Source organism: Lynx rufus, unplaced genomic scaffold, assembly GCF_022079265.1.
Source record: "Lynx rufus isolate CCGP_SWC_20201006 ecotype Redwood Valley unplaced genomic scaffold, mLynRuf1.p SCAF_8, whole genome shotgun sequence".
Taxonomy (NCBI): domain Eukaryota; kingdom Metazoa; phylum Chordata; class Mammalia; order Carnivora; family Felidae; genus Lynx; species Lynx rufus.
Window position 1 is genome coordinate 46,728,197 of NW_025814896.1, and position 72,089 is coordinate 46,800,285.

Below are 72,089 nucleotides of genomic sequence, written 5' to 3' on the forward strand. Positions count from 1 at the left end.
TCAGTATGCACAATCTGGGTTCTGCAGTCAATGCTTTTCCCCAGGACTTGGGTCTCAGCTCATCAGCCTCCCCTCCTTGGTGCCCCCTAATTCCATAGCTGCTCCTTAACTTGTCTTCCAAGGCGCCCACTGCATGGCCTCAATTCTCTGTCCTACTGTCCTTACCACCACTTTCCATGTGGGGCCCTGCTCCCCTCCCAAACCAAATTATTTACTCTGCACCCTTGCTTTCCCATGCCCTTCCCTTTGCTCACTGTCTTTCCTGGAAAGCCCCTTCCTGCTCCTCCTTCACCCTCTGGGCCTCTACCTGTCAAAGTCTACTCACTCTTCAAGGTTGATCTCAGAAGCCAACTCCTTCCTCAAACGCCCATGGCCCCTAGCCACTCATGACCTCTTTCACCTCAGAACTGTGGTTTTACCTCTGATTCACTCTGCTTGCAGTGAGGCTCAAAGTTTCCACTACAGTACTCCTGATGCTCAAGGGGAACTCCCTGCCTATCTATAGGTTCCAGGGTGACAGCTTCTATTTTGTTCTTCAAATGGGCAAACATGTTGCATCCTATGCCATGAAAAATCCATACTTGTGTTTTTTTAAGGAAGGAAATTTTTTTGTATATATATTTAGTTTTAATTCCAGTATAGTTAACATACAATGTATTTTTAGTTTCAGGTGTACAATATAGTGGCTCATTGCTTCCATACATCACCTGGTTCTCATCACGACAGGGGCACTCCTTAATCCCCATCACCTATTTCACCCATACCTCCCAACGCCCCCACCCCCACCACTTCCTCTCTGGTAACCATCAGTTGTTCTCTCTAGTTAAGAATCTGTTTATTGGTTTGTCTCTTTCTTTTTCCTTTGCTCATTTGTTTCTTAAATTCCACATGAGTAAAATCATATGGTATTTGTCTTTCAATGACCAACTTATTTCACTTAGCAAAATACTCTCTAGCTCCATCCATGTCATTGCAAATGGCAAGATTTCATTCTTTTTTATGGCTGAGTAATATTCCCTTGTGTGTGTATGTATATATGTATGTGTGAGTATATATAGATATATATGTATGTATATATATGTATGTGTGTGTGTATATATATATATTTATATATATGCATGTATATATATATACATATATATCCCACATCTTCTTTATCTATTCATCTATTGATGGACACTTGGACTGATTCCATAATTTTGTTATTGTAAGTAATGCTTCTAGAAACATAGGGTCCATGCTTGTTCTGATATGAAAATAATGTTATTTTCCAAAATCATTAGGTGAGATTGGCATTTCAGGAGGATGTGCTTTCTCATGGCTGGGAGCTCCCTCTATCCCATGGCCAAGCACCAGCTAGAGACGCATGCTTAAGTTTAAGAAACAAGTGACCAGAACATAAAGTCCATAAAGGGCAAAACCACATCTGGATCCCAAGCCCTGAATCACCATCCGTGTGTTGATTGTAGAAAGAATTTTCTTTATAATTTCACAAATGAAGTGCCCATTAACACAACCCTTCTGAAGAGTCTGAAAGTCATTTAATTTTCAGTAGATAGGTTTCCCTTGTAATAGAAGCTACTTGATTAATTTGCTCAATGAGGCTCTTTTTCAGAGCTGGTACAAGCCCATGAACACAGCTCATATTCCCAAATTCTAATTTGTGGAGTCCCTAGGAGTTCTGCTGTATTTTCATTTCAGAAATTTACATAGCATTGGAAACAGAGCCAGACCACATTTTAAAATCACTGCATCTGTCCCAGAGCCCCCTCTTCCATGCCTTCATACTTAACTGCCTTTCTCTTGCTTCTCAGATTCTAAAACCCCCGATGCTAATCTGACATGGCCCTACTATAGTTCGCCCAGCTCTCTCCTTAGCCTGGGGCTCTACAAGCTAAATAATTTCCTTTCTCTGAGAACTGCCACCTGCTTAGAGCAGCTCCCTCAGTTGGGCAGGAGGATGGTGGGGCAGCTGGGAGCCAGCCATCCTGGCTTCCATTCCTGTGTGGTTGGGTGGCAATGATTTTCACTCCATGCCTTCAACCTTTCATCTTTGGAACAAACCCACATGACTGGCAAAGGAGGTCATATACGTCATGCAGCTGGGTTCCCCAAGAAGCAGACTTGAGTCAGGATTTGTGGCAGAAGGTTTATTGGGGATCAGCACCTCTGGGAGATGAGGGCCCACAACTGAGAGAGGAAAGTTTGGCTATGAGCCTTTGCAAGAAAAGCCTTCACGGTCCCACTTGAGCTCTGGCACTGAGATAGCACTTCACAGTTGCTCTTCTCTGAGACTTTCAAACCTCCACATGAGCAGCCATTAGATGTGGGCTGCCCCAGAAAGGGAGTGTCTGCTTGGGTGTGATGGCTGTCATCAGCCCAGGGCAATGGGAGGGGGGCTCAGCTGGGAACTGTGAGCATCAGCACCCCTAGCAGTGGGGGTGCGTGTCTGAGACCTGGATGGCGGGGTGGGTGAGGGATCTGGGCAGCACCCAATGGTGTCCACTACAGTGCATAAAGTGAATGTCCTACAATAAACAGAGGTCATCAGAACACTAAAGCATGCTGCCTATGTGAATGAGGTGTAAATAACCAATAGCCCAGTAATCCCCAGGGTATGGCTTTTTTAAGAAGATGCCACATTACCAAAATCTTGGATTTGAAGCACTTCAGGGAATGGGGAAAATGTGGGGCAACTCAAGAGAGATGTGTTTTTTTAGGAAAAAAATGGCAATTTGCGGAAGGTAGCAGACTCAAGCCTTATTCTCATTCATCCAGGGGCATGCCATCACAGCAGGGACCTGCGTGGGAGACAGCCACTTAAAGCCAAGCCCAAGGGGTGCTGGGGTGGCTCAGTCAGTTAAGTGTCCGACTTCGGCTCAGGTCATGATCTCGCGGTCCGTGAGTTCGAGTCCCGCGTCGGGCTCTGTGCTGACCGCTCAGAGCCTGGAGCCTGTTTCAGATTCTGTGTCTCCCTCTCTCTCTGACCCTCCCCCGTTCATGCTCTGTCTCTCTCTGTCTCAAAAATAAATAAACGTTAAAAAAAAAAACTTGAAAAAAACAAGCCCAAGCCCCAGTTCACAAGACACTGGGCCTATTCCGTGAGAGAGTTCCCCTCGCCCTATGCTTCCTCTGGGAGAAAGAACATGTCCAGGAGGCAGACGAGCAAGGGAAAACCCTCCACTCGGGACAAAAGAACAAGAAAGTAAACACAGAAGTAAAAGATCTTCTTATCTCTGACAAAGGAAGAGAATGACGTTACAGCTGGTAAAGCCAGAACAGGCCCATGATCCTGTTAGTACAGGGCCCAACATTTCCAGAAGAACTGGCTCCAATAAAAACCACCGTTCTTCCATGTTATCAGAAAAGTCTGGGCCAACTATGCATTTCCCTTCTTCCTTACTTTTCTCAAACTGGAGAGTTTACAGCTGCCACTCGACACCTCTGTTACTTGCCTTCCTTTGGCAGCACACCCTGTCTCCCCGGTGGGTGTCACTTTAGCGCCTCAAGCCAGTCCTGTGCAGTGCCTCAGAACCACAAAAGAATGTGGCAAACAAATAGAAACTCAGGAAAATGCTTTAAGCTGTTTTCTTCTGAAGACACAATTTAATACAGTTTGATTTATAAATATTTCTATTAGCAAATCATCTACTGCATGTCTAACAGATGTCCTATGAAAGAGACAAAAATTAAAATGTATTAGTTTCTTAAAAATATGGAAAAATAATGTAATGAGAACAATGGCCACTGATTAACCTAACCACCTCCTGCTGTTGAGCATTTTCTGTGGTGGGAGTAGTTAAACCTTACTGTGACCCTCTCTTGTAGGTGAGCCCACAGAGACTCACTGAGGTTAGGTCTCAGTAAATGGGAGAGCCTGGATTCCAACATGAGACTTGAGAACTAATAAAAGGCCGGACTCATCAATATTGTGCTTTCCGTAACCAGGTTACTTTCTGAGTTTGAGGTGCACGGTGCATTTTTGATCCAATAGATAGTGAGGCTTACAGAGGAGCTTATAGACCCTGTGTGCCAACTCCACAATTCAAAACACACGATCTTGCCATGACTAGTAGCTCTAATCACATTTGATCATAAATTTCCCCAACCTTCCTATCAGCTTCAATATAAGAGACACAAATAAAAGCTCTAAAGGCACAGTGAGAACAGAGAGCCATCAACTCAAATCCCTATCCCCTCTGTGATGAAGGGCAGCGTGACTAGAGCCTCACATGCCAGAAGCACCTCAAGCTTATAGTGCGATTAAACTGCCATCAAACTGCACCTAAGGCTATTCATCCAAATTAAAGCTGTGCTGTTCCCCAAGCCCAGCCGATTCCACCGCCCCTCTTCCAGAGTTACCTACGCCCAGTTGAAACAGAAAGGAATATGAAAGTGCCAGATTCGTTCTGCCCAAAATCAGTTGGCTGACATCGCAAACACGAACACATGTCCCCCACATGCAAAGACCAGCTCCTCGCAAAATGACCTGGGTTGTATTTTGTGAAATGTAATTACAGAAGAGACATGAAACCAAGCAGAGTCTTGGCTCAACCAGAGGTGTTACTACCCAAAAAGAAATGGACAGCACCTCGGCCGCTGCCCCATTACAGGGCAGCAAATCTCTAGCCTGCTGGCCTGTCAAAAGGCAATATTCCAAACAGAGTATTTCCCAGCCGGACGGCTATTAATTCAGGTATCCACCTTGCCAACATCTCGATGCTTAGAAACCCTGTCAAAACTCATTTTCTCAGCATATCCGTTTGTAAGGTCAACAGTCCCGTGGCTGTCCATGTTCAGCATCTGTTACTGCCTTTTTTAAACCCTGTAACCTTTCAGCTTCTGGTTGTCACTGAGAAATGCTGGATCATTTTAAGGGCATTTTAGTTTTGATTGTTACTGTTATTAACTTTCACATGCCTTTAAATTATTTTAACATTATCTTAGAACATAGTACAAACGGTATAATCTTATTACAGTAGATGAATATAAAGAATTTTTTACAAGATCGGTACTTTCTAAAATACACATTTTTAGGTCTCAAGAGCTGCCCATGTAATATTTTTAAAAATAAACAAGACCTAAAAGCCCCACAAAAATTAGTGTGTTTGTTCTCTTGGTTGTAGTGGTGACTTAGAAACAAATGTTTATAGCTAAAAAGGCTTTTTGGTTTTTTTTTTATTTATTTAAAAATGTTTATTTTTGAGAGAGAGAGAGGGGGAGAGAGGGAGAGAGACAGGGCGCGGGCACAAGTGGGGGAGGGGCAGAGAGTGAGGGAGACCCAGACTCTGAAGCAGGCTCCAGGTCCGAGTTGGAGCTGCACACTCAGTGCAGAGCTGAGTGTGGGGCTCGAACCCATGAAACGTGAGATCATGACCTGAGCTGAAGCCTGATGATGAACGAACTGAGCCACACAGGTGCTTCTAAAAAACATTTTTTAAACATGCACTTTTAAAGTCAATATCCATCCTGCAGCAATGGACTTACTCTCAGACCTTCTTGGAACTTGTTTAAAAATGAAATGCAGGTTATATTTTGAAATACACATAAACTTACAAAGCAATAAAAATAAAATCAAAGTGGACTAAATCTTACCATTTATTACCAAGGTGAGGCTAATAAAAATGAAAAGGTGTTTTCTTTTAATTGATTTCTGAGACCTTTTTAAAGAGGACAGGTGAAGTATTTTTCCTTCTTTTTCTTACCTCCTTCCTCCCTTGCTCCTCCTCTTTCTACCCTCCCCCTCATGATATTGACACTGCTGTTGTTATCACAAGCCAGCAATCCTGTGGGAAAGCAACACCAGGTCTATAATGCAACACTGCTGCAGCCTTTGTAAAAAAGTCCTTACCCAAATGCATGGCAATCAAATAATGCTAACCATACAGCAATGATCATGAAAACAAACGAATATTCAGTGTTTCTTAGATGCGACCAGAAGTTTGAGGGTTTTGCCTACCCTGCTATCTTAGGAGTCTAGGGTTCAGCGGTTACTTAATGTTAAAAGTCTAGCTTGACTCCCGCTTCCTTGGACAATGCAATTATTCTGACTCCTTTTGGGCCAGCGTTTTTTATTCATTTCCACCTTTCCCAAAGTCAATCTTATTCAATGCAAATGGCTATCAATTGCCACCTCCACAGTGACCGCCACCTCAGCTCACTGTGCAGATGGTTAAATTTAGGAAGCTGTGTTCTCCTGTGTGGGACAGGGAGACAGAGGGTTCGTGTTTTAAAAACAGCAAGCAGATTGAGAGGGCAGTGGCTGTCCTTGACAGACGGTTCCAGAGCCAGAATGATGACATCGTGTAAAAACGAACAGGAGGGATGTTTTAGTTGTGGATTTAAACATGTTTTCATGTGTCGTGTTAAGATGTTCACAGAGGTAAATGGGGCTAGTCAGTCCTGCGTCCCTGAAGACAGTGGCAAAGCAAAAAGCATCACATTTTATTGTCCCTTCCCTAAGGCAGAGATTCCAAAACTTTAATGTACATTAGAATCACCTGGGCAGCTTTTCAAAATTCTGGCATCCAGGCTGCACCCTGACAATCAACCAGAATCTCTGGGGTGAGGGACTCAGACATCAGTGTCCTAAAGATCCCCCTGCCTCTCAGTGGTTCTAATGTGCAGCCATGGAGAGAAGCAGTGTCTTTAACAACCCTTTGCATAAGCAGTACTGGCTGAAGTGGTCTTTATCCAAAGGCATAAAAACTGAATAATGATTCTAGATGGCTGTGCAGTCAGCTTATTGTAGCACTGGGGACGAGCACTCAGCTCATGGTGGTGATGTGGGTCTTTTCCTGCATACAATCTGCAGACCCTGTCTAATATTTTCCATACCGGGCAATGAGATCACAAACTCCAAAACACTAAATCAAAACCGGAGGCATTACGGGTCTTCAATAAAACTCCATAGCCCATACACAAGGGGGAGGGGGGGGGAGAAAATCAAAACCATCACCAAGCTGCAGACATGTCACATATACATACGTATATATATGTGAATATATATGTAGCCAGCATTAGGATATTGCAGCAATTAGACAGAAGGTATCAAGCAATTATTAATTAGCTAAAAGTGACCAACTAGACCAACTAGACTAGTTGCAAGTAAAAATCCTGTTTGTGCCTGAAAGAAAGCTCATCATAGAGGACACTTGATTTCTGACAAGGAAAATTATTTAAGTGGCATCACAGGGAGAAATGACATCAGGATATGCACAAGAAAAATTAAGTGATTATGAAGGAGATCCTGCTTTGAGAATATGCAATACCAGAGGCCTTCAAGACTTCTGAGCTTATGCTACAGACAAACCCACAGTCATGGAACAAAGCCTTTATAGCAACGTTTCTAAACAGTGTGGGGGATTTGAGAAACAACGTCAGTAACATCTAACTATGAATGATAATTTCAAGCTTGCGAGAAATAGGTAACCAAAAATGGGGACAGGACTCCTGCTTCCCCGTCCACCTGCCTGAGGGGAAGTTGAAAATCAACTAGTGGCAGGTTTCAGTGTTCTTTTCTCTTTTGTGTCCAACTTATTATCACAACATTCTGCAAACCTCTTTCCTACCCACTTTCCAGCGCCTGAATTATGGTTACGTGTGTGTGTGCACATTCACATGCACTGAAGACTGAAGAGGACTGTTCTTTAATAAGAAATCAGACAAATCCAGGTAAACCAGGACTGGCTGGGCATTGTCTTTAATTCAAGAAAAGGGGCTCTCCTCTTGTCCTTCAGTTTCCATATGCCTGTTCACATCCAGGTTCTATGTCCATGGAGGATGAAAAACCTCCAAAGCATTCAAGGGCAGCTCACTTCAAGCTGCTTCCAATTAGGCTGGGCAGTGTGAATGTCTCAGACGTGTCAATATTTGCAACAGAGCAAGTCTGATTCACAGGGGCATCCTCCAGGCAGCAGGAAACCCTCGCCCACTGCCAGTCATCTTGTAGGCAGGCATGCCATCATCTTCTCACTGCCCCTTGAAACTGCCACTTCTATCTTTTGTACTAGATAGTACATGTGGCTACTCCCAGATCTCTCCTCTTCCAAGTACCCAGACCCTGTACAGGAGATATGCCCCATGGACATTTTAAGTTTCCCAAATATTTCTACTTTAATATTGCTGTTTAGACTTTAGCACTGTCACATAAACATTTTGGAGACCTCACTGCAAAGGTGGAATTTTGACCAGTGCCTGAAGCCCTGTGCAAAATTTTATGTTGCTGGAGTGAAATGAAATAGATCTAATTCAATAGTGTAGATCATTACATATAAGGGGAAACTGAAGCTTATTTGACATACCCACTGCCAAGGAAAGGAGGGAGATTTAAGAACAATAAAGGAAACCCTGGATTTGGTGCCTATTTGAATATACATGCAAGAATGGAAAGGTCGCTGCTCCTTCAGAAGGTTCAAAGAAACCATTGGCTCCTGCAAATGGCATTGTTTTTCTATAGTTTATTTTTATCATCGAAATGTGACATTTAAAATGTTTCTACTCCAAAAGGAATGTTACAAATGTAGTAGTCATATCACTGAATCACAGGATACAAAGTATCTTAGATCTTCATTTGAGACGCTCAATTGATCCGTGTTTATTTCTTGTGGGAGTTTCTCCGCAGCTGTTTTTCGATTTTTCCCGCCAACTCTTTGAACGGAATCAGCGGACTGCTTTGTTATTCTCGCGGAAAATACACATCTATTCTTGTTTAACCATTTCATTTTAGGAAAGTGACAAAAAATGTCTTTGCTTCTCTCCCCTTACAGCAGCCAGTGTAGGCAGAAATGGCTCTCCACCCCACCTCTGCCGACTTGACCTGCTTTCGATAATAAACATTTCCAGGCTAGCAAATAAAATGCGAGGCTAGGCAAAGAACTTCAAGCCCACCTTGGTCACCAGCAGGCCAACTGGAAACAAGCCTTGGGACTGGTTGAGGACGGCATTTCTCCTTCTTGTGGATCTTATTTTAATGCTAATTGGCACCGTTTTCAACACCGTCCATTTAAATCTGCCGGGTGTGTGTCCCAAAGGGGAGCGGCAGGTGCAGGCGCAACTCCCCCACCGCGCTTCCCTGTGAGTCCACTTGGTTTGGACGAGGTACCCGCCCAGCACTCCGCGGGGGCCACAGGCAAAAGGGCCAATTCAGCCTGGAGTCTTCCTCCCTCTTGCCCTCCTCCCAACTCCCGCCGCCACAGTAGACACTCGGGTTGGAATTTCGTTGCTTTATCTCAAGTTCCCGTTTCCAACGAGCTAGTCAGCCTTTGGCACGTTCGCAGAGGGTTTGCAATTGCCCGATCCGGGTCAGCTCTTCTAACCCATTACTGTTTTTCAAGTGTGGTGCGTGGAATTTCCTTTGCAAATCTGGGGAGGGGGACACAATATAACCTAGTGCATAAAAGGCGTTTGAAGCCTGCACTTTTTTTTTTTTTTTTGAGAAAGGAAAATTAAAAGACTCGGTTAGTTTGATTTCTATCCACACGACGCATGTTACAGTGTTCTTAAACTCATAGCAACAATTTGGGGACTGGACTGAACCGGGACACAAGCGGGAGCAATTGCCGGCTTGGCAGGCCTAAAGTACGGCTGTCGGAAGGAAAACCCTGGCTCCTGACCCTGCTTACTCTGGTGCCTGCACTGGTCCTGCGTCGCGGGAGGAAGGGAAGGCGGTGGCTACCGGCCGTTGGTCGTTAGGCCCAAGCTTGGCTAAGGAGGCTGCCTGTGTTTCTTGCCCTCGGGTCCTTCTTGCAGAACCGAAACGCAAGACTGGGCGCACCGGGACCCGCGGTTGCTCCTTCGACCCAGCGGGACCCCAGTCAGGCTTTCATGAACCTGTTTAGATTTCTCCCATAGACTCTGGAATATAAGGTTCCCGAGAACACCCTGGCCTATTGCGATTGGCACGGTTTCGTTTGCACCCAAACGGCTCCCAGAAACAGTCCTACCAAAAATTACAGCGACGCAGGAAACATGAAGCAGGGGCGACTGTCGGCCCAAGGATGACCCTGGACGACCCTAACAGCCGCCGCCAGCTCCCAGTCCCCCAAGGAAGCAGGCACTCTATTCCTGCCTCATCTTTAACTCGCGATTTTGGCGGTGTCTGCCTCTCCTTTCTCTGCCTTGGGAAATCTGGGTCCCATTCCGGGACCCTCGAATCCGCCCTTCGCGCAGGGCGTGCAGCCCTCCTAGCTGGACCCATCCAGTCACAGGTCCTGGAGTGCTCCCTTACCTTGGCGGCTCCCTCACCTCTGGGAAGCGCTCTTCACTCGGTTGCCCGCTGCGCCATGGGCGCTCAAAACAACTAAGCCAAATCTAGCCCAGCGTACATATGAAACCACTTTTTTTTTTTTTTTTTTTTTTTACCTCTGCGGGCTCAGCGCCGACCATGTCGCCGTCCCTTTGGTCATGCAGGGGACCAAGCTGCATCCCAGGCAGGTCGAAGAGACGTTTCCTTTTCTTCGCAGTCCCACCTTTGGATCAATCACCTCGCCCCCAGGCCAGTCCAGCCCACCGCGGGAACACGCTGAGTAGGGTCGGAGGCCGACAGGGGGCGACAAACTGTAAGCTTTTTGGGGGGCCAGCTCTGAGGAGGCTACTGCAAGCGCTGTGTGGTCTGGGCAGCAAGCAGCTGGCTGCTGGAGGGGTAGGGTGGGAGGGTGGATGTGGGATATGAAGTGCAGGGCTGCGGGCTCTGACACCATAAAGAACTCTCGGGTCCAACCCCCGCCCCGACGGCCTTGGCCCAGGGGAATGAGGAGAAGAAGATGCTGTCTGGGCTGCACGTCTTTGCCAGCGTCCAGCGCTCCACTGGCAGAGGTGGGAAGATGTTCCCCTGACAGGGTAGTTGCGAACCAGCTCTCCCCATGGCACCTCCGGTTTTATTTGTTCTTCTCTGAGCGTGCATGCTGACTCCTCTGCTACAGGAGAAAGAAACTGCTTTAGATGTTTCACCTAGCCTTGGGGGATGCACTGGGTTATGGGTGCTGTTGTTCCCAGGTCTAGGGACCAATCTTTTTGGTCTCTAGCCCCCGACCTGAAATTTAGGCAATGAAAGTCTGCATCGGGGACTAAGAGGTTCCAAACCACCTGGAGAGAACTGAGCGGGGGCGGGGGCCGGCGCATGCCACCCCCTGCAGCCCGGCCTCAGAACGCTCTACATCCAGTGTGTGCTCAGTTCTTCGCTCCGTGCCTGCAGTAGAGCTCCTGGCTCTGTTGTGCCCACCTTAATCCAAACCGCCCCCTTTCCCCCGTCGGTAACCCGATCCTCCACGGTCGTGAACAGGCTTAGTCCAAATAGTTTCACCCCACCCCCCTCTCACCAGAGCTCTGACTGTCCCATTCCTGGTCCCCGTGGCCTCCCCGAGGATCCCAGAGACCAAGACCGCACTATTTTCTAGGTGCAGCGGGAGGGAAGAGTCCTCACCTCTTCCGAACCCGGGTTTTCTTTTTCCAAAGATAATTTTTGTCTGGGCCCCGCGCCCTCTGTCCAGACAGCCCAGGGTATAGGGCTCAGACCCTCCTAATTAATTGACATATTTCGACAGGTTGGTTAGGAGCCGTTGGTTGCTCTTTGGCCCTGTAGCGAAGGGTGAGAGGATCGCCTCGGCTCCCCAGGCTGAGCTGGTCGGGTGTGCCTCCGGCAGCGTCCTAGCGGGTAGGGGGTGGGGTGGGGCAGTGCGCAGCTCTCTGTAGGCTCCCAAACACTAGAATCTTAGGGGACGGAGCACAGGGGAATCTTTCCGGTCCCCGAGGAGAGCTGGGAGTCCTGAGCACTGAGCACTCCCTCCTACATCCCCCTTCCTGCTCCGGCCAGGTCAGCCAATGAATGCCCTTGGCACTTACTGAACCCAAGCTCCGGACTCCCAGGTCCCGGTGTCCTCTTGTTAGTTCAGTGCAAAATCGGAAGCGTTCTCCCTCCACCTGCCATCTCTTGGACCCCACTGCATGGCTCCTTCTGGGACTGCCATCGTTGTCGACACAGAGTGGGAAGTCCAGAACTGGGCGTTGACCCAGATACAAATGGAGAAGAGTTGACGGGGAAATGCTAAGGCCAAAGAGTTCGGGGCTGTGTAAACACAAGAACAAATAAAGGCGAAGGGACTATTCAGTGACTGAACGAGGACCCCCGGAAGCCGCGGATGCTGTGTGACAGACGAGGCTAGGCCGCCTGGGCGGGGAAGAATGTGGGGTTCCCGGCCTGGAAGAAAGGAACTGCCCTTTAGGCCTACAGAGGAAGCTAGGACATGCGACCTCCCACAAGTCGCCAGGACAAGCCTGGCGTCGGGAGGATGAAGGATCCCTGTTCTTGGGGGGCAGCAGGTGGGAATTACTTTCCGACCTGCGGCCTGTGCCATTTATCAGAAATGAGTTCAGGTGGGTGGGCCTGTCTGCAGAAAGAATCTAGAATGTGCCCTTTTCACATCACCGAAATCTCGCCACTATCCCAATGGAGTGGATGGCAATTAAATATTGTAAAGATTTCCTATGGTCAGGTTTGGGGTGTCGTCTGGAAATGGGACACGGAGGAGTCTGCTCAAGCACAAATCGACTTACGCTCTAGCCTCCCCCTCCTTCCCCGGCAAGCACTGAGCACCACGCTGAGCACTCACCACGACGCACCCATGCCTGGAACTTGGGCACTGGCACCACTCTTTCCGGGCCCCTTCCCCAGGGGAAAGAGGAGGTAGAGGCAGCCATACACAAACGACCTTCCTAGGATCAACTCATCCTCTGATATCCTAGCTGCAATGTTGGTGGAAGTGACAATAAAACTAAACCCAAAACTAGTTCTACGACTAATGCTAGCACTAATAAATAGTCACCAATTTGAAATGACTACCCCCACAATTCTCGAAACTGGAGGCGTAAGGGGCTTCGAGGGGAGTCAAGACCCTGGAAGGTCCCAGGCCCGGCTGGGGTTAGGACTTGTGTGTATGTGGGGTGTGTGTGTGTGTGTGTGTGTGTGTGTGTAGGGGGGATGGGTCCCGGAAGAGGGCCGAGGGGGGAGGAGGATAGGAGGAGGGGGGTAGAGTTTCAGGCCCGGGAGGGGGGCGCTGGGGTGCAGTGACGGGAACCAATGAGCTGCCAACTCGCGCGTCTCCGGCGTGACTGCCGAGATTGACGTGGAGGACACGTCAAATTGATCCCCGCACTCTGCAGCCTCCCGATCAGACGAATTTCTCCTAATCGGATGAAGTTCACTCTAGGCCTGGGGTCGCGGGCGTGGAGAGTGTCCTGGGAGCGCCCGGGGGAGGGCGGCTGCGCGCTCCGCGGCGGCGCACGGCGCATTTCCAGCCCGCGGCCCGTCCGCCGCGGCTCACGACTCGCGCGCGCCCTCCCTCTATGCCTCTCCCGCGGCGGCGGCGCCCGAGCTCTCCCGGACTGCGCCGGGCCCAGCCCCGGCCGCCTCGGCGCCAGACAGCTGGCTGGCCCGCGCGCTATGGGTAAGGGGCGGGAGGCAGGCAGGGCGCGGGCGGGCAGACGAGGCGGGTTGCGTGCCGGCGCCTCCCTTCCCTCTCTCCTGCACTCCCTGGGAGAGCAGGTCCCGGGTCCCGGGTCCCGGAGATGTCGCGTTCTTCGCACGCCCCAACCCTCGGGGGTTGGGGGTGGGGGAGTTCGGCGTGTCGCAGGAGGGGATGTTGCAATTAGATGCGTGAAAAGTCGAGAAAGGGCTTACAGGGCTGAAGCGCGCGGCGTCCCCCTCCGCGGTCCCTACGCGGGTGCCCATTCCCGGAGCCCGGACACAGTCCGTTTGCTCGCAGATTCTGAGGATCCGCCCGCCGGTCACTTTCAGAGGCGCGCCTGGTGCGGCCCCTCGTCTGGTGTGGCCACCCTTCTTGGCTAACCCGCCGGTGTTTTCTCTCCCTCCCGTTTACTGTCGTCCGGCGCGTCCGCAGAGCAGACGTACGGCGAGGTGAACCAGCTGGGCGGCGTGTTCGTCAACGGCCGCCCCCTGCCCAACGCCATCCGCTTGCGCATCGTGGAGCTGGCGCAGCTGGGCATCCGACCCTGTGACATCAGCCGGCAGCTTCGCGTATCCCACGGCTGCGTGAGCAAGATCCTGGCGCGCTACAACGAGACAGGGTCCATCCTTCCCGGGGCCATCGGGGGCAGCAAACCTCGTGTCACTACCCCCAACGTGGTCAAGCACATCCGGGACTACAAGCAGGGCGACCCTGGCATCTTTGCCTGGGAGATCCGCGACCGGCTGCTGGCCGACGGCGTTTGCGACAAATACAACGTGCCCTCTGTGAGCTCCATCAGCCGAATCCTGCGCAATAAGATTGGCAGCCTGGGTCAGCCGGGGCCTTACGAGGCGAGCAAGCAGCCGCCGCCGCAGCCGGCCCTGCCCTACAACCACATCTACCAATACCCCTACCCCAGCCCTGTGTCGCCCACGGGCGCCAAGATGGGCAGCCACCACGGGGTCCCGGGCACAGCAAGCCACGTCAGCATTCCCCGTTCGTGGCCCTCGGCGCACTCGGTCAGCAATATCCTGGGCATCCGAACATTTATGGAGCAAACAGGTCAGTCTCAGCGACCCTCTGTTGCGTTCCTGGAAGGGGCAGAATTGGGAGATTGGGGGGTGGGGCGGGCTGGCGGGCATGCGGGTGAAGGATCACACTTGCCATCCTCCTCAGACCGGTTATGGCTCAAGGGAGGGTTCAGGGCTGGCCAGGGAGACTGAGGGTCTTGCGCCTTCTGTGGGAGTCCTCGGACATCTTGAACTTTTTATGACAAATATGGAAAGTATTTCTCAAATGGAAGAGCAATCGCCGACCACAAATTCAGAGGCCTGAAATTGCGCTTTTTCATTCTTGCAAAAAGTATGCAAACTCCTATCACCAGATCTAAGCTAAACAAACCGCAGAGTCAATTCTGCGACCCTTTCTTATATCCCGATATTTTGGGTTCCCTTACTGTACCCTAGAGGGTTCTGTTCTTCTCAGGCCCAAAGGCTCTTTTGAGTAAAGGCCAAAGGGGGGTTGTCTAGCCGGTCTTGTCAAGTGGCCTAGATCTCCAGCAGGCCCAGTGGCCCTGTAGCTCCTGGAGCTGGGGTCTCCTTTACAAGAGCCCCAGGGCTGCAGCCGCGGGGGTCAGGGGAGAGCCACAAGGATTTGCTCGTTGCCTGCAATTATAACACAGCAAAGTGTTGCTCCTCATTCTCAACAGGAGTGGGAGGAAGCGGAAGGAGGGAGGGAGGTTTGGGGCAGTCATGGTTGGGGCTCAGGAAGAACTTGTGAGTCTCTTCACACTGTCCTCTTCTCCCAACAGCGGACCAGGGAATGGCGTGCTCTTAGGTGAGCAGACTCAGGAGGGGGGTAAAAAGCAAAACTCACCTCATCCCAAGGGAGAGGAGGGAGGGACAGCTGGAAGGAAACTGAAAGCTTAGCCCTAGATGCCTTGGGGTCCCTCCGAGGCCCAGCACAGCTTTGTTTCTCCCGATTCAAACCCAGCCTGGGCCACCTGCTAGGGCCAAAGCTCCCTTGGTAGGATCAGTGGGCGTTTGGCTGGGAGGTGATCTCATCAGGCTTGTGCTCAGATCTGGAGTCTTCTCTTGGTTCCCCATGCACACGAAGTGCTGGAGGAGCAGACATACGTCTGAGAAGCATGTGGTGGCTGTGTTGTTGCCTCTTTTGGGAGATCCGGTAGGTCTCCGGAGGCAGTTCTGTGTCGCCTTCCAGACGCCTGTTCAGACTGAAGAATCCATATAATAGTCATGAGCCTGCTGTGGATGTGAACTTGGACCATTCCGGGTGCCATCTGTGGACAGCGGAAAGGCGCCTCGGCCGAGTGCGCCCAGCCCCTGCCTTACAGGCCGAGTACCCGCCAGAGACTTCCCATTTCGCGGCAAGCGGGTCGAAGTCTGGGAGGAGCGCGGAGCAGGCCGTTCTTCCCTATGCCCTGCTAGGAGTGAAAGCGAAACCCGATGCCCAGCCGCCCCTCTGCCTCCGATCGCTTTCTGAGCTTTTGAGTATCTCAGGTGTTCCGGAGGACCCTCGGCCAAGTGCTTGTAGGCTTGTGTGGAAACGTCCCGGCCCGAGGGCCGCGCGTGTGCCCAGAGCAGATTGGGATTCTAATCCGTCCTGTGTCCCCGCAGGGGCCCTGGCTGGGAGCGAAGGTGCCGCCTACTCCCCCAAGATGGAAGACTGGGCCGGCGTGAACCGCACGGCCTTCCCGGCCACCCCTGGAGTGAATGGTCTCGAGAAACCTGCCTTGGACGCAGACATTAAATACACTCAGGTAGCCAGGCGGCGCGCGCCGGGGAAGGAGTTGTCTGTAACTGGGGAGCGGGAGGGTCGGAGGGTGGGGGCAGAGAGAAAGGGAAGAGAACTCTTCCCCAGGCCGGCGAACGTGTTGGTGTGTCTGGCTACCCCACCGGCGAGAGTCTGCGCCACAGATTTCTCTCATTTTCTCAATCGCGCTAGTTTGGGGAGGCTGCCTGTCCAGGGGATTGCCTTGCCTTTTGCCAAGATACATTTATTTTAAAAAGCTGGAACCCGGAACACAGATGGTAGAGGACTCCCTTCTAAATCTTGGGTGGTAAATACCATGACCCCCTAACCACTCACTATTATTTATAACAATTTACATGGACATCACTTTGCCAGAGTCCTTACTGGGAAAATTAGCGGCCAGGCTTACCGTGGGGATCCGAGGGGATAGCTGGGGGAAATGAGGATCCCCCCAGCTCAGTAATTGCGCCTGCGGGAGAATACGCGGGGACTGCCTGCTGCTGATGGATGGTCTGTCCCTCTCGATCTTCACAGTCGGCCTCTGGCCTCTCTGCGGTGGGCGGTTTCCTCCCGGCCTGCGCCTACCCTGCCTCCAACCAGCACGGCGTGTACAGCGCACCGGCCGGCGGCTACCTCGCCCCCGGCCCGCCTTGGTCGCCCGCGCAGGGCCCCCCGCTGGCGCCCCCCGGGGCCGGCGTCACTGTGCACGGCGGGGAGCTGGCCGCAGCGATGACCTTCAAGCATCCCAGCCGGGAAGGTGAGGGGTGCTGGCAGGGAAGGGGTCGGATGAATGCCCCTAGGGTTAGGAAGGGTGTTGGAGTGTGGGCTGGGTCGTGGTGAGAGGGATGGAGAGAGAGGCAGAGAGAGAGAAGAGAGAGGAGAGCTGGAGTGGGTCCCAGGCATAAATCTTTACTAAACTTGTAGCTTCTTGGAGCAGATTGATTTTTAACAGGTGTGTATGGTGTCTATGCTCTGTCCCTGGAAAGGCAGGTAGAGTTTGAAAGAGGCCTCAGGACTGTCTTTCCTGAACTGTAGGGAGAGAGAGGAAGAGGGTCAGGCTGGCAAACAGGACTCCTAGGTTCCAATCTTGTTTTGTGCCCTTGACCAAGTTATTGTTCCTTTCTGGCTCTCAATTTTTCCATCTGTTGAAGGGTCCAGAAGCACCTTCAGGTTCACCTTTCTGTGGCTTGCAGAGCTTTGTGGACTACAGCTGGATTCTTCCAGGCACCACCTATTCCTTTTCTTTTTCCTTCCTTCTTCCTTTCCTTCCTTCCTTCCTTCCTTCCTTCCTTCCTTCCTTCCTTCCTTCCTTCCTTCTTTCCCCTGTTCTCTCTTTTTCTCTTTTTCTTGGTTTCTCTGATTCATTTCCTTAAACACATGCTTTGGGAATGGAGAGAACATTTCAATCATGTATCCCCAAGTCTAGACTCTTGAATTCTGTGTGATCTGGCATCCTTGTTTCTATGGGAAATGCAGCTGGAAATTCTCCTTCCTCTTCTCCCTCCATAAATCCACTCCGAGAACTCCACTTAACAGATTTGAGGTATTTAATTGATGGTCAACAGTGAGGGGCATCTTCTTACACTGCCTTCTGGGTGCTATTTTTTCCTATAACTTGGGAAAAGCTCACCTGCTCTTGAGTCTCCTTTTCTTTGTTGGTGAACGGAAGGACTGGATATGCTAATTTCAAACCTTCCTGCATCGAGGTTCTCATCACCAGAATTTTGCAACTTCTACAACCCTAGAAAAGGAAGGAGTTCCCTTCCCAGCAGCGAAGGAGACTGAGCACAAACTTGGAGGGCAGTGTGGGGCAGAGGGATGTTCCAGATTACAAAGGGATCTTTACCGTCTGATCTGCCTCACACCTGCCAAGGCAGAAGTCCTTTTTTGTGATGTCCAGGCAAAAAGCTGTATTTCCATGTAGTTTCAGTGAGATCAACAGCATGATCTGAAAGAGAGAGAAAAGATTAAGATGTCAACAGTAGCAGTCAAGTGGAGGAAAAAAAATTGCTGTTTCCACTTCTTTTAGAGCACAAACATGTTGGAGTATAAATTACAAAAACTGAGTATTAATATCCCTTTAAGCTTTATATGTAAGGGCAAATGGGGGTGGGGAGTCTCAGGATGATTGCTTTACTCAGGGTCTTGTTCTTGACCTCAAATCTTCCTGTTTTATCAGCAGCTAGAGGTTATCTGCTAAATTAGAAATAGAAACAGAATTTTCTTCATTACACAAATCATTTAACGAGGCAGGTTCATTTGAAATAGAAAAGTATACCCACAAATTTAAATGATTTCCCCTGGGTTGATCTCAGGGAGAAGGAAGACTTCAGAAAAGGGACTCATACCTCCAGAATAATGCCTTTGGTTTGCTAACCAAACAAACTTTGTCCTGAGAAATTTCAAACTCTACATGAGAAACAAATTATGAGTAGGTAACAATTCACAGGTAAAACATACAGTTCAGAATTCTAAACTAATTCTAGCTGACTGAGGGGGGATTCGTTGGTGGCTGATTTTCTTTAGAAGATACTTTTCTTTCAGAAATGCAGAGCCATTGAATGACACTGGCATTCTTGGCCCTTTTTTACCAGCATATTTGCTTTCTATTATGAAATATCCCACCCATTTTCAAAATCCACAGCAATAATTAGCTACCTTAGTTACTAATACCTTAATTTCCTGACCCCCATAGTTCTTTAGAGATCTAGGTAAAGAATCATTGAATAAATCAGGCTCATCATCGAAAGCGATTTCTCAAGCTGGCATTTCAAGTGTTAGTGTTTGAACAGGAACATAAAAATAATGAGAATTACATGCCTACTTGGGGCATGGAGTTTCACCCTTTTTCTCACTGGCAGAAAAGTTGACTTCAAAGACCTTCACTTTCCCTCCCCCCTCCCCAACTGGTCTTTGAAAAATTACAAAGTAATAAGAATCACTGCCTTTAATTTCTCTAATCATTACTTAAATTATCTTCAAAGACACTTAACCCATAAGACAAGTTACTATCATTAATTATTATTCAGTTTTGAAGAATAGTAGGAATTTTTTTCAGTAACAATTTCTGTATGGAAAGCAACTGAATATCATGAATGCTCAGTAAAAAGCAAATACTTTTGGTCATCTAGTGCATACACCCACAACACACACAATACTGTATCTACTTATCTACACATACATATGTTTCAATGCATTCTCCAAATCAGGTGCAAATGGACATTAACTGTTACCAAATCAAATGTCAAATTACGCATTGCAACATATTAATTTTATCTTGGTAAAGGGTAGTGAAGCTGGGCTCCCTCTTATGTAAGTGAGAAAATATGATTTATGTTTTCCATCTGTGAAAGGAAAGTTTAATTCTTGGGGCCTGAGAGAATAAGAAAGTTCCGCCTCCTCTACATTTGGAGGGGACATGATATTCTGGGAATCTCAACACCCATCCACTTTCTTGTAATAGCCAGAGCAGGACCATCTCCACACACACCTTCCCTGCCTCCAGACAAGTGACAGAGGCCACCAGATGTTCGCTCAGGACAGCTAGTATTTATAATTTACAGTGTGTTTTCCAGAACCATCAAAATCTCGTGGTTCTAAAATCCCTCCCATAGTGTCTTTGGAAAGACTAAGGTTTTGAATATCGAATCTATAAGATACTGCTTTTCTCCAAGAAAATATGTTGTATTTGTCAAACATAACTTGAAGCTTCGTTCCAGTCATCTCTGCTTGGGATTAGCACCTGAAGGATTAATCCAGAAAGCAAACTTTGCCGGAGAGCCGCACAGGGTACAGGCGTTTGTGGGAGAGACCAGCAGCGGCCAGCCCGCTTTCCTTTGACCTGGCCTGGAGACCCCTTCCCAGATCCCTCCTGTGTCCGCCCCAACCAAGGTCCCAGTGGCCTTGCAATCGCAGTCCCAGTATTTTGAAAACGCTTGTCCCCATTCCTGCCCACTAAGATTAAATGAGCAAGCAGGGCACCTAAGGCCGTTCAAGCCTCCCAGGCCTTCCCTATGCAGCCACTCACGTTGCCCTGGGCCCTGCGTGTGGGAAAGGAGAGGAGGAAAGGTCCTGTGGTAAGGGCCTGGTGTGGACAGAACTAAAAACTCAGCTGCAGGAGTCACCCCACTAGGCTGGGGTGGAATCTATCTCTGGGCTCCTGGATGCTAACTTTTTACCAGTTCATTTTCTCGCTTATGTCTAAGGCAACCAGCCCAAAGCTGAGAAACCTCCTCCTCCTCTGATGTTTTCTAAACAGGTCCTCACCTTGAAGCAATCGCACAGAGTGGAAAGCGAGGGTCTATAGACCTCGCTGGCTGAGCGGACACAACTGTGTTTAGGAAAGAGCTGAGAGTCGAGGGAGAGCAGACTGATCACTGTGTCCTGAAAAGGTCTTCAGATAGCTTCAAAACCTCTGCGAAACCAGATGTGCGTGCATGTGTGTGTGTGTGTGTGAGAGAGAGAGAAAGAGAGAGAGAGAGAGAGAGAGAGACCCCGTCCCTCCAACAGGGTCATCCGGCCCAGCTCCGCTCAGCCACGGCAAGCGGCACCGGCACCTGGGACTGGGGTGCCGGCAGCTGCAGGGGAAAGTGTTCCCCCTCATCCCAAAGTGAGGCGCTTTGAGCTACCCCTTTAAAAAAGCACTTGCAAGGGGGGTGGGGGAAAGAGTTGAAAATGGGAGCCTTTAGGTATAAACAATTTGTGCCTCCAGCAGGAAGAGCTGAGCGGCCGGGGGCTGGGAAAGGAGAAACAGAGGTTGCGCAATCGTGCCGTCACTTTGCTGGTTTCCAGCGGCAGCGCTTGGGCCCCTTCCCAAAACCCGAAATAATAGAGCAACACGCAGAATGCCGTCTGATCTGGCAAATCCACTGTCACTTAATCCGGAGGCCCGTAGGCCCTGGGGCATGCTATTTCCGCAGTGGGGGATCGCAGCTGGGTCCCCAGGCCGCAGGGCAGAACGAAGACGGCCTCCCACTTAAAGCACGGCCGCCTCCTGTGTGGTAGGGATCCAAGCGGCCGCGGGCCGTCCACTAGGGGCGGCTTTGGTGACCCGCTTTCCACTAGGTTGCCCCCTGCGCACCGCAAGCGCCCCAAGTAGCTTGAGGGACAGCGGACCTGACCCGCTGGGAGCTCCCCCCACCCCGCCCCCCCACGACTTGCGCGCGTGGCTGGTGTCTGGTGGCCATTGGAGGAGGGGCGCGCGGGTCTCAGCTCCGTGTCTCCTTCCCTGCGGTCTTGGAGCTGAGAACCTCTCCTCGCCCCGGGGTGCACGACTAGGCCGGGCAGCCCCGAGCCCATCGTCTCCTTTATTGAGAGCGTGCGGGGCAAACGCAAGTGCACCCGGGCCGCGGTCAGGGAGCGTTTGCAAAAGGGCAAAGTCTGTGCCCTGGAGTGGCTCCCTTAAGTGGATCTGGAAGGGTGGGCGCGCTAGCGCGCGCGTGGGGCCCATGGAGAGTGCAGGTCCCTGCTTCCTTCTTCCAACACCCTAAAGTGTCGACCCCAGATCCTCGCGCTGTCACCCGAATTTGCGGAGGTCCCGGGCCTCCAGGTGTCTCGCTCTGCGCCGCGCCAACCAGTGACCCGATGTCCCTGTGCTTCCTCCCGCAGTGGCCGATCGGAAGCCTCCCAGCCCCGGCGGCAAGACCCCAGACGGCCTGAGTGGCTTACACGGACTGCCCATCCCGGCCTCGACCTCCTAGGGGCAGCGCTTCCCTGAGCCCGGAGCAAGCAGCGGACCCGCGGGCGGACCGGGGCGCGCAGCTCGGCCTTGCAGTCCCGGCGACGCGCGCAGGACCCTGGACACACCGAGGAGGTGCCGGGAGCCGGCCTGCTGGGGGCCCGCCCCATTGGCCCCCAGATCTCGCCCTGCCCACAGGCCCGGCGGCTACATTTCCTTTGCCGCCCAGGAGTTTTAGGCTTTTCTGAACTTTGGCTTTAGACTGTGGCACCCTCTTCCGGATCCTTGCGCCTACGTGGCCTCCCTCCGCGGCCAGCCTCAAGTGTCCTTTCATACCTCTCCCGAGGTTGTCCGGCACCCCTCCCCCTCCCTCTTCCCTTCCCCTCTCCCCCTCGAATCAGTCCCGTCCCTTCGGTCTTTGTTTCCTCTCTCCCTTTGTTTCCCCTCTCCTTCCTACCCAGTCTTCTTTCCTTCCTCACGTTTCCCTGCCTCCCTTTTGTCCTCTTAGTTTTTTCTCCCCTCTGTTTTCCCTGCTTCCCTCTCTCCATCCGTTTCTGCACCACTGTGCCCTCTTTCCAGTGCTCCTCTCCCCTTGTCTCCTCAGCGTCTTTTACGGTGACTCCATTTCTTTTCATTCCTGACCTACATACACCCCTTCGCAGGTGAGCCCCAGACTGGACTCCTCGACAGTCCTCCTGGGCAGCTGGGACTTTTTAGTCTCCACCTCTTGGAGCTCCCCCAGCGCAAAGGGAAGGGTCCGGAACTTAGGAAATGGACAGAGAGGCCATAGCCTTTATTTTATATTTTAATATTAATGAACCCAAGCAAAACCCGGATGAACTGTCCTGTCCCCTCTCTCACCCCCAGGGTATTGTCTGATAATCTGTATTTTCTCTATGCCTACTGGCTGAACTTCTCTTTGCTTTCCCTGAGATGATGTGTCCCCAAAGGAGATTGGGGTACTAGTAGGGGGCACTGGGGCCATTGGCATTTTCTCTAGTTAGAAAACTGCGTGCCCTGGAGGTTCCCGTTCCCACCCCTCCACACCTAACAGGAGGGAATCTGACACAATATAAATGCATCAGCACCCTTTCTGTTTTCAGGGGTCAGCACATTTGTTAATTTAAACCACAGACTGCTTCCGGGTACAAAGGTGCAATCTGGCTTCTGGTTTGCAAGGGGATGAGGGTCGGAAAACCCCAGAAAATGTCTCGTAGAGCTGGACGCAAGAGCTGTTAGCTGCTTCCAGGTTCAGGCGCACTGGTGGCGGGACCGTGGACACAAAACTGCAATTGTTGTAGTCCTTAAAATGTCATTGGTGACGGTGTGGCATCACCTGTAAAATGTGGCTGCCTTTGAATAAAAGAGAGCATCTGAAGGCCACTTTGTAAGGGTGAGCAAGTCTGTGTCCAGTCTGCAGTGCTGTGTAGTCACCTGCTCTAGCCCCTCAATTTCCAGCATGAACACTATGAAGAATGAGTTATTTTACTGGTTTATTCATTAACACTCACATCCTGGGTTGGGCCGGAGGTGGAGGAGAAGGTGAAGGAGGAGCTTTCTCAAGGATTTGTCCCAGGAATGTCCAGGCAGAGAGGCACTATGCAGAAATCATGCTAAAACGAAGCTAATTCTTAGAGGAATAAAATGGGTAAAAGACAGCAACAATGAGGACTTTTCCAGAACATTTCTAACGTTTTGAAAGTGAAAGAAAATTATCCCAGGCTACCAAACAATCTAGGGATTTCTAACTACACAGGGGTCTCTGGCTAATTGTTTTGTTTTTCTTTCCTGTGTTTGGCTTTCTCAAATGGATGGAAGAGATTTTTGAATTGAAGGTTTTGCTTGTAAGTGGAGCTGCCTGTTTGGACTAACAGAGGGAGCCAGTAGGGAGATTGTTTTCACTGCGTCTTAATGCAATCGTACCGCTGAAGGTATTAATCACAAAAGAATATCTGCTATTTTTCATGCAGAAACTTTTGTTCCCAGGTTTTCAAAGGGTCTTGCCTTAAAAAAAAAAAGTTCCATTTTATAGATAAGAATGCTGAGGACTAGCTATTTGGTTTCTTTTCTCTGGACCATACAGCGAACTGTAGCTTGGGGGCTTGGGGACAAAAACTAGGTGACACCATCTCATCAGAGGGCCAGGATTGAGGCTTGAACTTTGAGCCTTGGGTCCTTAGCCTTCTGTGCCAGCATTCCCTGCAGAGAAGCTGCTCAAAATGATAATAGGAATAAAGTATGAAAAAGAAGCATGTTTTCAAGTCACTGGACCTCTCCGTGTGTCTTCATGTCCTTAGATGTATTTTATATGTTTGCGGTTGTCATGAGTCCATGCTTGCTGCCAGGAGAAGGAGGATGGGCTTACCTGGCCCAGGAAGAAGGCATCTCCGAAGAAACACTATTCTATGTACCTAGCCTGTGTCCTGAATTGCCATCATCCCCATTTCCCTGACACTTTCCATTCTGTGTTTGTGCTGATCAGAGTTAAGGGTGGGAAAAACAACACAGGAAGGGTGGAAGACACTTATGTCATAAATGCCACCTGCATTTGGCACTTTCCAAATCTGTCCCCAGTGGCTCCCCATATCCCATGGCTGGAGGTGGGCCTTTCAGAGTTCCTTGGCTGTGGGGTGAGATTTCATGGTGCATGGGCAGCATGCAGTCACAGTGCCGCTGGCTTTGACATTGGATGTGGGACATACAGGGACATCCCTTCTCTCTTGACACCTTAGGCCCTGGCAAGTCCCAGTGAGCTTGGCTTAAATCCCTGCTCCACTGTAGTGTGAGTGACGGAGGCCTGTGACCTCTCAGCTTCTTGTGTTCTCATCTCTGAAATGCACCGTCCAGTGCAGTGACACCCATGGCAACCTGGCCTGGAGGAAGACTAGTATTGGTGTTGCTTAATCTCCCTGGAGATGATTTTGCTGTTAACAGAGGGGAGTCATTTTAATGGTTGATGGGGGACCCAGCATTTAAGCTTTTTTTTTTCCCCCAGAAGATCCCATTGGAATATTGCAATTTTGGTTTCTGTGCATATGGATCTGCGGAGGTGCAGGAAACTTAGGACAAAATCATGTAGTATCATGTCAGGCAGAAGAATGTAAGAAACAATTACTCCCCAAGAATAATTTTTCTTTCCTTTAGCACCTGCCTTTTTTTTTTAAAGAATAACGTCCCTTTTTAATACAGAGAAGCACTAAAAAGGAAACAAACAAAAAAGACATAATCATTCAAATAACCCTTTGTTTTTTTGAAAGAACATATGTACATTGTTAGAAAACTCTAGCAGTACAGAAGCACTGAAATGAAAAGTGTAAGTTTCTTCTTATCCTCATCTCTGTCCTTAAAGATGAACAGTGTTACAGTCTTTTTTTAAAGTTATTTTTGAGAGAGAGAAAGCACGAGTGGGGGAAGGACAGAGAGAGAGAGAGAGAGAGAGAGGGAGAGAGAAAGAATCTCCAGTGGAGATTCTGACAGTGCAGAGCCCGATGTGGGGCTTGAACCCATGAACCATGAGATCATGACCTGAGCCACAGTCCGACGCTTAACCCACTGAGCCACCCAGGTGCCTGTCTGTTATGAATCTTTCCAGGAAACAAAAATGCAGATAGCAGAATATCTTAGTTTCTGTATATGTGCTATTTGACAGTACAAAGATCTGGGCTCTATACATACTGATAGGGTCTGGAGATCTGATCTTTGCATACCAGCTGCTTCAGCTCCACAGTATTCACTTTATTCTCCTGAATGGATGCATATCATCAGGGTTTATTAAAAACAGAGTATTTATAAAGAGGGCCAGCTCTGTGCTTTGAAAGAATAAAGGCAGGATTTTGTTGCATTCATTTTTGGAGGAAGTGCTTAGAATGGATTGTAATAACTTCTCTGGGAAAGGTGGCCGCTTTTTGGCAAGGAGGAAGGAAAGCAAACCAATAAGGAGACCCAGGGACAAGAGACAGAGTTTTGTCTTTCCCGAAGACATTCTGATTTGTTTTATAGATCACTGAAGGGCATTCAAAGCTGCAAGTGGTGGGTCCCCTGGGTGGCTCAGTCGGTTAAGCGTCTGACTTCAGCTCAGGTCACGATCTCGCGTCCTGATCTCAGGTCACGATCTCGGTCCGTGAGTTCGAGCCCCGCGTCGGGCTCTGGGCTGATGGCTCAGAGCCTGGAGCCTGCTTCCGATTCTCTGTCTCCCTCTCTGTCTGTCCCTCCCCCATTCATGCTCTGTCTCTCTCTGTCTCAAAAATAAATAAACGTTAAAAAAACTAAAAAAAAAAAAGCTGCAAGTGGCTAAGAAATGCAATTTTCCTTTCCTTTGAAGGCTGTCTCTCTTGGTCAGGAAAGAAAGACTGAGGTGGGGTGGGGTAGAAATATTGGATAGGAATAAAATGTAAATATCCAATACTGGCACAGGCTTTCTTATTACCCATCCCAAATCTACTTGGAATCTCTTAGCCTCCTTACAGATGAACCTCGCTCAAGGACAACTGTTTCCCCATTTGCTTGTTTCTTGACTCCTGTTAAAGAGGATGGGATTCATTTAATTGAATGGTGGTTCCGGTTAAAGCACTCGGTAGATTTCCTGGCATCAGCTTCCCTAGCTAGAATTACACTGGCCTGGGTTTCTTTTCAAAAGAAACCCTACCTGCTCCATGTTAATGCTGGGTAATATGAATTTAGAATCTTGCCAAAATGTGCCTGAGGAATTCATTTGAAAGGCCTATGCATCCAGACAGGCTGTGTAATGAGAAACACTTGATTTCTTCTTTTAATGGGCAGGAATTATGCACAAAATGGTATTCGGTCTTCACCTTGACCTTGCTGTCTGAACTATAGCCTCATTCACTGAAGAAATGTCCCATGGCTGAGATAGTTCTGGCCAAATGATTGAATCTCCACTTAAGAAGGAAACAAAACAAAAGAAAAAAACATCTGTTTTTGGATTCCTCCCACTCTCCCTCCCCCCTTCTTCTTCTTCTTCTTCTTCTTCTCTTCCTTCTTCTTCTTTCACAGAGCAAGGAGGAATCACACTGTCTCTTTTTCAAGGCATTACAATGAGAACCACACATAGTCAGAATCCAACTTGGGAATTCTATAAAGTTGGAACAATTATACTCAATTTAGGCAAGTTTCTTCTTTGGAGTTGAAACTGGTTGAAACCCCTGTTTCACTCTAAAGAGCTCTTCTCCAGGAGAAGCAGTCTGTGATCTTGGTTGGAACACACATCTGTTTCTGGGCTGGACAAATCCAAAAGAGGAATCCCAATTACAGTTTTCATGGGTGATGGAATTTCAGCTGCACTACAGTTGAACCACCTGGGCTGCCTCCACTGTCTTTTTTCTTCTTAAGGATGAAATAAGCTGATCGAGTGTTCATTCAGTTCTTAAATTACATTTCCATCTTGTAGCATTTTATTTCCTTTTTCTCTGGTGAGATATATTGACCAATGGATTATCTCCAGTTTCTTACCAGCAGCACAATTTTCACTGTTGGGAGTTCTCCTGGTTACTGATGGATGCGGTTTTAGCTTCCTAAGATTTTCTCTTACCCAAAACAACACGCAACAAAACGAAAATGCCTTAACTAGATGGTTTGGATTTAACAACAAATCTCTTGGAGGAAAAAATAAGTGAGATATTTGAATGAATTGAAAGAAGTTGATTTTTTTAAAGAGTTTAATTGGAACCTAAAATTTGTGAAACAAACAAACAAAAGAAACAGAAAGAAAGAAAATAAAAAGAAAACACTTTGACAAAAGAGGTATAAAAAGATCAGCTTGATCAAGAAGTGAAAAGTATCATTCTGGCCACCAGGGGGAGCACATATTGTTCTGTGCAGATAAAGAGGAAAACAAAGCTAACAATCCACACAAAAAAATTCATCACTCTGGTGGACCTGTCCAGGTTGTGAACAACATCTGTTTACAAGAAGAGCACTTTTGTTGTTGATGTTATTATTGTAATTGATAACCAGATGCTTTGATTTCTGGAAGAAAGAGGACCAGCTGGGCATGTGGTGAAAAATGAATTTTTTAGGCTTATCCACATGGGAATTATCAAATAAGTTAGCTGAGAAGTAAATAACCATTTTAAAATAAGTTTCGCTTCTGACTTTGACCCTGGTAGATACATACATCCAATTCTTTTAATGCAGAACAAGTAAATATGAGTTTGAAAAACCACCTGATTGAAACTGACGATTTTAAGGAATACAATGAATTTTATCTGTATTTGTGCAGTTTTGTTGTTTTTGATTAATTTGTATTTGAACCTCAATTTTAAGCAACATGTATATTTTTAACAATGACTTTTGAAGTTCTTAATTATTTAAAGTCATAATTCATACTTACAGTAAGTGTCAATGTATTACAGAGAGGCAGCAAGGAAAAAGACTTTTACTTTCTCACTTTTCTGTTTATTTTAAGATAAAATCCTTAAAAAAGGAGTCTCTCTTACTATGTTTTCCTCTCTTAAACCATTTTCAACTTGGACTTTTACATGTATTAAATTCCTACTACCAGCTGAGGATCACCCCATCTGCAGGAAGTAGTCTGGGCAGAGATGGGGTATGTGGTGGCTAAATGTTGGTAGAACTAGCTAGGCTCAAATCTCTGTTTTACCACTTGGCAGCTGTGTTGCTTTGGGCAAGTTTAGACAAAACTTAGCAGTCTTGGTTTCCATGTCTGTTTAATGGGACTAATATCTCCCTTTCAGGGCACTTGCAAGGATTAAATGTGATTATATGTAAAAAGTAGAGACTGGATTTTGGGTCAGAGTTAGTCACTATTTGTGTTATTATTGTTGATTTCTTCCTTTGCTTTGTGCATTCCTCATCAATATTTTATAGTGCATTCATTCATGTCACAGCTCTGCAGAACATATTTTCTGTATACCAGATTTGTGAAAGATACAGAGGCTGTCAAGACTGCTAATGCTAGGCTTGGAATTTCCTGAAACTTTCAACAGCATCAAAGGGAGTGCCACTGTAAGCTACTAATCAAAGTTTGTAAGCCCTGGGACATTCACCAAAACCTTAAGAGTACTTGATGATTTTATGGCTAGACCAGTGAGGATTAATGACTGGCCTGTTGGCCATCATTACTGCATTGAAGTAGATTTTATGTGCCAAGTGCACTTAGATCAATGTCATGTGACCATGCTTCCTGTCAAGTCAGCAGACCAGAAACTGGTATACAGAGGCCTTATCCTACTCTGTTCACCTCAAGGGGGCCGGAAAGCCTGTTGCATTTCCTGCCAACTACAGCATACTGATTATTGGCAGCCATGTTGGTCTTTGACTTTTGTCTTCCTGTTCTTCACTGAGAACATGAGTTTTGTTAGGATGAAGCCACCCCCATTCCTGCCTCCTCCCTCTGGTTGGCTGCCACTGGGGGCACAAACAGCACAGAAGCCTTCAACTCAATATCTTCAGGAAGAGTCACATTTAAAGTCTTCCCCTTGGAAGATCCATAAAAGGCTTTTAGGCGCATCTGGAGAGGAAATGACCTGTCCCCCTCAGGTGTACATTTTGGAGTTTGAAGTATAGGTGGGATCTTCATATGTTGCTGAAGTTTAATTACAGGGAATCCACACATGCTCAAATGTGTGTGACAAAGTAACATTTAAGGGATAGCTCTAGAATTTACTATTTTGGTAACATTCATTTGCGTCCATCTAGGTCTTTTTATTTAACAATGTTTCTTTGCTCCAGAGGGTGTCCCTGGGTTTTTTCCAAATGTTTGTAGCCTTATCAGTTGTGTGTGAATGGTGCATACTGATTGAATATGGCAGTTGCATTCTGATTCTAAATTATTTGGAATTTATTCTCACAGAACGGATGTTTTCAAAAGTAAACAAAGACATTAAAACATTTATAAAAAGACTGTCACACATTGTGAAGTGCAAAGTGTAAATGAATTTTTATAAGCATATGGATTTCATTTCTCTTAGGATATGCATGAATTTAAAAATTAAAAGGAAATATGCTGGCTACAATGTGTTTTTAGTTCACATTTAGACTTTAAAAATAATCAGAGGTGCCTAATATATTCATAAAGGAGCAGACTCCTTCATCCTATGATGTCATTTGAACCATGGAATAGTGATTAATATTACCCCCAAGAGTCTTTTTTGAAGGAAGCTCCAGAGTGGCACTTGCAATTTGAATTTCTGTTTTTAAGCACATTCTACAGTTTATGGCCAGACTTCTTTTTTCCTGAACAAACTTCTAAGTTGCTGTGCTCAGCACACTATCCCTGTCATTTAAATTTGGATAACACCATAGTCAAGTCAAATAGTTGAGGCTTCATAATATTTACATTGAAGCGGAAGACGCGTGAGAGAGGAAAAAAAGTACAAGGGAAGCAATGTTCAGCCCCTGTGGTCACATGGAATGGATTCTGTCAAGAATGTAAAATAACATTTGTATCTAAGTTGTGCTCAGAATCAGTAAAAGATCTACAGTCCAGTCAAGAATGTAGCCAACATTGTTATTTTTAATTGCCGTGATAACATAGCCTCAGAGGATTATTATTAAGAAATTTTGGCTGCAAGCATTTCATTCCATTTAGTTAAATGAAAACAAATTAGCATAGAAATTATTTTCTTGCAAGCTTCACTTTCAGCTGTGATGTTATCAATTGCTGCAAGAGTGGTAACCATTGGTTCAGTAAGAGATTCTTTTGAGAGTTTGATACACGTGAAAATAATAAATGGTCTAGTTGACTTTCATCTGTTTTGATCAACGTAGAGCCTTTAAACTCAGGATTCTTTGGATAAAAATAAAATTTTCATACCCTCCTATGTGTAAAACATTGTTTCAAAATAAGTATTATGGCTTTAAAGAAAGTAATATAGGAGAAAAATTTCTAATCGTGAAAGAGACATTCTCTATCTCACTCTTCCCTTCCTTCCCCCTCCCCCTCCCCCGCCCTATAGATGGAAAAGTGGAATCTCTTGTTTGCCGGAAGCTTTTTTCTTTTTCCCTTTCTTTCTTTCTTCTCTTTCTTCTCTTTCTTTTTCTTTCTTTCAAGAGGGAGAGAACACACAAGTTGGGGAGAGGGGCAGAAGAAGACAGAGAAAGAATCTTAAGCAAGTTCCATGCTGAGCTCAGCTCAGCTCAGCATGGAGCTGACGTGGGGCTCACTGGGTTGAAATCAAGAGTCAGATGCTCAACTTACTAAGCCACGCAGGCACCCAACGTCCCAACCTTTTCTAGCAGAGATAGAAAGATACCACATGGGGGTGCCTGGGTGGCTCAATTGGTTAAGTGTCTGGCTCTTGGTTTCGGCTCAGATCATGATCTCACAGTTCGTGAGTTTGAGCCCTGCGTCAGTCTCTGTGCTGGCAGTGGCCAGCTTGGGATTCTTTCTCCCTCTCTCTCTGCCCCTCTCCCACTCACACTGTCTCTGTATCTCTCAAAAATAATAAATAAATAAAACTATATATCTATATCCATATCTGTCTATATCTATCTATCTGACACCATATCAGTGATACCTAGTGTAGAGTCTACAGTTTTTAGAGCCAGGGTGCAGGAGAGCAGGGTGCATGAACATTGGCTATTATCTTAAATTATTAAATTTGCTCTTATAAAGTGCATAGGCTCTGTCCACCCCAAATAATAAAGGCTAATATTATGCTTTTACTAGGTGCCATGTATGTTTCAAAATAGTTTATGGATATTTTCTAATTCATTCCTCACAGACTTTGGGGGAGATACTATTTCTATCCCCATTGGTAGATGAAGAAATTAAGGAACAGAGAGGTAACATGACTTGTCTGAGGTTATTCAATTAATATTGGCATCTAGTACTTGACTCCATACACTTTGGCCTCAGAGTCTATACTTAATCCCTGCAAAACCAAGAGATTCTGATAAGCACCTCAGTGGTTTCATCTACTCCTCTCCCTCACTCCAAGTGGAGGGTCTCTGCCCTTCAGGTCTTACCTGTTTCTGATACTGATATGATGTTACATTTGGAAAGTCCCTAACTTTGGGAATGGTTCCAAGGCAATGCAGAACTATCATCTTTACATGACATTTGCAACATTACTGCAGATGTATCAAGTAGCCATTGCTGTGTAACAAACCAAATGGCTTAAAACAATGGCTCCAAAACATAATGGCTTAAAATAACAATGCTCTATTATTTCTCCTGTTTCTGTGGGTTGGCTGGATGGTTCCTCAGCTGATTCCCCCTGGACTTATTTATGCAGCTTTATTTGGCTGAAACTTGGCTAGGCTGAAAAGTCCAAGGTGGCCTCACTCATATGGCTGGCAGTTGGTGCTGACTGTTGGCCCTCCTTGGGTCTGCTTCAAATGGCCTCTTCTCGTCCAGTCAGCTAGACCATCTTCTTTACCTGGCAGTCCCAGGGCAGCAGTCCAAGAAGGCCAGAATAGAAGCTGCAGGATCTCTTCAGGTATAGTCTTAAAAGTTGGATAATGTCATTTCCACAGACTTCTGTTGGTCAAAGCAAGTCACAAGGCCAACCCAGGCTCCAGAGATAATAAAATAGTTTCCACTTCCTTATGGGAGAACATCAAAGTCACATTGCAAAGGGCCATGAATACTCAGATGGGAGAAATATATCGTCAAGTTTCTCAGGGTTATCAATTTTTAAAAAATCACAGCAAAATATGTTTTTACAATATTTGCAATGTTTTCTTTAATGGCTTGGAAGTCATTTCAGCATTCCTACTTCCAGTTCCTCATTAAGACATTGATAATAGTTTCAAACAAACTTTAGATATGGAATCAGGAGACACTTCTGGATTGTTATCAAAACCAACATGGATGAGAAAAGTGAATGAATTTTTTTTAAACTTCTGTCCAGTTGTCTGAATCCTGGAGGGGACGTGGGAAGTAGGAAAAGGTATGATGTTTTATTTTGATATCTATGTGTAAATAGTTAACTGGGAAACTGAGAAAGTCCTAAATGTCCCCATGATTTTGGCTTCAATCTTGTAGACAGTTCAATTCTTGGACTTTGCTCTGGATCTGGAGGCTGCCGTGGAGGAACAGCAGAAACACACAGCGCTATGAACATGTCACTTTAACTTTGTTTCCAGCAGGGTCAAAAAGCAGAGGGCAATTCACATGCAAAAGCCTGTAAATGCCAGCTTTGAAACACTGTTGGTTGAAGGCAAGGCTTAAGTAGGTTACCTGGAAGGCTGGTAGTGCACACGGAGCCTGAACACTTGTGTTTTTGAGGTTCATCTTCTGGATCCTTAATGTTCTATGCAAGAATTTAAATTTCCTTTTTTTATTTTTTATTGCGGCTTGGCATTCAGCTAAGAACTAGGAAAACAACCTGCTCTTTATACAGAGAAGGAGGGAAAAAAAATCCTTGTCTTTAGCAGAAAACAGTGGCTTCACCTTCCTCAGCCCTGAAACCTTGACATGCAAGTCCAGGACTGTTCAGGACCTCCTGGTCTTTCACAAGCAAGAGGCCCATTTTAGGGTGTGTGAAATCTGATACCACCAGTTGGAAATCTCCATGGTCCTCCCAAATCCAGAGTTTTACTTGTGTTTGTGGAAGGTAGGCCCTGTGATCATGGTTCCAGAACAACGTAGAAGCCAAGAGGGAGGTTCTGGATTCAGATATGAATTTTAACCCCTGTTCACTGCTGATGGGCCAAGTTAAATGGGGAATTTATTCTGTTTCTCCTCAAGCCTCAAGTTCCTCATCTGTGAAATGGGTCTGTACAGTGCCTGCTGAGTGGGGTGGTCAACAAACCTTCCTGTTAATGCCCTCAGCCCAGGGCCTGGAGGATGATCATTATTGGCAGTTATTGGTGAATTTTGGAATTGTCTTTGGGATCTTCAAAGATTCCACATTTCAGGTTTTCACTTCAGATATTACCCCCAAATTGCTTGTAGAACTTGCAACCTGATAATCACCTCACTTTCCCCCCATGGTACCATTGCATTCAACTAATTCGGTCAAAAAGAATTCAGTCACATCCTTTTTAGAAACTCACCAAGCAAAAACCTCATGAAACATTTTTTTTTTTTAATTTTTTTTTCAACGTTTATTTATTTTTGGGACAGAGAGCGACAGAGCATGAACGGGGGAGGGGCAGAGAGAGAGGGAGACACAGAATCGGAAACAGGCTCCAGGCTCTGAGCCATCAGCCCAGAGCCTGACGCGGGGCTCGAACTCACGGACCGCGAGATCGCGACCTGGCTGAAGTCGGACGCTTAACCGACTGCGCCACCCAGGCGCCCCTCATGAAACATTTTTTGACTGGCTTAACTGGTCTACCTGTTCAAAGGAATTGACCTGGAAGGATTGGTCTGTCTATGTTCTGGGCAGGTAGCTTCATGGACTTTAGACTTGTACAGTCACAGAGGATCCTGTGCTTAGAAGGAGCTTGGCTTAATGCTCTGTTGTTGCCCTCTTGAAATTTTTATAATTTTTGAGAAAGGAACTCCACATTTTCTTTTTGCATTGGACCCTAAAATTATGTAGCTGGTTCCGATCCCATGTTAAAAGGCAGTGAAGGCTGAGAGGGTCCTGGAGAAACCTGACTGAGACATTCACCTGTCCTGTGGAAATGACTTTGACTCCAGAGTCTACAAGACAGAGGGCACAGAATTTCCTGGATGTCATAGTGGTTAGCTTTTATTTTCTTCCTTGACAAAATAATAAATTTTTAAAATACCAACACAACAAGAACACCACAACAGAACTTTCCCAATTTATATAGACAATTTCATACTCTTTGAGGCAGTTTCTAAATAATCTTTTCCTTCAGCAAATATTTCTATAACAGTAGGGTAATGAAGGACTTTGGGTATGTGATATTAAAAACACAAATCACAAAGGAGAAGTTGGAGAGATCTGACTACATACAAGTGAAAATGTCAGCATATTTAAAAATATAATAGGGCCACTTGGGTGGCTCAGTAATTTAAGCGTCTGACTCTTGGTCTCAGCTCAGGTCCTGATCTCAGGGTCATGAGTTCAAGCCCCATACTGGGCTCCTTGTTGGGCGTGAAGCTTATTTGAAAAAAAAAAAAGTATTATAAATCTAGTTCGAAGACCAAGGATACATTTGGGAAGATACCTATCAGTAGAGGAAAGATGATCACTGTTGTAGGAAATGGACAACTGGAAAAAAATCATTTATATATCAGTTACGAAGCGTAAGAGCAAATGCCCAGGAAGCAGTGAAACAAAGCCACACTTTCGTAGTAATCAAAGAAAGGCCAAATAAAACCTGTTACTATTTTTTTTCTCTCTTCACTGAATATACAAAGATTTTTTTTTTTTTTAAACATTGGAAGGGCTTGGAGCAGCAGGCCCGATGGTCGGCAGAGGAAGGAGAATTTGGTGTTGTTTCTAGAGCCCAGTGGGACAATGTGGCAGGGTGGGGATTCTCAGCAAGTGGACTTCTGTGGAAACCAGTGTGAGGAGGCTGTGGGATCTGCAGGAGTGGCTGGGGGGCCAGCAGGGCTCTGATGCCTGGGAGATAGTTCAGAATGAGTTACCCCCGCCCCAAGGCAGTCCCATCCTGGGGTGAGAGCGGGGGACCTCACATCCCTGAAGTGGATCACTGCTGCGAAAGGGTGCTGGCAGCTCTCTGCAGCTAAAGCACCCCCTAAAGGTGACATGGTCTGTGCACTGGTGACACTCACAGCAGCTACATGGAGGTTCCTGCATTCCAGCACATTCTACACATCAGATGTGGTGAGCAGAGCCTCTACAAGGTGGAGGACATTTGGGTGTAGATGTGACTCCCTGGTGCCTTCCTGAGGTTCCCAAGGGCAAGTCTGGGCTTCAGCAGTTGTGGCGACTCAAGGAGTGCCAGCTTGGGGCACTCAAACCTTTCTGTCCATGCCCTGGGGAGAGCTGTGTCTCCCTTCACCAGGCACCTTAGGACCAATCCCTGTTGTGGATTTCCCTGGTGGATCTCCTTCCCCCTTGCCAGGCCTACCCACAATGGTCAATCTCTACATCAAAGTGTGAAAATGCTGCCCAAAGTGGTAGCTTGGTTTTTTATTTTTCTTTAAATCTTTGTTTATTTGTATTTTGTGATTTTTTTATAGTAAAAGTCATGTTCATTTAATAAGACAAAATATACTTTTTAGTTTTTACTAAAAGTGATGTAAGAACAATGAAGAAAAATGTCCAAACAGAATCACTTAAGTATATGACATTTAAAAATGTGGGGCTATGGCATTAGGGTCGAAGAAAGTTAAGAACAAAAAAGAAATTAGGGGTGCCTGGGTGGCTCAGTTGGTTGAACATCCGACTCTTGATTTTGGCTCGGGTCATGATCCCAGGGTCCTGGAATAGAGCCCTGAGTCAGCTCTGTGCTGAGTGTGGAGCCTGCTTGGGGTTCTCTCTCTCTTCTTTCCTTCTTCTCTGCTCATGCTCTGTTTCAAATAAATAAATAAATAAATAAATAAATAAATCTTAAGCATGATATAATAAAACAGTAAAAGAATAAAGTAGGGAGAATATTTAAAAAGCAAGAAAAGAAAAAAGGTTTATACAGAGGCATGGTGAGCAAAATGTAGAAAAAATAACTATTAATGAATACAGTTTTTCTTCTGTGAAACAGGACATTATCTTAAAAGGCCAGAGTTCATTGAGAAAACATTCAGAATGACAGAGGAAATGAATTCCCCAAATTTCATATATCAGTAGTAATAAGATTTTAATCAATACTGGAGTTTGAGTTATTAAAAGGGAATTACTGATTTTTAAAAGAAAAATATTTTAGAATTTTTTTAGAAAATTCCAGGCAAAATGTTCTAGTCTTCCACTATTCAAACATTTTTACCATCAGTAGAAACTTAGGACAATAGCATTTTATTAGTACAGGAGCAGAAGCAATGGAATGGAAAATATAATTTAAAGTAGAAAATAAACTGACTAACTTAATTTTATTAAGACAGAGGGAAAAAAGCCACCACCAGCAGGAATGAAACTTAGTGGTGTTGAAAAATGTGCCAGCCATATAAACCATTGGTTTTTAAATATTGTCAGTTGGAGAAGTGTTTTTTTTTGCACAGGGAATCTTTGTACAGAAATCCCATGTGTATAGCAGGTGATGAGGTAACGATGGATAGCATGGCTGGTGGTGGGGACCCTAGCCATTATACAATCCCCATTCTTCCCTTGTCTCCTTCCAACATGCCCCCTTTTAGGCCCAAAGCATAGATATTAGTACTTAGCAACAGATCTGAGCACCCTTGAGACCCTATACCTGGCATGCCTCTCGAACAGTCCCTCTCAGTGATACACTTAAACTTTCTCCACAGGGCCAGAAAGATGCCCTTCAAATCATGAAAAGTCTGATTTATGTCATGGAAAACAAGCCTAAAATATACTAGTGTTGCCCTTCTCCTTAAAGATTTAAATTTCCAAGAAAGATGATCAAATTGACTTACTGAAATGTGTGTGTTATAGGTTCAATTGCGTCACCCAAAAAGCTTCTTTGAAATCTGAACCCCTGGTATCTGTGAATGTGATCTTATTTGGACATGGAGTCTTTAAAGAAGTGATTGAGTTAAGATGGTGTCATTAGAGTGGACTCTAATCCAGTGTGACTGGTGTCCTTGAGAGAAGAGGAAAACACCAAGTGAAGACAGAGACACACAGGGACTACAGAGACAGGGAGAACAGAGACAGAGCTGCAGTGATGCAACCACCAGCCAAGGAATTGAATGCCACTCTCAGAAACTAGAGCGAGGCAGAGAAGGGTTCTATCTGGACTCTCAGAGGAAATGGTCCTGCTGATATCTTGATTTTGGATTTCTAGACTCCAGATCTATGAGAGATTTAATTTGTGGTGTTTTGTGCCACTCAGTTTGTGGTCATTTCTTACCACAGACAGCTACAGGGAACGAACACTCAAGATTTAAGTAATCTCTCCATCCAACGTGGGGCTTGAACTCATGATCCCGAGATCAAGGAACATGTGCTCCACCAAGTGAGCCAACCAAGTGCCCTAGAATTTATATTTTAATAACAATTTTCAAAAAGAAGGGAAAACATTTATTCTTAGCATCTTAAGGTGAGGTTCTCAAAGACAAATACTGTGTCTTATTTATCTTTCTATTCATGTGGCTTGTAGCACTGTGCCTGGTACACATTGGCACTCAAAAATTGCTGGATGAATAAATGATGAGTGAACTTAATGGAATATTATGGAGTCGAATCCTGGTTGAGCCAGAGTTTCAACTTTGATCTGCGTAACGACAAAATCATCATCTTGAAAGGGGAAATTTTGGGGGCACTTGGGTGGCTCAGTCAGTTAAGCATCCAACTTCGGCTCAGGTCATAATCTCATGGCTTTTGAGTTTGAGCCCCGCATCAGGCTCTGTGCTGGCAGCTCAGAGCCAGGAGCCTGTTCTATCTCTCTCTCTCCTCTCTCTCTCTCTCTCTCAAAAAATGAATAAACATTAAAAAATTTAAAAAAAGAAAGAGGAAATTTCTGTCAGTTGCTCTATTTTGAGGCTTATGTGACAGTAAGTATGTTTTCAGAGGAGAAACAAGAAAAAATGTCATAGAAAGTTCCTCTTTAATACTGGGACTTTGTTTAATAGAAGTTATATCTATGTGGCACCAACAACATTTTAATAAGGATTTACACTATTTAAATTTTGCTTTTAACCAGAATTTGAGCGCAAGCTATGGCATCAGTTGAGGAACCCCAGATTCCACCACCTGTTTTAAGGGACTACCCTGAAGGTTAATCTGATTCCCAGATGGTACAAGTTCATGCATATTTGCCTTTGGTTTTAATTTATCCCTTCACTCATTCCTATTCATTTAAAAATGTATGAATGAAAAAAACAAACAAAAAGATAAAAAATGCATGAATGAGTAAATGGAACAGCTTTTGTTTCCTCAGGTACTTTGATGAGTATTAGCAGCTTTCACATATGTTAATTATGTATTTTTTTCCAATTGCCTTCTTTTTTGTTTTCCTTTTTTCTGTTAATTTTTAAAGTTTGAAATAATTCTAGGCTTACAAAAAAGTTGCAAAAATGATACAGGAAATTTCTATAAACTCTTCAAGATTCCTCAGATTTATGTCCAAATACATCAGCGTGTATTTCCTAAAGTAAGGGCATTTTCCTCTGAAACCACACCATAATTAGTAAAATTAGGGAAGTAACATTATTCTATTATCTAACTGATGGACTTCATTCAAATTTTGCCAACTATTCCCTTTATCTGGCCTAGGAGCCAATCAGGCATTGTATCCTGTGTTTGGTTGTGTATTTGTTTGTGTTCCTTTAAGCTAGAACAATTCTTTGGTCTTTGTCTTTTATAACCTTGAGTCTTTTGAGTACGGTTTGGTTATTTTGTAGAAATACTCCAAATTGGGGTTTTCTGATTTTTTTTAATGGGTTCTTTCTTTCTTTCTTTCTTTCTTTCTTTCTTTCTTTCTTTCTTCTTTTTTTGAGAGAGAAAGAGTGTGAGTGAATGAGGGGCAGAGACAGAGGGAGAAGGAAAGAATCCCACAAGGGGCAGAGAGACAGAGGGAGAGAATCCCATGCAAACTCTGCACTGTCAGCAAGGAACTGAAAGTGGGGCTCGTGCTCACTCCACGCGGGGCTCTATCTCACCTGAGGCAGGACTCGAACTCAAGAACCGTGAGATCATGACCTGAGTCGAAGTTGGATGCTTACCCAACTAAGCCACCCAGGCACCCCAAGGGTTTTTCTGATTTTTTAGAAGTGTCTCAATTTGGGTTTTTCTGATTTCTGACTTTGTTGTCATGATGAGATTCAGGTTATGGATTTTGGGCAAGAATGTCCTAAATGTGATGCGGTGTCCATTTCAATTTATTATATCACGAGGCAGATGCTGTCCAATTGTCTCATTATTGCTATATGTTGTTATGGGATGAATTGCGCCCTTCCACATCATACGTTAAAGTCATAACTCCCAGTGTCTCAGAATGTGAGTGTATTTGGAGATAGGATCTTTACAGAGGTAATTAAATTAAAATGAGGTCATTGGGGTGGTCCCTATTCATTATGACCTGGTATCTTTATAAGAAGAGAAATTTGAACACAGACACTTACAGACGGAAGATGATGTGAGCATACAGGGAGACAACCACCATCTACAAGCTCAGGAGAGAGGCCTGGAAGAACAGATTCTTCCTTCATGGCCCCCACAACAAATGAACCCTGTTGACACCTTGATCTTGGACTTCCAGCCTCCAGAACTGTGAGAAAATTCATTTCTGGTGTTTAAGTCACTCAGTCTGTGGCACTTTGTTATGGTGGCCCTTTCAGACTAACTCACAAGTTAACTTTGATCACTCGGTAAGGTGGTATCTATCAATTTTATCCACTGCGAAATTACTGTTTTTCCCTTTGCAATTAATAATATCTTGGGAGGATGTGGCTCTGTTGGTTAAGTGTCTGATTCCTGGTTTCAACTCAGGTTATGATCCCACAATTTCGTGCGCTCAAGTCCTGCATCGGGCTCTGTGCTGCCAGCACAGAGCCTGCTTGGGATTCTCTCTCTCCATCTCTCTCTACCCCTTCCCCACTTGCACTGTCTCTGTCTCTCTCAAACTAAATAAATAAACTTAAAAAAATTAAAAAAATTAAATAGTCAAACTTGGTGAATAAATCAGATCTTTGGCTTTATATAAAAAAATATCTTGTGAGGAGACACCTAGAGATGACAAATATCCTATTCCTCATCATGGTGTCACCACACTCAGTTTAGCATCCACTCATGACTCTTGCCTGAAATAGTGATTACTGTGGTGGCTGCCAATTGTATGTTAACTGTTTTGTCAGAGTAAAACATCAACAGGAAAGTATACAAATCAGCAATTAGGGCTCGATGAATTTTCACACAGTGAACACATTCCTGTGGTTTCTCACTGGCTCAAGAAATAGAACATTATCAGCACCCAGAAACCTCATTTCTCTTCTCAAACTACCTCCCACGTCTCCTCAGTGGTAAGCTCAGTCATGATTTCCAAAACCAAATGAAAACTTTGCTGGATATTAATGGAATAGTTTATTGTGGATTGTTTTGTGTTTGGCTTCTCTCAGTCAATATTTGTTTTTATTACTCTATAATATTCCATTGTATGAATATATCACTATTTATTAATTACAATGTTTTTTTTTTAAACCTGAGCTGAAATCAAGAGTCGGATGCTTAACCTGAAGCATATCAAAGTTTTTCAAATGCTCCTTCTGCATCTGTAATAGAGTCATATGATTTTCTCTTTATTCTAACAACGTGGGGAATTACATTTATTAATTTTTGAATGTTAACATTGCATTTTAGAAACAAACTCAAGCTGGTAATGACATAGTATTCTCTATGTATGACTTGATTTGTTTTTCTAGTATTTTGTTAAGCATTTTACGCCAACATTTACAACTGACATTGGCCCTCAAATTTCCTTTTTTTCAATGGGTTTTTCAGATTTTGGTATCAAGGTTATGCTGGCTTCATAAAAAGATTTAGGAAGAATTTCTCTTTTCCAGCATGCTGGCAGTTTGTGTAAGATTGGTATTCTCTCTTTATTCAGCATTTGGTAGATTTCACCAGTGAAGCCAGTTGGGTCTGTACTTTCCTCAAGGGAGTTTTGTTCTTACATATTCAATTTATTTAATGTTGTCTTTATGAAATGTTATGGAACTATTCATATTTTCATCAGGAAGATGAAAATTGTTATTAAAAATTATATGAAAAATTATATTAAATTATATGAAAAATTATATTAAATTATAAATTATATGAATGTATTATATTGGTAGATTGTTTTAAAATGTTCATAATATTTTTTCATGTTTTTTTAATTTTCTAAAATCTTCAGTGATGTTCTTTTTTTCATTCCTGATATTGGTCATTTGTGTCTTCTACTCCTTTCTTCCTTTCTAGAACCAACTTTTGGATTTCTAGATTTTTGTATTGTACACTAGTTTTCTGTATCTATCACTTTTATTATTCCTGTCTGTGTCCTTTCTTTGGGTTTAATTTACTCTTTTCCCCTAACTTCTGTAGTTGATCATTAACTTTACTTTACTCTTTTTCTCAAATATCCATTTAAGGCCATAAATTTTCCTCTCTGAGTGTCTTTACTGTATCTCACTACCTTTTTTTTTTTAAGGTTTTATTTTTAAGAGGGTTCTGGTTTGTTCAATAGGTTAAGCTCCCAACTCTTGATTTTGACTGAGGTCATGATCTCATGGTTTGTGAGTTCAAGCCCTGAGTTGGATTCCAAGCTGACAATGTAGAGCTTGCTTGGTATTCTCTCTCTTCCTCCTTCTGTGTCCTCCTTAGGTTGTGCATGCACTTGCACACACTCCCTCTCTCCCAAAATAAATAAATAAGCTTTAAAAAAAGATTTTATTTTTAAATAATCTCTATACCCACCCTGGGGCTCAAACTCACAACCCTGAGATGAAGAGTTGTGTTCTCAGTCAGCCAGGTGTCCCTGTATCTCATGATTTTTGATACATTTTTTAACTACCACTTCGTTCTACATAATTTCTAATTTACATTGTGATTTCTACTTTGGTCTCTGGGGATTTTAAGAGTGTATTATTTAATTTGCAAATTTGGAGATTTTGTTAGTTATCTTTTTTTATACTGACTTCTCGCTTAATTCCACTGTGATCAGAAAACACATAGTCTTTGGTTTAAAACCTCTGACATTCATTAAGACTTGTTTTATGACCTCACACTTTTACTTTGACACTTACTATTCTAATTTCCACACGGGCTCAGAAAGCATGAATATTCTGTAATATTCCATATACGTTCAATAAGTCAAGTTTGCTAATTGTCTCATTTAAGCCTGTATATCTTTACCAATATTTTTTCCCCATTTGCCCTATCTAACAGCCCTATGATAGGCTAGATGTGGTTTCCTTTATTATGTTTTTCTGCTTATATCACTTTTGGAAAGTTTTTGTCTATTGTTCCTTTTTTTTTTACAGTTTATTTTTATTTATTTTGAAAGAGAGATAGAGAGCAAGAGGGAGAGAAGCAGAGATAGAGAGAGGGACACAGAATCCCAAGCAGGCTCTGTGCTGTCAGTTCAGAGCCCGATGTGGTGTTCTACCTTATTAACCATGAGAGCATGACCTGAGCTGAAATCAAAAGTCAGACACTTAACCAAATGGTCACCCAGGCACCCTGGCCATTATTTATATAAGAAATGCTTCTGCTACAATCTCTCCTCCCCCTACCTCTGAGATTTATTAAAAGGCATGTTGTACTTCCCTGTGCACCATACTTCTCATGTTCTTTCCGTGTTTTCCATCTTTCTTCTCTTTGTGCCTCAGTTTAATTAAATTCTACTGATATTTTTTCCAGTTCATCAGTTCTTTTCTACTTTTGAACCCATTTCTTTTCAGTTCATTTATTTTTCAGTATGGAATCTGCATTTAATTCTTTCTTAAATTGATTTTAATTATGTGCTGTATTCTCCCTTGTCTGTTTTCTTAGAGCATGCTTATCACAATTATTATTATTTTTTAACATGAAATTTATTGTCCAATTGGTTTCCATGAAATTTATTGTCCAATTGATGTCCAGTGCTCATCTCAACAGGTGCCCTCCTCAATACCCATCGCCCACCCTCCCCACCCTCCCACCCCCCATCAACCCTCAGTTTGTTCTCAGTTTTTAAGAGTCTCTTATGCTCTGGCTCTCTCCCTCTCTAACCTCTTTTTTTTTTCCTTCCCCTCCCCCATGGTCTTCTAAGTTTCTCAGGATCCACATAAGAGTGAAAACATATGGTATCTGTCTTTCTCTGTATGACTTACTTCACTTAGCATTACACTTTCCATTTCCATCCACGTTGCTACAAAAGGCCATATTTCATTCTTTCTCATTGCCACGTAGTATTCCATTATGTATATAAACCACAATTTCTTTATCCATTCATCAGTTGATGGACATTTAGGCTCTTTCCATAATTTGGCTCTTGTTGAAAGTGCTGCTATAAACATTGGGGTACAAGTGCCCCTATGCATCAGTACTCCTGTATCCCTTGGGTAAATTCCTAGCAGTGCTACTGCTGGGTCATAGGGTAGGTCTATTTTTAATTTTTTGAGGAACCTCCACACTGTTTTCCAGAGTGGCTGCACCAGTTTGCATTCCCACCAACAGTGCAAGAGGGTTCCCATTTCTCCACATCCTTTCCAGCATCTATAGTTTCCTGATTTGTTCATTTTAGCCATTCTGACTGGCGTGAGGTGATAACTGAGCGTGGTTTTGATTTGTATTTCCCTGGTAAGGAGCAGCACTGAGCATCTTTTCATGTATCACAATTATTTTTAAAGTCCTTTCTGGGAACCCCATTACCTGGACTTTCTGTGGGACTATTTTTTTTTAAACTTGTATATTGTCATGTTGTCTTGTCTCCTGGTAATGCTAAGTAATTTTTATTAAATGTCTGACATTGTATTTCAGAAATGTCAGAGAAAACTTAAAGCTCTGGACATTCTTCTCTTCGTAGACTTTACTTGTGCTTCAAGCAGACTGCTAAAGAACAGGAGATCATCGGTTCTGGTCAGGAACTGAGCCCAGGCTTTGTCCTGGCTGGTGTGTTTCCGGTTTGCCATTATTCCTAGGGTGTATCCCTGCAATGGTGCCTCCAAGAGCTGGTGGTTATTGTCTAGGGCTTGTCTTTGGTCTGCTCTGAGGTCTAATTTTTGTTCCTTCCACCTAGCTTTGGGAGAGCACATAAACATACACACAGCACATTTCAGACTTCTGGCCATTACTTTATGCTGGTTTTGTCTGTTTGTTTGTTTTGCCACTCAGTGTTTAGGCCCTTAGGTTGTTGCTTTGGAATCTAGAAATCTGTCAAGGGGAAGGGCTAGACCAAACATAGGTTCACCTCTGTTTTTTCTTCTGCCTTGGAACATGGCCCTTCAAATTCTTGTTACCTTCTCAACTCTCTGTTGCCTCCAGAGTGGTATTTTTAATATTCTATCCAACTTTTGTAGTTGTTCTATGTGGGCGGTTTGGTTTATTAGAAACTAGTCCACCATAACTGGAATCATGTATACATTTTTTAGAAACAAATCCCACTTATCCTCATCTTGCAAGTCACAGGTCTCAGACTCGGAGGACTGAATAATTTTCCTGAGTTAACATGTCTAGTTAATGTGCAGAACCAGAATCTGGACCAGGTCTTCATCCAGGACTCCACAGTTCCCTGTAGCAGCCACATCTAAGGACTGAACACCTCTGCCAAGGCAACAAGGAGAGTGTTTGGATGTGTCAGCAGGGAGAGGAGGAGCCGGCTGAGTGGTGGCTGCAGTGCTGGCAGGGGTCAGCTGGCTAAGCTTGGCTGAAGCCACAGTTCTGATGAAGGCATTCACATTCATCATTCATTCACCCTCACGACCCAAGACTTGTGGCTGCACATGTGACTGTGCCTCTCCCCTCTTGCTACCAGCTCCATTTCCCACCCCTCCACCTTCCTCCCCCAGATCTGAAGAGATACGTGTGACAGGAAGGCTGCTCAGGTGATTTGGTCTCCAGCAGTCAGTTGATTTAGAAAACTGGGCAAGGATCTTTATTGCCTTTGGGACATGCACTCAGTGAGGCAAATTGTACCTTGAGCCTGAAAGACAATTGGCTTGGCCTAAAAGGAACTAAACACATAAGTGCTTTATTCATAACACCAGGAAGTACAAGCCACAAAACTCCTCAGCTACCATTTTCCCTCTGTAGGAAAGGAACCAACAGACATCACCAACGTGGCTAGAAGTTTGACCTTAGTTTGAGGCTGAACAGAAAATGTGGTCTCAGGGCTGGGTGTGGAAGGGGAGGCAGTGAGTAGAATGAAGGGAGAAACCAGTCTGCTATTTCGTGGAGGAGGTCAAACCATAAGACTACTTTTTAGTGGCCACCAAACAGCTTATGACAACATGATAATGGTTATTTTCCTCATTTCTCCTCAAAATGTCATGGTGGCTGACTAATGGCGATTGTTAAGATGGAGGCTGAAGCAATGTTCTTGCCCACACTCCTCCCTCTACATCCTTAAGAATGTCCATAATTAAAACAGTCTCTTCCATGACGCCATCTTCTGTCAAATGCAAGTAAAATGGACACTTGTTTCCCTCATCACATGTTATCTTGCTTTTCAAGGGGGAGCAATCATGGAATGGAAACTTTTAGCTTCTCCCTTGCTTAATCTTTCCCAAAAGAAGGAGCTAATATGATTGGTGAAAGCTTGCTGTTTTGTTTTGTTTTGTTTTGTTTTGTTTTGTTTTGTTTTAGGTCTGCATTGCCCAAGAATGGGGATACTGGGCCTTAACAGCAAAAGCAAACAGAACAACAAAAAACCAAAACCTAGGCCCCACCTTCTCCTTTCTTGTGCTGCCTCTCTCATCATCAGTAAAATGTGCCAGGACCTCCTCATTTCTGTTCTGGCAACAGCCCAGGCCACGTGGTCGTCCTCCTCCCACTATTCTGAAGCCCTGGGCAGGGAGACCCTGCCACCCCCCTGGGGCTGGATGCAGGAGCCATAAAGTTGTGGGTTTTCCCACTTCAGGCCAGACCTAGGAGGTGTTTTGTGACTTCAAATCCAATTTACATCTTTCTGTCTAACTACTGTCAAATCACTACTAAAGGTATTATCTTGATCTCTCCTGGGTCATGTGAAGAACACCTGTCCCTAGTTTTCAGGCGTTTTTTTGCTCCCAGTGGCTGGATGTACATTTACTGGCACTTTGACATAAGCAAGACATGCTGTGAATATTTCTTAGTGTGCTCATGCATTTATTCAACATGTAATATATAAGAGTCTGAATCACCAGGTTGTAATCATAAAAAAATATTCTATTTTTAAGCATGTCATCATGGTATTCTAGATTCCTAAAACATAAGTCTTGAATCTCTTTAGTAAATGGATATACCAGAACATTATAACTATGAGTAGCAACAGGAGAAAGAGAGTTAAAAAAGAAACCACAGCGGAAGCAGTACTGAAAAATTCAAACAAACATGTGAGAACAGAAGCACCATATATAATGCTGACTAGTGTTCATGCAGCTTTCTGAGCTCCTTGGAGAAAGGTGCTACCTGAAATATAAATAATATAGATATTTTCCTCACATTCTTCATATCCTTTTTCCAGTCTTGGTCACAAAATGTACAGAGTGTCAGGTTACTGTTCAACCAAAATTATATTATGGGGAACTTCAAAACAGTTCCTCTAGGGAACTTGGGGGCTGATCCACTGGTATCTCCTAAGACCACCTTGTTTTTACATCAGTTCTGTTCCTGAGACCTCAGGGAATGAAATCTATGAATTTTTGGAACAGGAACTTGAAAATTATGTGCCAGATTGCATCCTTATCAAATGGCCTCATTCAGGTCAGTGGCTTGAAACATTACTTACCGTATCCCAGGACACACGTCTATAGTCATGGCAGTGAAAATTACTTACTGTTGGAAAATTGAACTGCAATCCTTTAACTTCACCAATGTAGATGTCCCCAGGAATTCTACATTGGTGAAGTTAAGAGATTTTGGAACTCTGCCTACATGTGTCACCTGCTACCTGTTTTCCTGAGCACGTGTGTCTGTTTCAACACTGAGTTTCTAGCACCTGGCAGGGAGATCTGGCAGGTAACAGGCACTCAATTCTATTTGCTAAATGATGGCACTTACAATTAACCTACCCAATGCAATTTATGCTGATCTGGAAAGAAATATGTGGAAAAGATGAGAAATTTACAGTCTGAAAGAGATAAAGAGGCCATGGGTGGAGTGCTCCCCTGTAGGATCTGGCTTTATCTGAGGGCACGCAAACTTGCCATCTTGTCTCCAGGCCTTACACATATACATATATACTTGTTGGCTCATCAACAACCAGGTTCCCAACATCCTCAAGCAAGAAAATAATTTGTTTTTTAGTCTTTGAAGATGTGACTCCGAAGACGGCTTGGAGAGATTCCGTCAAAATATAACAGAAAATATTCAAAATATTCCAGTGAAACCCCCTTCCTAAAGATCCCCATGACAGCCAACCTCCAAGGCAGCCCCCACTGATTCTGTAGTCCCCTCCTGCACTGTAAAGGGCTAACCTGTGTTACCGATGGGATTCTATAGGAATGATAGCATGTGACCTCTGAGGTTAGGTCATAAAAGACATTGTGACTCTGCCTTGCTTCTTTTGGATCAATGCTGTGGGGAGAAACCAGCTTCCATGTCATGGGGACACTCAAGCAACCCTAGGAAGAGTGGTTAGGAACTGAGGCCTCCTGCCAACAATCATGTTTAGCCTCAGTTTCTTTGTGAAATATGTGTGCTCCCCCAAACCACATATCCACTCTTCCTACCTTCCTTGATGTGGCCTCTTTTCTCCCTGTGATTGTGCAGTCTGTCTGTCCTCAGGTCAATTTCTTGGGAATGCAGAATTATTTGATAGTATCTAGCTGTGTTTGAGGGCCAAGGCAAGCCTAGAGTCCTCCTAATATGTTGCCATCCTAGCTTCTCTCCCTCATAAAATGTGAGTGCAAATAGTGCACATCTCATAGGTTTTATGAGGATGAAACAATGCATTCTTCAAGTGCAACTCTTACTGGTTGTATAATGCTTCATGATGCAGACATATTAAAGTTTATTTAATCATGTCCTTTTGGGTGGACAAGTAGGTAGTTTACAAATTTTACTCTTCTTATAAATCACATTGCAATAGATATTGTAGAGCATAGATATTTGTCTGGGTCTTAAATCATTCCTTTTTGGTACATTTAATTTGAGCATGATCACTTGATGGCTTTAGAGATTTTTCAATTTTTTTAAGACAGAGAAAGTGTGTGAGCAGGGGAGAGGGGAAGAGAGAGAGAGAGAGAGAGAGAGAGAGAGAGAGAGAATCCTAAGCAGGCTCTATGCTCAGTACGGAACCCATCTCGGGGCTTGATCCCACTACCCTGGGATCATGACCAGATCTGATCAAGAATCAGTTGCTCAACTGACTGAGCCATGCAGACATCCCTAGAGATTGTTTCATTGAAGGTTATGAAATTCTCTATATGAATAGGTGCTTCCCCTTATACTCATCTTCATCTCACCAGGGTACCATCATCAAAAATTGAAAAGTGGACAAGAAATCATGTTGTTGTATGTGAGTTCAACAGACCTTGTGGGGACCTCATTTCCACAAATAGTGACTAGAAAAGGATGAATTTGCCACAAAATAGGAAAGGGACAGTACCAGGAACATCTTCCTTGAGTAGCCTCTGACCCCGTAGGAGAGGAAGACCTGTGGGTATTTCAGTATTGGCTTCTGACAAAATACAAACATCTGTGCTTCTTCTGACATGTTCTTGGTTAACTCCATGTTCATAGTCAATATTTACTTCAGCTTTTCTGCAAATGCTTATCTTTCTTGGTAATCAGATCTCTTAAGACTTTTGGGCATTTTGGCTCCCCGGGAAATGTATCTGGTTCTACATTGGGAAGGTCATCCAGGACTTAACCAATTGTAGTGAATACTTTTCCCCATCCTCATAAATGTTTGATAACCTTTTTACAATATACAGATTTTCCTGAATTTATGATGGGGTTACATCCCTATAAACCTATCATAAATGGAAAATAATAACTCAAAAATGCATGTAATACACTTAACCTGCTAAACATCATGGCTTAGTATCACCTACCTTAAACATACTCAGAACACTTACATTAGCCTATAGTTGGGCAAAATCATCTAACACACAGCTTATTTTGAAATACAGTGTTGTCTCAAGTAATTTTTTGAACGCTGTACTGAAAGTGAGAAATAGAATGGCTGTATGGGGACAGGTGGTTCTAAGTGTATTGGTTGTTGACCGTTGTTATCATGTGGCTGATTGGGAGCTAAAGCTGCTGCCACTGAACAGCACCACAAGAGATGATCAAACTGTACTTTGCTAGCCCAGGAAGAGATCAAAATTCAAAAGTCCAAGTTCAGTTTCTACTAAAAGTGTATCTCTTTCATACCATCATGAAGTAGAAAAATCCCAAGTTAAAACATCATAAGTTGGGGACCATCTGTATTAAATTAAATTAAAGGTGCTTGTTCCTGGATTGTCTGTTTTAGTCACCCAGTCTGCCTGGGCATTTTTGTACCATTACCACATGGACTGAATTTTGTGCTTCTCTAGTATTTTTTGATTTGTGATTATAAATCTAGTTTCCTCTACCTAAGTTTATTTGGTGGGGGTGGGGTGGGGTCCAAAAGTTCTAGCTCTTTCTGCTAATTATTCCTCTTGATTACAAAACAGATTAGAACCTAGGCATGAAGAAATTGTAGGTCGCATGGGATTCTCTGAAGGTAAAGCATACAGCTAATTCTTTTTCGTCTTTCACTTACACTTAATGCTTTTCTTTCCTGCTTCCACTCTTGTTTCTTCTCTCCTCTGTTTTCATGCTCTCTTTCTCTGTTCTCCAGTTATATTCCCAAGTTTGTATTCCTCAGTTATTGACTTGCTGGTGTCCTGTTGGATCTTGTCTATAGTTACTGTCTCTTATTTTAGAAATTATTGACAATCTATTAATGTTTTACTTTCAGGATTTTAAAAATTGAGGACTAGCATAAGTACAGTAAAGTTCATATGATATGCTAGTCTTAGACATACAGCTTAATGAATTTTTATGACTGTATATGGACCCATGTAACTACCACCAACGTGGAGAATGCATAAGGTTCTCCCATGCTCCTTCCCAGTCTAATCCCATCTCCACCCAGTATTAACTACCATCCAGGCTTCTGTTAACACAAGCATGTCTGCTTGTTTTCCAAGTTCACATAAATGGAATCACACTGTTAGTATGATTGTGTCTGGTTTCTTCTGCTCAGATTATGCCTGTGAGATTCATGCATGTTTTACAGGTACCAGGGGTTTATTCTTTTTATAGCTGTGTTATATTATAGTATAAAAATAAACCACAATTTATTTATCCATTCTCTTGTTGATGGGACAGTCCTACTCTCAAAATAATATTTTAGTAAACTTTATTATCCACAATGTTCCATAAGTAGAATAAAAATCTTCACACGGTATTATAAAAAAAGGCTAGATTCTCCCATAATGTTCCAGAGCTAACTCAGCAAATTTGGCCTATCCTTTGTAGTCAACGGTCACAGAATTTGACCTCTTTATTTTCTCACTTTGTTAGATAAGCACTTTTTTAAAAAAAAAATTCTGGTGACCTTGAGATACTGAGGTTTTAATATACTTTCCTCAAAGTTCCACAGATGACCAGGGAAGAGCTATGGTCAGCAAAGATAAAGGAGATTATCTAAAGATTATCTGGTTGAATGTCTTCAACATTTATTTGTTAATTACATTTTAGGGAACATACTTTTCTTACATACAGAGTTTGAAGTAGTGTGAAATATTTGCAATGAAGGGGTCCATGTAAATGTGAAGACAGTAAGTGATTCACAATCATTTCCCATGATTACTTGAGACAGATAGGAGGCCAAAGGTTTGACAGCCGGCAAAACAGGTTTGCTGAAGGCAGGGATGGGCAGACGCTGCCTTATTTTCTCTGGAAGCCATTTGTCACTGTCAAACACACACAGTGGCCTCTCTCTTAGCTCTGTTTAAACAAGAGTACAGTTTGCATCCTGACATTTCCCTGAAAACAGCAAGTTTCATTTATCACCAAGGTAATTTTCAAGCTTCGTATTCACTGTTGTAAAGAGGAGTTGAGGTTTTAAGAGCGGTTTTGTTGAAAAATATTCTTCCCCCATGAAAACCCATCATTTGACATTTCAAATGTATATCCCTTCACATTCTTTTGCTGTCTCACTAAAATCTGACACTTTCTTTTTGTATTATGTGCTAATTCAGCTCAACTTCGCTCCTTAAATAGTCACATTAAATTCATGTATAGGATTGTAGGTCACTGATTCTTAAACTATTACTATTAATGCATATCTTCTCTTATAAAAAAAAAGTTAATAATTTAAATATATGAATCAAAAGGTGAAATTAAGATTGTTTTGTAAAACAGTGGTCTGAAAGCTTTGAGTAGAAATTACTGGTTAGCCATCACAGAATTGTAGACAACAGAATTGTTGTTTGGGAATAAAATATGTTGTTTTTCACATGAGATAAGAAAGTATAAGATACTTTTGTATTAGAAGAACGTTAAGGACATGGTTAAAAATAATTATATGTGTACACCTCATCCAGCCTCTATTCCCTTAGAATGAGTTCTAAAGCTGTCAAAGATTTGTAAAATTAAAATATTCTTTTTCTTATTATAAAGGAAATGTGGCCAGATTGTATAAACAGCAGAAAATATACACACAATTCCACAACAAAAACATTCCAAAAAATGTATATAAAAATAGTTACAGCAATTACTATATCTGAATCTTAGAATTCTAGAACTTGATGATACCTAGGCAATATTTTAGTTCAGGAATTGGCAACCTGTGGCCCATGTGCTGAATCCAGCCAGGCATCTGTTTTGTATGTAAGTCTTTATCAGAACACAGCCACACCCACGTGTTTACAGACCATGGCACTGCACAGCAGAGTGTGTAAAGATTAGGTTATTTGGAGAAGCACTCTTGAACATATTATGATGTGCCCAGTCCTTACTTCAAGGAAATTATAGTCTAATTGGAAAGATAAGGCATGGGAATGAATACAATTTGAAGTAAAAAAAAAAAAGTGATCAGTGTTATAGATGGTACAAAGTAACTTTAAAGATTTCAGTGGGGGGGAATTAGGGGAAGGCATCATGGAGAGGGTGAAGTTTGAGCTCCGCTTGATGGATAGGTAGGATGTAATTATGACAAAATCTGTAAAATATTCCTGTTCGAAAAACAGTGGTAAGAAAGGCTCAGAGATCAGGAAGCAGCAATGCAAGCGTGATGACCAGCAGACAGACGAACTGGGTTAGTGTGAGAGATTATGAAAGAGTGTTGAGGGTACATTTGGAATGACAAGGCTGAGGGTTTTGAATGCAGTCTGAGAATGAGTGTTTTATGTGGTTGGCTTCAAGGGGGTTGAAGGAAAACATGGTCATTATGGTGGTCTATGATATATTCACAAATTCTTTGACATTCCCTTCAAAAGATGGGGCTGAATGTCTCTCCCCTTGCATGTGGACTACATTGGCCTTGGTGAGTCACTTCTAAATAGAGAAAGGTGGGAGTGATGGTGTATGAGTTTCAAAATTAGGTAACAAAAGACACCGTGGATTCCTTCCAGCTCTCTCTTGGATTGCTTGCTCTAGGGGAAGTCAGGTGTCCTATCTTGAAGATCCTCAAGCAACCCTATGGAGAGTCCCTTGTGTTGAAAACCCAAGTCTCCTTGCTAACAGTCAGCAAGGAGCTGACGTCTTCTGAGAATGGCCATGAGGGGGGCCATCCTGTATGCAGATCCTATAGCCCCAGTTAAGCCTTCAGATGATGGTAGGTGCAGGTGATAGCTTGACAGCAACTGCATGAGAGACCCTGAGTCAAAACCACCCAGTTAAGCTATTCTTGGATTCCTGACCCTCAGAAACTCTGTGACATAATTAATGTTTGTTGTTTTAAGCCAGTAAGTTTTTGGGGCAATTTGTTACACAGCAATAGATAATAAATATGGTTCTCATCCTTATAGTGTTGCTTTGGACATAGTAGTTTTCATTCATTTATCCATCCATCCATCCATCCATCTATCCATGCATGCATGCACTGACTGCATTCACTGGTTTATGTTTCCTGTAGCACACAATGGGAACCCTTAGTCCCTTAGCTTCATGGAATATAGCAGTGGGTAGGATGGACCTTACTAAAGAGAGAAGAGATGGGCAGATAGTTCCATAGTTGTCTAGATGGAAGGTAATTGTGGGAAACACTGTCGTCCTTCTGACACAGCTGCCTACACATGGATAAATTCCTACCTGTCTCTGCCTAAGTGTGTTCTCTGGCTGCAGTAACATGCTCAGCCTGAGTGTGGGGCAGGTTAGAAATGACAGAATGTTAATGTCCCAGGATAAACTCTCAACCAGTTGAAACTCAGTGACTTTCAAAATAAAGACATCTTTTAAATTCTCTAAACATCTAGGTTTACAATCTGAGTCCTGAAGGGTAATGTGACTAGGTTATGGTCTGGCAATTAATTAGTGGCAAGTATAAATCTGACACCTGGGTTTCCAGGACTGTTTCCCATACTCCACATTGTAGAGTTTATATCTACAGGGCCCTCCCAAATTGCAGATGGAAAACTAATACATGGAGGCTCAGAAGTCCACAGACTTACAGCTCATGCATGACAAGGTCAGGAACCCAACTGGGCAGTTGACTTCTGGCCAAAGTTGTCATTGGCTCTTTTTGAGAATCTAAATATACTTTTGTTTATAAGTTTAAAGGAAAGCGATTCAAAAGCTTTTAGGACTTGCTCCTTCAAATATATCAGTTTTAGGATTCAAAAGTAGAAATGATATGAGTGAAAACACTGTATTCATATAAGAATAGGTTCCAAAATAGAAAGCACATTTATCCACTCGTTCATTTACTTATTAAATATTGTGAGCTGGCACTGTGCTGGGGATCCAAGTAAGAAATGATTCTGGTGTCTCCCAAGCTCAAGAAGGGAGACTTACGATGTGAGAAATGTGAAAATAGAGGTACCAATATGGTACTACCTCTAGGCAGAAAGTACTGAAAAGAATAAATACAAACACAACACACACACTATTTTTTTGTGTTTCAACAAATTTAGGCTGTGGACTATCCATTCCAAACTTTATGGTGTTTAAAATATGGGATTTCTCTTGTAGATTTTTTTTTCAGTATTGGTAAGGAAGAAAATTTCTTGGTGTTTAAATTAGAGCTTGACCCGAAGCTTTTGAAGAAAAGGCAATGAGTGGCTGTATGTGAAGTGTAAAGATCTCATAAAAAGTTAGTTGGCAAGATCTGAGAGCCCAGGGGATACCACACTGGCCTAAAATATCCCATCACTTGCTCAACAAGGTGCATGAATGTCCAACGTTAGAGGTGGAACTCCATGGAATCTGGAGGGCATGGGAGGTCCCAGATCTCCCTCTTAAGTGCATCTATTGCTGCATAGTAGAGCTGTAGGCTTCATCACCCACTCCTTGATAGGGATTAGGTGACAGTTTACTTCAGGAAAGGTTTTTGGGGGATTGAACAAAGAATCGGGGCTGGCAGAGGGTGAGGAGCTCATAGGGCTTTGAAAAGGGATGCCAAGTGTCATTAGAGACCAAACTCAACACTTTACCTAGATCTGGCTAGTTCTGATCGGCAGCCTCAAGGAGTAGAGGCTGATGGTCTGCTTTTTTTTTTTTTTTAATTTTTTTCCCACGTTTTTATTTATTTTTGGGACAGAGAGAGACAGAGCATGAACGGGGGAGGGTCAGAGAGAGGGAGACACAGAATCGGAAACAGGCTCCAGGCTCTGAGCCATCAGCCCAGAGCCTGACGCGGGGCTCGAACTCACGGACCGCGAGATCGTGACCTGGCTGAAGTCGGACGCTTAACCGACTGCGCCACCCAGGCGCCCCTGATGGTCTGCTTTTAATCAGGTGTGCTATAATCCATCTTTCAGCTGAACGGTTTTGTCCCAGAAAACCAGCTCTCCTAAGACCCTGGTGGCATGTACACTCATTGCCAGTATCATCCTCTGGGCAATAAGCAAAAAAAAATTCCTTGCCAGGATTACTTCTCACCACATCTAGGGGGCTATTTGTCAGTGAGGTGTTATTTCTCTATCATCAATTTTTGTGTGTCCTTATAGGATGATTTCAGCCAGAGCATCAGTATATTAAATATATGTGTCTGTATAATATGTAATTTATCTATCTATCTATCTATCTATCCATATTTATAGACTTTTTTTTAAAGCAGTTTACAGCAAAATTGAGCAGAAGTCCAGAGATTTCCCATATGTCCTCTACCCACACATATGCACAGCTCTTTCCCGCCAGCAATATCCCTCACCAGAGCGGTACAGTTGCTACAATTGATGAATCAACATTAACACATCATTATCACCCAGACTCCATAGTTTACAGCAGCGTTCATTCGTGGTGTTGTACATTCCGTAGGTTTGAACAAACGTATAATGACATGTATCCTCCATTATAGTATGCTACAGAGTGTTTTCACTGCCCAGAATCCCTTGTGCTCCCTCGATTCACACCTCTTTCTCTTCCATCCCCTAGGAACCACTGATCTTTTTACTGTCTCCATAGTTTTGCCTTTTCCAGAATGCCATATAGTCGAAATCATAGAGTATGTAACCCTTTCAGATTTTCTTCCACTTAGTAATATGAATTCAAGTTTCCCCATGCCTTTTCATGGCTGCATAGCTCATTTCTTTTTAGTGCTGAATAATAATACATGGTCTGGATGGATCATAGATTATTTATCTGTTCATCTGCTCAAGGGTATTATAGTTGTTTACAAGTTTTGGGAATTATGGATAAAGCTGCTATACACAAGAATGGGTGTTTTTATATTGCTTCTTAGAGTTATGTGCCAGTTGTCAAAGTTGACTTCCACTTATGGTGATAGTGATTAAAGGCACATTTTAACTAACTAGAAGCTAAATAGTGAGGATGGTAAACAAATGATTATAATTTGATGGAATAGGAAAATTTTAATTTTGAAACCTGTTCTGGTATAAAAGAAAGAAAAATTAACTTTGAAAGAGCCTTTTGTCCAAGCTGAACTGAGATTTTTTAAAATACTGAATACTTTTAACTCCATTTGGGTTTTGCTTTGTAAGGAGGAAGTTACAGAAAATGAAGTATGCCAAACCCTGGAACCAGTTTGGCATGTGGCTTTAAAAAGAAGGTGGGTTTTATCTGCACCTGAGTGGCTCAACTGGTTAAGCGTTTGACTTCTACTCAAGTCAGGATCTCATAGTACGTGAGTTAGAGCACTGCTTTGGGCTCCATGCTAACAGCTCAGAGCCTGGAGCCTGCTTCAGATTCTGTGTCTCCCTCTTTCTCTCTCTCTCTGCCCCTCTCCCACTCACCCTTTCTCTCTCTCTCTCTCTCTCTCTCTCTCAAAAATATATAAACATAAAAAAAGGAATATGTGTTTTGAAGTCAAGCAAAGCTGGGTTTGAATTCTGGTTTCTCTATCTACTAATATGAGATCTTGTCACTCAGACCTCACTGTCAGCGTCTTTAATATGGCAGTGTCATCCTCAAATGTTTGTTGGGAGAAATAAATGAAGAAACATTTGCAAATACTTGGCACATACTGGGTACTTAATAATTGGTGGCTGGAAGTATTACCTCCCCATTTGATGTCCATGACAAGCTTCAGCATGGTGGGCATCTGGTTGCATGTGTCCTACAGCACAGGCTGTGACTCCTGGCTTTAGGCACAATTATCTTGGAGGATATTAGAGTCCTGCATAGGTTGTAGGTGTGTGTCTAGGCCATGCTTTGCCAGCAGGACCGCTGTGTGCTGCCCAATTTTTGTGCTTTTACTTTTAATGTCTTGCTTTTTTAAAAACTTATTTTCTTCATTTGGTATAATAAATGGATACCCCCAGAGAGAGGCAGGTGTTGGGAGGAAGTTGGTACGCTCCAGGATGTCTGAGCCAGATCTCCATGGAGCAGCTCCTCCTTCCAGACCATCACTTGTCCAGAGCAGGTGCATGAATGAATGACCGTTGTGTCTGTCCTGTTGCCTATTTGTCCTAGACCTCTTAAAGAAGTGCAGAATTAGAACCACACTAAAACAGAAACTTTTTTCTACCTGTTATGCAAGTCTTTCCCTCTGGACATAATTGCTGTGGATTTCCTTTGTTACAGAAAGTGCTTACCATGGGGGCAGCTGGTGTCCAGGTTTGCTCTAGGAAGGGCTGGTGCTCTGGCCACCACTGATTACATTATCTTTTGAATCAGAGCTCCTCACCCCTGGAATGTGACCTTCTGACCATTGAGTGAAGTGGGTCAGTGCAAACAAGTATTAGACCCTCTTCTGATGATCCCAAATGGAAGGGATTGGCCCAATAGAGGAGTGTTGTGATCCTCTAGGTCAACCTTTAATGCTTGAAGTAGATGACTTTGTTATGAAGTTCTTTGGGGAGGACAGTGAAAGGCTGGTCCAAATAATGTGGTCTGGAAATGATACACAATCAGCACTGCATTTTGTTAGTAATGACAATAATTTACAAAGCCGATGTTCGCAACTCACCTAAGCTCTTGGCAACACATTGACTAGGTGACCACTTTCTCCTCCAAGTGCCATTACTCCCGCTCTTCAGGTTTGTCCCCTGTGTCCCCAGCCTCTGTTCCATCTCCTGTGCTGGCTCCTCCTCTGCAGTTTGTTTTCTGTCAGTTTATCTCAGACCTCTGTCCTTGGTCTTCATCTCCCTGCATGCTGTTAGCCAATCCATGGCTTTAAATACCATTTCTACTTTAGAATTCCTAATTAATTTCTTCAGCCCTAATCTCACCCCTGAGCACCAGCCTCAGTCATGGAACTACTTCTTTAATAGGTCTGCTAGGAAACTCTGACTTGACCTAGACTCACAGAGCTTTTTTGTCCATCCCATGGCCTCCTTCTTGTCTCCACCAGGATTCCTTCATTGCATTAACTGATACTGCCCCCCCCCCATGCCCCCAGCTGTTCAGGCTCATTTTTTTTTAACCTTTCTGATTTCCAGTCTTTCAATGGTCTCATGGAGCTACACTGATAGTACCAGCCTCACAGCCTCAGTTTCTTAATCTGTAAAATGAGGGTAATTATAATACTTGTTTTGCCTATTTTATTGGGTTTTGTAGAATTAAAATGCTTTACAAATTGCAGAGTGCTATAGGAATGCAAGCTATTATTCTGTTATTGGAGACACCTTATCTAAGAACTCATATAATAGTTTTCTCTTAGAGGTTTTTTTGATTTTTTTTTGTGTGTGCTGATAAACAGATTGTATTTTTTGACAAACCTGGATGCTGCTTTCTGTCAGCTAACAGAACCACTTTGACTCTTTGTTTCCTTGCTTTGACTTACAGGAAGTTCAGGGAAAAATCTCATGTTTAAGTATCCTTACTATTCTTGTGTTAGTTTTCAATTATAACTATTATTTATCTTTCAAACTGTGTTTTATTAATTTTTAACCCCTATTTTAATGTCACTGCTGTATGTTGATCTTTCATTGCTGTCTCTTTTTTTTAAGATTCCTAGTACAAGTAGATAATGGATCAATAAATGAACTAACAAATAAATCCCATAGCCATGACCCATTGCATTAGGAGGTCCATTATCATATTTTATTATCATTCACCTGAAACGTAAATTTCACTCAGGTTAAAATAAAAATTTTCAAAGCATTTTGAGGAGGGCAATAAAAATAATTATTTATTCAAGCTTAAGCACTTTTTTTATTGCATGTGTATTTAAAAAATGGATATTTTTGGTGAAGCAAGTCATTTTTTCATGTATTATAGAGCCAGCTTATGTTTTTAAAATATTAAACCCTGTTTGTAATATGTAGAATATTGGTAATGCAAACTGTAAACTCAAATAATCTGTTTCCCATAATAATTATGGACTTCATTCAGTTGCACAGAACAGTAGATTTAAATAACATCAGGTCTTTTTTATCATGTTGTAGGAAGGCCAGATGGTTCAGTGGATGGTTCAGGGCTTATGCAGGCCTTCCTAGTATAAACATCTTGGGCTCCCTTCCTCTTCATGTTCTGTATCCTAAGTTGGGGACCTTTGCCCTTAGTATCATAGGATGGGTCCTACATCTTCAGGCATTGAGATTGCTTTCCAGGAAGGGAGAGTAGGAAGGAGAAATGGTAAAAATTCAGTTGGATCAGAACTTAATTATCTGGAAAACAATACTTCCCCGGAAGCTCTGATTGGCATATTTCTGCTTATGTCTAATCGGACATAACTGGGTTGCACAGACTAGCTGCAAGGGAGTCTGGAAGGCTGAATGTTTTTTTTAATTAGACACATGGTTGTACTACGTCCAATCAGCTAGTTCTTAGTAAGAAAAGGGGGAGAAATGGTATTGGGGAGGCAGCCAGCAGGTGCTTGGGGTTAAGATTTCTGGACACAGAAAACATTTCTAGCAATCCAAATAGTGTTTGAGGCACTTATTATACTTTGTTTAATTTTTTAAGTGAAAATATCACTTTGACAGTGATTTTAAGAATTGAATGAAATATGTAGGCAAAAGGGCTTATATAGGCTGCTCTAATACAATGATGTCAATTTTTCACCATAGCAGCTCTTGAAAAATGACCCCGCTTTCCAGGTTTATTCCCCCACTTTCCTCTTAAAAATAAGCTTCTTACTCCAAAATGCACTAAATGAATATAGTCTAAAAATATTTTTTTTGACACGACAGCTTCAGGCAAAGATGTATACTCATCATTTTCCTTAATGCCACATTTGCTAGTCAAAGAACATCACATAGGTTAAATCTGAGCTGTGTGCCCTCTTTGGTGAGCTCACAAAGTTTTGCTTCATGCATTTACCTGAGTAAGAAGTGAAGAGGCAGCATCTTCAATGAATTTTGGATCTCTTGGACACGTGTGCAGTTCACATGCACTTTGAAGGACTTTCATATTCAGCATTTATTTTGCCCTGTGTTTTTCTGCACTATGCATTTATTTTTAAGTGTGATCTGTGTGCAAGATAACCATGAACTCCCCCAAAGTTGAAAAATTGGTGAAAAAAATGTTCGGAAAAAAAGGAAAGGGAAGGAAAGTCATAAATCGTTATTACTTCACATTTTGTGTGTAATCTCTATTTGTTATCTCCCCATTGTTGTTTATTAATTAGGTTAAGTTGTTTTTGTTATTCAAGTGATGTATTTTTCTGTTTGTGAATTTTTAAAAACTTGGATCATGATGGAATGCATTATATACCCCCCCCCCTTAATATGAAAGAAAAAGTTTAGAAGTTAATGACTTTTTACTTATGGACAGGTTTTCGAGAATAAGTTGTTAAGCAAGGTAGTCATATGCCATTAACCTCTGTGCGGACTTATACTGTAGAGAAGATGATGAAGGAACTTGTTTGTGTGTTGACTGTATAGGGGGTTGTTGTGTGTATTATCTTGTTTAATCTTCCCAGTAGCCCACTGGGGGCAGGTGCATCAATTCATTATTCAGGGAAGTCTTGATGGCTTTCTACTCTATCAGTATAGCTTACATGGAACTACCTTTCCCAGAACTCTCTCCTGTGCATGGTTCTAGTTTTTGGTTTTGCGAGACTGGAAGGCAGAAGGGAAGTTGCAACCTTTGAGTGATGCACAGTGTGCAGGCTCACCTGGTGGGTGTGGGCTCCCATTCATATCCTCCTCCAGTTCTCCAAGTCCTGAGCTATATGGATGTAGCTCAGCAGTGAAGGCACTGGTTTCTTCTGAAGGTCACCTGTGGCCTCAAGATTGGAGATGGTGAGAAAGGAGGTGGGTTTCACTCTGTCCTTGGGGGTTTGTCCTTCATGTTCAGCTTTTCTTCCAGATACCCCACCCTGCTAAACTCAGTGACTTCAGGCCCACCACCAAATGCAGAAGCAATGGCCCATCTAGACTTTTTTACCACCAGCTCTCATATTGCACAAGATGCAGTCCTTGTAATTAATCCCTTAACCCATGTCACTCATGGGACTCAAGCTCTAGAAGTCATCAGACTCAGAGAGAAGATGTTTCTTATACTTAGCTGTATAACCTAGGAGAAGTGAATAAAATTTATTCAACTTCTATCTTGTGCCTGGCCCTGGGTTCAGTGCTGTTAATGCATTTAATCTTTACAACAGGTATTATTATCATTTTATAGGTGAGACAGCTCAATTTTTCTTAGGGCTAGTTCTACAAATAATATGTTTTTGCCTTAGGGCAAGTCGATGTCCAAATTTATTTTTTATGGAGAATCTGTCGTTGTAAAAATATTACTCTGGAGACAAATTTTCTGAGAGCAGTAAATGCCAGAAGTCAAGCCAAAAACTTCAGCACCCTGTTGAGATTGGGGGAAAAGGCAACATTGACTTATTTTTACTTAAATTTGTGACCTGGAAAAAAATCAACAGGGATGGTTTTCTTCTTGTTCTAAGACCTGTGGCTGCAAATTCTTTGCATGCCCATTTATTCCACTAAAGCAAATGGTTGCCCAAAGCGCTTAAGACACATGGGTTGTAAGATTCTACAGTTGTAAATTCGTTTCCCAGAATTCAGAAAAGTGTGGTGCTCAATTCGGTAAACATCACTTCCATGAAAACTTAGTTTACTCAGGTTGTGTATTTGAGTATTAATCATAGCCTGTCATGAATCAGGCTGGTTGGCTAACCAGCTGGCTCACCATTTCTTTGTGTTCAGTCTTCCTCATGTCTTTTGCTCACTAAAGCTGGCATTCAAATGCCAGGTCCTGAGCATGTTTTGAAAGAATACATTTGAATGCAATTACTAAGCTTCCTTTAGAAGTCCAGCAGCCCTGTCCATTATAATAATTGATAGTCCAGAAACTTGTTAGAGAGAAAGGAATTTAATCAAAGCTAAAAGTAATTTATAGGGTAAGTCCGACATACACATACTTTCTCTAAGCCTTGGTTTGATTGGTTTTCATTTTTGGGATGTGTATTTGACATTTGAAACAATTTTGGTCAATAATGCTTTCATTCAAGGCCGAGAGTTCTTTGACCTGTGTATAGAAAATGAGGGAGAGAGCCAAGAGAAATTTGGTGCCAGTGGTGACTGCTGAACTCTTAGGATCATTAAAATATACTGCTAACTGCATGAAATAAGTGTATTTGACTCGGGTTTCTCCTTTGGAATAGTATTGGCCAGTTTCCCAGGAGAGAAACTTCTTTGCTCTTCCCAAGGATTCTATCTCCAGTTGAACAGACTGTTCTCCAGTTGTTAGTGACTGGAGGAAATGCTGAGTCCCATGCATACCTCTCCTTGTGCTTAATTCTGATATCCTTAGGTACCAATGTCTTCTTACTGGGGACTCTGTGGCTCTTCCTGAGTTTTTCCTGGACTTAGGGGCATGCAGGCCAGAACACATGCAAGCTGTAAATTCTGGGGAGTTAGTGCATCAGGAAGTAGCACTTAGACAATGATGGATGGGACCTGGTGGGGAAATACACAGCTGCCCCTCATAATGGACAACCATAAGGTGTGTTCTCTATAGTCCTCCAGAGTTTCCAGTGGGATTGAGGCCCACTTGACCACAGAAGTAACTTTTTCATTTTTTACACCTCTTTGCCTTTCTTTCCCCAACTCAGTTCTCCACTCCCTTAACTGTTTCCTGGGATCATCTCCCAAATAATTGATGCATGTAAATCCTTGTCTCAGGATCTGCTTTGGGGGAGCCCAAACCAAGACTGTGAATTTTATGTCTGGTTCTGCCAGGGTTGCCTTTAAGGGCTCAACTTGAGAAGTGAGCTGTCTTGTGCTGAGCAGATGAGTAGCTGATAACTGGTGGACCATCTGCAGAAGAGCCAGCCAGGGAAACTGGGTGAGCTGAGTCACAAGGCCAGCTTCTGGAGAGGCAGGGCTGTGATGGGAGGGGAGGGTTGGTCCTCATCAGCAGGGGGCTGGGATGGGGAGGAAAGACCTCTAATGGCTGGGAGCAGACATGTAAAGGGGCACGCAGGACACTGGCAAGGGGACTGTTAGAAACTTCTTTCTCTGGATGCTTGATGACGTGCTTTATCCTTTTCTGTCTCTTACTCACCATGTGGGAGCTGACAACTCTCAGGGGGTGAGCCCTACCTCTACAAAGCTCCAGATGGATTTTTACAGCACTCTTTGACAGTAATTAACAAGATTAGCTGCACCCAGATGCCTAAGGGTACCTCAGACTTAGCCTGTCCTGAACCAAATCCATTCTTTTCTCTCTGTTTACCTCCCTTTCACCTCATCTTCAAACCCCCAGACCTTCTTCTTCTTCAGCATCTTTCCTTCAATGAGAAGCAAGCTATCCACTTCTGAACTATGTGCCATTCCTTGTCCTCTGTCTTCCTTGTCTGGGCTTCTTGCCTAAATGGCTTGGCCCTGTGCTCTGGATTCTCTTGGTTGGGTCTTCTGCTTCTCATTGCCTGCTTCATGCTCACATTATTGTTCATGTCAGTGTTTTGATCCTATGCTCCCATGACTTTTCTCCCCACCCCCCACCAACTCAGTCATTACTTCTTTCATTCTGCAACCAGGACAGTCTTCCTAAATGGCACATCTGATCATGTCACCCCCACCCCTAAAACTTTCGATGACTCTTCATTATCCACAAATAAAAGTTTCAATAATTTTGCTTGGGATTTGAGGTTTTTCATGTCCTTGTTCCACTTCTTCTCTTGACCCTTTTTCCTACTCTGCATGTAGACCTATGATCCTTGTGCTCCAGACCTCCATTTTCAATGTGTATTCCAAGGAACATGGATACTTTGAGATGCTCCTCTCTGCACAAGGATTTCAGGGTAAGAAACTGGATAACACTATCCATTCTTCCTCACTCTTGGATGTTCAAAAGGTGCATCACACACTCTACACTCTGAGAAGTCTGCAATAAAGAAATCTGTTTGCTTTTGCTTAACCTGGTGTTCCCCAACTAATTTGACCATGGTGTCTCTTTCTCGTCTTTACAGAGTAGCAACTATTATTAATATTGTGAAGGACCAGTGTTCTTGGGCTACAAGCCACTTTTTGTAACCACACCAGACTTGACATCTGAGACACACGTCAAACTCCAGGATTAGAGTTTTGTTTGTTTGTTTTTTGCTCTCAAGCTGTTCTCTTACCCTGAAATGATTTTACTCCAGTGTCTTTCCCAAAGTTCTAACTCATCCACCTGCCCACCAGCATCCCTGCCTGTCTCACTCTGTCCCAGGACTTCTCAGTACTTCCGTGATAGTAGGGATTTCTTTCAGCCTCACAGTATAATTTTTTTAATGTTTACTTATTTTTCAGAGAGAGAGAGAGAGAGTGTGAGCAGGGCAGGGGCAGAGAGAGAGAGAGAGAGAGAGAGAGAGAGAGAGAGAATCTGAGGCAGGTTCCAGGCTCTGAGCTGTGAGCACAGAGCCCAACACAGGGCTTGAACTCACGAATGTGAGATCATGACCTGAGCTGAAGTCGGATGCCGAACCGAGTGAGCCACCTAGATGCCCCCAGCCTCACAGTATAATTAACTTAAATTCCTATTTAAAGCCAAGGTCTTCGAAAACAAGGATGTTTTATTTTCCTTTTTTTAAAGTGTTACCTACAGCACTGTGCAAGCACATTGACTCCAAACAGCTCCTAAGCAACTTTTTTCTGAATTAATTTCCCATTCCTTGTAAAGTCCGTCCATGCAACAGAGGAGCATGATTTGTTCTCAGTCAAATCTGGTTCAAATCCCAGCATGGCTGCTTACTGTCTGGTGACCTTGACAACCCAGGGAGCTTGTCTGAGTTCTGCTGTTCTTATAGGACTGTGGTGGGACAACGTGAATGGGCTGAGCACTGTACCCAGAGCCCAATCAGGCTCAAAACCACATTAATGGATGACGCACACTGAACAGTCTTCAGGCACCATGCCAAAGGTTAAGCACATTCCAAGCCTTAATTAATTTGGGATGCCTGGGTGGTTTAGTCGATTGGGTGTCCAACTTCAGCTCACGTTGTGATCTTGCAGTTCGTGGGTTCGAGCCCCACGTCAAGCTCTGTGCTGACAGCTTGGAGCCTGAAGCCTGCTTCGGATTCCATGTGTCTCTCTCTGTCCTTCTCCTGCTTATGCTCTGTTTCTCTCTCTTTTTTAAAAATAAACATTAAAAAAATTTAATTTATTCCTCAGAACAATCCAATGGGGTATGTGTTATTTTCCTCATTTCACAGGTGACAAAATCAAGGCAGGAATCTGAGATTTTTTAGTCTCATACTGGAACCTAGGCTCTATAGAACCACCACATGATACCAAAGACTGAGATGACAAAAATATTTACTGGTTGTTGTTATTTTTATTCACAGAGATTGCAAGAGATGCAGAATCCAACAGAAAAAAGGAATACCAGAAGATGTGGCATTGAAGGAGACTTGGGTGTTGAACCCGATATTTATTACCACCACTTACTAATCGTGAGGTCTGGGGCAAAGTCATCTTTTAAAAAAAAATCTCAGTTTCATTGTCTGTCAAGTGGGGATAATAGTAATAATTTTACCTCACTGGGTAGAGAGAATGCAATGAGACAAAATACACAAAGGACTCAGCCCTGTGCATGGCTGGCAGAGAGGTTTTGATGAGTGAAAGCTAATGTCACTGTTATTCTTAGTGTGTTTTTATCTTCATGCAAGAGGATGAATGACCTCAGATGAAGAACAGCCACATTGTGGTTATGCTGATGAGAAGCAGTGCACATAAACTTTCAGTAATCTTTTCACTTGAGGGAGGGGAAAGGTTAACTCAGCCACAAAACTTTATTCCAGTTTCCTTTGAAAAACAACAATCAAGAGAACCTCCCTTCTTTATTTTTAAAAATTAATTAATTTTTATGTTTTTTAAAGTTTTTACTTGAATTCCAGTGTAGTTAACATACAGTGTTATGTTAGTTTCAGGTGTACAATATAGTGATTTACCGACTTCATACATCACCCAGTGCTCATCACACAGGTGCACTCCTTAATCCCAGTTGCTTATTTCACCCCTCCCCTCACCCACCTCCCCTCTTGGTAACCATTTCTCAGTTTGTTCTCTATAGTTAAGAGTCTGGTTTCTTGATTTGTCTCTGTCTCTTTCTTCCCCCTTTGCTTAGAAAATCTTCCTCTTTAAAATTCTGGGACAGGGGCGCCTGGGTGGCGCAGTCGGTTAAGCATCCGACTTCAGCCAGGTCACGATCTCGCGGTCCGTGAGTTCGAGCCCCGCGTCGGGCTCTGGGCTGATGGCTCAGAGCCTGGAGCCTGTTTCAGATTCTGTGTCTCCCTCTCTCTCTGCCCCTCCCCCGTTCATGCTCTGTCTCTCTCTGTCCCAAAAATAAATAAACGTTGAAAAAAATTAAAAAAAAAAGTTTAAAATTCTGGGACATACGACAAAAGCTACTTGGAAAAAATTGAGCCCATTGAGCTCTTGCAGTGCAAGAGTAGGTGCAACTTCAGATCTTCACCTGTGTAGGTGTGGAGCCAAAGCTAGTGACCCTGGGATCCCCTAATGGCTCGGTGGGAGCTTCCCACTGAGACTGGGGCTATCTCTAAGTGGAAGATCTGAGGGTTAGGCTTCATTAGCTTCAAAGTAAATTTGTCTTTGTCAGACTCCAGTTCATTTCTCTATTCAGGTCTTCCCTTTATGGCCTTTGGTAAAATTCTATGATTTTCTTCCTGTAGGTTCTGAATTTTCTTGTTCATTTCTATTTGTAAACACAATAGTTGGTGTTTCCCCTGTGGATTGGGTTCTTTATTTTATTTCATCTCCTCCCTCTCTTTTCTTCCTTCCTTCCTTCCTTCCTTCCATTTCTTTCTCATTCCCTCCCTTCCTTCTTTTCTCTTTTGAGAGTAGTAGTTGGAACTTAACTGATTTGTGCATGCTGATTTTTATCTTCAGCCACTTTGCTCATTTAATTTTCACGTAGATCCAAAAATTTGTCAGTTAATTTTGGATTTTCTAGATAATCACATCATGTGCAGGGAAACAACAGTTTCCCTTTTCTTTGTCTTGTTTATTTTTAAATTTGTTTTTGTGTGTTGACAAATACTTCCAATAGGATATTGAATGGTTAGGGTGGGTGTAGTTAGCCTGTCCTTTTAATGTTTCATCATTAAGCATAATGCTTGTTGAGAAGTACTAGAAAATAGAAGTTAGCATGTTTTCTTTGATGGCCTCGATGACTAAACATTTTTTAAAATCAGAAATTGGTGTTGAATTTTATCAAATCATTCTGACCTCTATTAAGATTACCATATTTGGGGGGTCTGGGTGGCTCAGTTGGTTAAGCGTCCAACTTCAGCTCAGGTCATGATCTCACAGTTTGTGAGTTCAGGCCCCGCGTCGGGCTCTGTGCTGACAGCTCAGAGCCTGGAGCCTGGTTCAGATTCTGTGTCTCCTTCTCTCTCTGCTCCTCCCTTGCTTATCCTCTGTCTCTCTCTGTCTCAAAAATAAATAAAAACATTAAAAAAAGTTTAAAAATAAAAAAATAAAGATTACCATTTTTCTAATATAATATATTAAAGCAATTATTAACATAAATGGATTTTTTTGTAATTTTTAATTTAATTGTAAGTAAGCATTCTTAATATAATGCTTATTTGGACATAACATATTTTTTTTAAATTTTTTTTTCAATGTTTTTTATTTATTTTTGGGACAGAGAGAGACAGAGCATGAACGGGGGAGGGGCAGAGAGAGAGGGAGACACAGAATCGGAAACAGGCTCCAGGCTCTGAGCCATCAGCCCAGAGCCTGATGCGGGGCTCGAACTCACGGACCGCGAGATCGTGACCTGGCTGAAGTCGGACGCTTAACCGACTGCGCCACCCAGGCGCCCCTGGACATAACATATTTGAGCACATACTGTTAAATTTGATTTGATAATATTAAATTAATGGTTGCCTGGGTGGCTCAGTTGGTTGAGTGTTTGACTCTCGAATTCAGCTCAGAACATGGTCTCACAGTTCGGTTTGTGGGACTGATTGTCACATGGGGCTCTGTATTGACAGTGCAGAGCCTGCTTGGATTCTTTCTCTCCTCTCTCTCTGCTCCTCCCTCTCTCTCTCTCTCACAAAATAAATGAATAAACATATAAAGAAGGTTTTTGCCTATATATTCACAAGAGAGTAGAGTCTATTATTCTATTTTCTGGAATTGTTTTCCCCTGATTTGGATACCATTATTTTAGCTAGTAAAATCAATTGAGTAACTTCATTTCTTTCTGTTCTACCCAACAATTCCTGTTCTATATGGTCTCTTTCTTTAATATTGTTACCCATAAATATGTTGGGATTGGTCTTTCTTTTTCTTGTCTTTTTTTCTTTATTTTTTTTCCTCTTAGGAATAAAGATTTAACCACCTTTGTAATTTCTTTCAAAGTTTAATACCTACTCAGCTTTTTTATTTAAGCCAATTTTAATAATTAAAAAACTCTCTTGTATCATCCTATATTTCTTTTTTATTCCTAAGTTTCTTTTATCTTTATTCATTCCTTTCATCTATTACTTATAGGTATATTTTGATCTTTTTCTACCTTCTCTAGTTAAAAGTTTAGATTGTTTATTTTTCGTCTTTTTCATTTTTAGGTAAATGCAGTAATGCTATAAGTTTTTCTCTGAGCATAGCTTAGTCTTCATCTCATGCATTTTGATATAAAATATTTCATGGTTTATTAATAAAGAGTATAGAGTTTATAATTTGATATTTAGTGGTTATTTGGGTCAGTGTTTTAAAGTTTCAAGTAATTCTTATTTTCATCTTCTTTTCCTCCCTACTTTTATTTTATAACAGTATGGTCACCATATTGACTAGATGATTTCTTCAAATTTATTGATACTGCTAAATAGTAATGGTTTTTTTAGTTGTCATATTGAACACATCAATAACTGAGAGCAGCAATTTGAAATCTTGTATAAGATAATACCATTATTAATGTCTTGTTTTGGTTTTGTCAATTTTTGCTTTATGGATTTTAAGTCTACTTTATCAGGTACATTCAAATTTAGAATTGTTATATCTTTTTGAAGAAGTGGATATTTTACCATAATGATCTGGCCTTCTCTATCCTTCTTAATGATTTTTGCTTTCAACCTGTTTCGTCTGATTTTAACATTGTTTGTTCAGCTCCCTTTTGAGTAATATGTACCTGGAATTTATTTTTCCATCCTTTCTCTCAGCTGTCAGCTTTCTTTTTTCATATTTCTTTTAGCCTTTAGCTTAAATTGTATGTGTGCCTTGTCAATAGTGCAGAGCTGGATTTTGTGTTTTGTTTTATTTTAATCTGACCAGCTCCACTTGTTTGGTAAGTTCCATCCATACTTATATGTTGTGGTTATTGAAACAATTTGTGGCTATTGAAATACTGAAATTGCTTATTCTCATACTACTTTTTTATTTGATTTGACCCAGTGCTTTTTAATGCTTCTTTTTTCTCCTTTATTACTACTGATTAGACTGAGTAAAGTTTCATGATTTATTTTTCTTATTACATTTTTTCCCTCCTCTGTGGGTTTGGAGTTTATGTATTTATGTAATTTTCATATTTCATTTCTGTTTTATATTAAATATTTCATTTGTTATTTTAATGAATCTCTAATGATTTTTAACCATATGTATAAAATATAACAATGTGTACAGCCCAGCTCACATTTGGGGGAAATACAAGTGGGTGGAGGAGAACACAGGGTGTCCAGGGGTCATAGAAACCTCTGACTTGAGTCCAAGCAGCAGGAACTTTCTCGTGTTTTCACAAGGTTTTTAAAGAGAAAGAGGAGGAGCAGAAAGTAGATGAGATAGGCAAAAAAAGCAACTGGGGGAGCACAGAAGAGCACAGAGTCTCAGAGACAGAAATGCACATTTCTCATTGGGATGAAGTTCACAGACTTACCTGTGAATGTATGTGAGTGTGTGTGTGAATGTATGTTCGCATGTGAATATGTATGTTTGTGAGTGTGTATATGTGTGTGGGTATACCTGAGTGTGTGTATATTCCTGAAAGTATGTGTGTGAGTGTATATTTGTGTGAGAGAGCGTATGTGTGTGTGTGTGTCTGTATGTTTGTATGTGCCTGAAAGTATGTACGTATGGGTTTGTGTGAGAGTGTATGTGTGTATGTGCCTGAGTGTATGTTTACATGTGAATGTATATTATTGTGAGTGTGTGTATGTGAGTGAATGTGTACCCTGGTGTGTATGTGTGCCTAAGAGTGTGTGAAAGTGTATATGTGTGTGTTACGCTCAGCCCTGAGGACAGAGAGAGGCAGAGAGTAGAAAGGAAGCCAGAAAGTACATCTAACAGTAAAGGGCTCATTTTCATGTATTACAAACAACAGCAAAGTTTGAAAGGCAAACCAGTGGTGAGAAAGCTAGTAAGTGAGGCCGTTACTGTCCCGGCACAAGAAAATGTTGAAGACAGGATCTGAATGGTGGGTTCCTTTCCAGAGATAAATGGATCAGGAGAAGTTGAATTTCTGTGGATCAGAGGTTTTAGGTTTACAGAAATAGTGACCGAGACAGGCCAGACTGGCATAGTTCAAAAATATTTCCTTTTTCACAATGAAAGCCTGAAAGACATTATTTCTGAGATTTTTATTCTGTGCTATTGTAACTCTTTTTTTTTTTTTTTTTTTTTTGGTACACTAGCTATCAGTACAAGAATCAATTTGTTGACAATAGTTGCTAAAGAAGTTTTGGTCTCATCTCAATGTAATCTATACCCTGATTAAATTATAAACAGATTTCTAGGATTCAATAATGATAGTCCACATGGTGTAGAAAAGTAGGATTCAAATAGAACATTCTCTTGTTCAGTGATGGGAGTGCTAGTGACATGTCAGCTTATGAGAAACAGATATGGTAAAATAAAATACCCCACGTCTAGTTTATTTCTCTTCACAGGCAGAGTTATGAAATCGTTTCCTGAAAGAACTGATGCACAAAATGGAGTTAATTAGCGTGATTAAAAAAATATTATATTTTTCATTCTAAACTGTGTTTTTTGTTGCTATTATCTCTGTCTGTGCTGATGTCTTCTTACTCATCTCATGACAGATGGGTTTTGAAGTCCAGAATTCCACAATTCATGGATGCTTTTCTAACACAAAGTAGCAGTTACGTGAACTAGCCTTGAAGTCAGATTGACAGGGACCTTAACGTACCATTTCCAGTCCTGTAGGCTCAGCCAAGTTGTCTAATTTCCTTAAGTTCACTTTTCTTATTGGAAAAATAAAGCGAATGATCGTGTCTACCTCCTGGGTTTTTGGTGTGGACTAAATGAGATATAAAAATACAAAGCAGCATGAAGTACCTAATAGGTTCTCAATAAATATTCTTTATTCTTGTCATTCATATCCGGAAAGTCTTAATTTCCTCTTTTTTCTCTTTAAATGTTGGAAGAAGATTGTAAATGGCAGCTAGCATATCATAAAATGATGTAGGACCATTTAGAAAAGTGGGGAGGTATTTAGATCTCAAGTCAGCACTATATAAACATCCGTGGGAGCCAACAACATTGTATGTCCTCCAAGTATTTCATGGAAGCAGCGGGGTTCCTGCTGGGACTTGGTCGTGCCAAACCCCCAAGAGCCCCAAAGACTGTC

The 72,089-nt window shown here is 43.2% G+C and overlaps 1 protein-coding gene across 1 annotated transcript; it reads left to right on the forward strand.

The window, feature by feature from the left end:
- Positions 1-13,189: 13,189 nt before the first annotated feature.
- PAX1 (paired box 1) lies at positions 13,190-21,934 on the forward strand. The gene is made up of 5 exons (XM_047067621.1): positions 13,190-13,442; positions 13,896-14,525; positions 16,100-16,242; positions 16,770-16,992; positions 21,843-21,934. Exons 1-5 carry the CDS (start codon positions 13,190-13,192, stop codon positions 21,932-21,934), a joined length of 1,341 nt encoding a protein of 446 aa, XP_046923577.1.
- Positions 21,935-72,089: the final 50,155 nt, after the last annotated feature.

Bases quoted from the DNA above. Each gene is read 5' to 3' on its own strand.
- PAX1 (XM_047067621.1), top strand. From the start codon at position 13,190: ATGAAGTTCACTCTAGGCCTGGGGTCGCGGGCGTGGAGAGTGTCCTGG. The intron at 13,443-13,895 runs GTAAGGGGCGGG...GCGCGTCCGCAG, and splicing joins GGCTGGCCCGCGCGCTATGG to AGCAGACGTACGGCGAGGTG. The intron at 16,993-21,842 runs GTGAGGGGTGCT...TTCCTCCCGCAG, and splicing joins CAAGCATCCCAGCCGGGAAG to TGGCCGATCGGAAGCCTCCC.